This window comes from Cynocephalus volans, chromosome 15, assembly GCF_027409185.1.
Source record: "Cynocephalus volans isolate mCynVol1 chromosome 15, mCynVol1.pri, whole genome shotgun sequence".
Classification (NCBI taxonomy): domain Eukaryota; kingdom Metazoa; phylum Chordata; class Mammalia; order Dermoptera; family Cynocephalidae; genus Cynocephalus; species Cynocephalus volans.
In genome coordinates this window covers 76,106,383-76,178,471 of record NC_084474.1, presented here as the reverse complement: position 1 = coordinate 76,178,471, position 72,089 = coordinate 76,106,383, and positions in this window count along the sequence as shown.

Genomic DNA, 72,089 nt, shown 5'->3' with positions numbered 1-72,089 from the left:
GAATCATTGTGCAGTACATGCATGTATTGAAACAACACTCTGTACCCCACAAAAATATACAAGTAAATGTTAAAATTAAAAAAAATTAAAATAAGAACAAAAATTAAGATTAAAATTTTCCAATTACATTTGCCTTCTGCATTCTTAGATAAATGTTAAGATCGTCCCATGTCATGGCTTTCGATTAGAACCTGCGGTTTTCAGCTCACTGGTACATTCATATACTGGCTACCACCTGGCTTTTGGACTACAGTTTAAGTGTTTATCTGGAAGGAATGAGGCCTACCCTGACCACCCTGGCCTCTCCACACATGGCTCATTTTTGGTCCAGTGAGAAACTCTATTTATTTCCTTCAGAACATTGTGTGAAGGGGGAAATTTTTGTTATTTGTAAGTTTACTCATTTATTATTACTGACTGCTTTACCTGTGAAGAAAAGCACTGTCTTTTGTGTTCATAGATTATCATCAGTGCCTGTATCTGAGTCTAGCTCATAGAAGTTTCTGAAATCTTATTATTCTCTTTTCATTCCTTTCCCTCCTCTTCCTTCCCCCGTCCCACTTCCTTTCTTCTCCTCCTCACTTTCGTTGTCTTCTTTTTCTTCTGTCAAAATCTGTTTTAATGAATAAACTATATGCTCTTTGACAGCATGTTCATTGACTTCTGGTATTTATATCACATTGTATATCCTATATAATACGCCCTTGCATGTGTAGATAAATCATTTTTGATCTCTGCTTTTCTCAGTGATTTTAAAAAATGCTATCATTAATTTTCTGTCATCCCCAAAGACAACCATTCCTTTACCTATGAGGATATATTTAATTTTGGAGAGTATCATGAGTTTCATACAAAGTCCATGGAGTACTTAATACATTCACATTAATCATTTTTGAAAAGCAGTACTAAGCCCCGTGGAACCATAGAATAGAGGAAATAATTCTGTGTGGGAAAAAAAGAGGGTGAGGATGGAGAAGATTTTCTGTAGGAGATAATATTTAATCTATACCTTGAAAGGTGAATAGGATCTCATTAAGCTAAGTCATTGAAGACATTCCAGGCAGATGACTGAAACAAAATGTTCCAGAGGGGAAATATAAGTGAGAACCAAAATCCCTAAATCTAATAGATAAAAATTGAGTACAGGGCTGAACAAGCAATGGTTAATGAAAATTTTAAAAAAGATTAGGTGTATCTTCAACAACAAAAAATTGGTAGACTTTTTACACGGTGATTTATCGTTTCTTTCGTGTATAGGATCCGCCACGGGTTCAGCCTCTTACACGGTGATTTAGTTTGACAACAAAATCCAAGATTTTCATTGCATTGGGTTATAATGTGTTGTGAAACTTTTTTTCACTGACTTGTATGTTATACTTTTCTAGCAATGATTCAGTTTAAATTCTGAGGCAAAAATACAAAAAAAGCACTTATTGGGTATAGGGGATTGAACATTGATGCACAAGCTTATAGATGTAGGATAAAGGCAGGGTAGGCTGAGAACATCTAGTGAATAAAATCTTGTCTTGACAGGAAAGCCTAGTAGTTTGTTGATAAGTATGTTTTTATAGGTGGGAGGGATTAAGTACAAAATTTTGGAAGACAAGTAGTTTGAGTAGTTGTGAAAATATTAGAAATTTGAGAAATAAGTATAAATCAATGATTATTAATCAAAATGTTAGCCAAGGGCTGTTTTTACACCACCATGGTAATTAGTTGAAATTGCTCTAAGAAGAAACTTCCTTTAGAATTATTTAATTCTTCATCAAAAATCTGGGAAACTTTTAATTGGGGTCTCTGTAGGGAGAGTCCAGCGACATACCTGAACCTTGTGAGTATGAGTTCATGATTGTAGGTTGTACTCATGCTGAATTATATTCCATGGAACCTTTTCCCAACATGACGATTTCAAGGTACATAAAATGTATGTGTTGTGTTAGAAGGGGTAGTAGTAAAATAAAAATAGAGCTGTTAAATTATTTTTAAAAAATAAGTGTAAAGTACAAGATATGATATTGCATGGTGCTTGGTCAATGTAAGATATTTTATTTAATACTTTAAAATGAGTATGTTACATTAACATTCTACTAGTTTAATAAGATATTTGGTACATTTTGTAAAAACTCTTAGATCATGATAGGCAGATATAGAACTTATTACTAAAATCACATTATGTATCTAGGATTAAAGAATATTTCTAACACAGTATCATGTAGAATGTATCTAAAATTCCAAAATAATGAAATGAAAAGAATATACATATTTCCTAAAAAATTTTGTTATGCAATATACACAAAAAGAAAACAAGTGCAGCCTAAAAGAAAGACGTATTATACAGTTCTTTCTTTTCTTAGGAAACCTCCAAGGCAAATACTCATGGCACATAACCACTTTATATTTGTTAAGTATTGAGAGCCTGACTGCATATAACATGTTCTGTGAGCCATGAAAAAGAATCTAATGCAAATGGGAAAAGTTTAGAGTGTTTACCCTTTTCTTCCAGCAGGATTCTTGAAATGGACAAATTTATTATCCTCTCTATTCAGAGAAAAAGCAGTAAAAAGAGGAAAGAGATATGAACCGATAAATAAGTAACTACTAGGTTTGGCAAAACTGCTTGTTTAACCAGTTTGATAAACCAGTTGAGCTCAATATAAACCACTAGAACTGTTACTGGACCTTCCTCCTCTGCCATAGACAATATATCTGGCATAAACCATTGCTTTCTTTGTTAGATTTTGGGTTAGTACAGTCAAATTTGCAGATATTAAGTAGTTTAATAAAATCTAATATCAAAATTCAGGTTCAATTCAGATTTTCTTGAATTCTTCCAATTCAATCCTGATCCTTTCTTCCCCATAAACTAGCAGTGAGAAATATATATATATATATATATATATATATATATATCCATATATAATGGATATATATGTATATGTTTGTTATTTTTTAAACTCTCCGTGTTTGAGTACTTTGTTACTTTGTCTATTTACTCTTATATTTCCTCTGAATTTGGGGGGCAGGGACAAAAGAGAGTTGAGAGGAAAAGAGGGAAGGGGTAAAATTTGCCCTGACTAGTGCTGGTGCAAATCTGGCTGTTGGTATTTGTGATTAAAGACAAATCTTTACCCTGACACTGTAGGGCATTTTTGAAAGTTCATGGGATGTTAGCATTCATACTCTGGAACATAAATTGCCCCTGAGAGTTTGTTTTACTTGTAGGCAAAGGATCTGAACCCTCATCTTTAATAAGTTATTTCTTGCTATGTAACGACTTCATATTTATTAAATTTAAGGGGATAACTACATAAAACATTCTGTCAGCCATGGAAGAAAAATCTAATCTAAGGATGTTGAGGTATGACTTAAGACTCCCAGTTACATCAAACTTTCCATATAAGGGCTCTAGTATGGAAAGGCAAGGGTTTGAAATTCAGAAGTAGAAGCCTATTGCTTCAAAGTGTGTGGAAACTGGGGAATGGGTTGCTATGGTCTGAATCTTTGTGTTTCTCCCAAATTTATATTTTGAAACCTAAACCCCAGTGTGATGGTACTAAGAGGTGGAGACTTTGGAAGACAATTAAGTCGTGAAGGGGTAGCCCTCACGAGTGGGGTTAGTGCACTTATAAAAGAGGCATGGGAGCATTTGATTGCCCCTTCCACCATCTGAGGACACAGTGACAAAGCACCCTCTGTGAACCAGGAAATGGGCCCTCACCAGACGTAGCATCTGTGGGACTCTTGATCTTGAACTTCCCCATCTCCAGAATAGGGAGAATGCATTTCTGTTGTGTATAAACTACCCAATTTATGGTAATTTGCTATGGGAGCCCAAGCTGAGACAGGAGTACACAAAACTGTAAAAGGAACTGGAAGGGCTCTGGGCAGGGCACCAGCAATGTCACGCAGGATTCCGAATATGGAAACCACGGACTTGCTGCTGTACCCTCACATCTCAGGGTGTTACTTGAACCACCTGCACAGGAGAGGCAGATCTATACTCCTGTCAATACTTGTCAGAACAAACCCTACAGACTACCCTTTTCAATTCTCAAATCCCTTTACAGCTCCCTTTAATTCTTTTCTGATGTATCTTTTTCAATATTCTAACTGGCCACAATTTTGGAGAAAATATGTGAGCAGAGTTAATGAAATAAGCTAGTCTCAACAGTTGCAATTCAACGTGAGGATTTAACTGATACTATCTCCATCCACCACCGCCTATTCAGGAGTCTCCTGAACCTGCGATAGACTAGGGTATAGTCTACAGGCTAGAATAGGCTAGAATATTCTGGATTCTCCTCACTGTAGAATAGACCCTAGGATATAATCACATCCCAAACCTCATGATCCTACTTCTTTCCTATCGGGACACTGATTTTGATGTAAAAGAATTCGCCAAGAAGCAAATCAGCTTTCTTTAAATGTGTGCAAATTTTGCGGCTCTTATATTAAATTCTGTGTGTAGTCTTCAACTCTATATGCCCCGAGGTTACAAGTGATAAAGGTCTCTTAAATACTGGATGAAGGCTGTTTGACTTTCACACTTTGCCTGAAGTGAGTAACTGACCAATATGAGTTTAACATTTTCTCCTTCCAGCACATCAGTGTCACTCAGCAATGGTCATCTACTCCCATAATTTTCATATGTAATGTACTATTGTCAAGTCAGTGCTTCTGTTTCCATTGGTATCACCATAGTTGAGAATCTTAGCAATTTCAAGGCTAGAGCATGCTCAGGGCTATTGACACTCCACCTACCAGCAGTGACTGGTTCCTCATTTTCATCTCATTAGTGAGTGATCCAACCACAAAAATCCCATTAATAGGGTCTGCTTCTTCCAACCACCCTTGGTACCTAATGCTTTAGGTTGGATTCTCCTAGAAGCATGCTGAGCATTGGACTCAGGTGGAAGTAATTAGTTCAGAATGTGCTCTCAGGAAAAACTAGTAAGGTTTGATGAAAAAAAAAAAAAAAAAAAAAAAGCTCGTAAGGCATGATGGGAAAAAGAAAGAAGTCAAGCAAGGGTTTAATTTCAGATGAAGTCTCAGACTCAGCTCCCAAATGGCGATATAGATCATAAATCATACCTGAGGATTTTTCCTGCCTTGAAGCAATGTTCTGAGCTTTTGTTTTCCCATACCACTTAATCCTTAGTTTCAGGAAAAACGTGTGCATGGGAGGAGGGGGTAAGATTTCCACACACTTCTGGATTACCATACCTTCAAGACAACTCAAGTGCCTGGAAGAATCCTCTGGAAGCTCAGGTGAGAGCGATTAGAAGAAAAACATACAGAACACCGGGAATTGGCTTATGTAGCTACTGAAGAATCTGAGGAAATCTGGATAGAACATTGACATTGTGTTAAACTGGTTCTTACTAAGCTATTTCCATATGATATATAATCAATCTGGAATAATAAGACCTTTTTATACACTTTATTATTAACAACTTAGAAAGAAACCCCCACGCTGGAGGGACAATGGTAAGAGAGGGTATCACCCAGTCATCACAAACCTTATTTTGCTAAAAATCTGTGGAAAATTTCTACTTTAAGTTTTATTTTCATTTCTAGATACCTGTGTTCCTATTTAATGAGCCAAACTCTCTCTCTCGCTTCTCAAAATTTCTATTCGATGCAGTTGATTTGTTGCTGTTTTATTGCTATGAGGTAGACCAATCCATTGACTAGCTTTTGCTGCTGGTCTCTGATAGCTTAACTACGGCCAGCTTGGGCAATCGTTTTTTTTAACTACTGAGTCAGTCCCTCATTTGCTGTAGCAAGACCTTCATACACACGGACATATTTTGTTCTTTCTATTTAGCTTGTGACTCTTGCTTTGTGTGTCAGGATATTTCCTATTCACATGAAAATAATGAATGTCACATCGGTCCACCTTTGATTATCTATGATAATGTATAGCGGGCATCTAATGTGTTAGGTGGTGGGAATACAACAAAATAGTAAAGTACCGCTTCAAAATTATTGGGGCACTCAGCCCCTAGACCTACAGTAGAAAGTGAACAGTTTGGGGACTCAGATTTCTCCAGCAGTGGCCAGGGATGATATCCACAGAGATATTACAAAGGAAAGAAAATTTATCTTTTAAAAACCTTTTTATTTGGGAGTAAAGTACTATCCCTATGATAATGGTGCTCTCAAAATGTCTACCTGGTTATTAGAAATGCTTTGAAGCACTGAATACAGTTGTCCCTGGTATCTCTGGAGGATTTGTTCCAGGACCTCCAGCTATGCTCTAGTCTTCTGCAGTCAGCTCTCTGTATCTGTAGGTTCTGCGTTGTGTAGTGTTCATTATTCTCTTTTATTATATTTCTGGGTGTGAGTTAGAAAACATTTTAATTTTTAGTCCTTAGTTGTTTGAATCAAGAATAAACGTATTTGGACATGATGTACAGGCTTCTGGACATCATGTAAACATTCTGAACACTGAGAAGGATGCAACAAGTGGATGGAACTTATGAGTTGTTTCCTTTGAATATGGATTATGTCTCTGTGTGTGTGTGTGTGTGTGTGTGTGTGTGTGAGAGAGAGAGAGAGAGAGAGAGAGAGAGAATGAATGAGTAGGAGCCCAAATATTTGGTAAGTAGAAGGTAGAAGAATGGACACTGTGGTAGAAATTTGTGTTTTCAATCATCTGTTTCTGCCCTGTATCTGATCCCTTCATGATTATGTGATTCTTTTTAGCCAATGAATGTGCACAGAAGTGATGTTTATTACTTCATTTGGAAGGCTTGAAATACTTTGATTGTTTAAATATTTTATAGATTTACATGAACTTGTAATAAATGATACAGGATAACCCCATGCACCCTGTACCCAGTGTCTTCCAATTGTAACATATTGCAAAAGAACCAGGATATTGGCATTGATACAGTGAAAATATAGAACATTTGCATCACCACTAGAATTCCCCATGTTGCATGTTTACAGCCACATTTATTTTTCTCCTGTACCCACACTCTCCTTAACTATGGCAGTAACTAGAAGTCTGCTCTAACTTTCTATAATTTTGGCATTTCAAGAATATTGTATATATGGAACCATAGACTATACAATCTTTTGGCATTGGGTTTTTTAATTCAGTGTAATTCTCTATAGATCCATGCTTTTGATCATATCTATAGACGGTTTCTTTTAGTTTCTGAGTAATATTCTAAGGTAAGGATACACCACATTTCATTTAGCCATTCACCTATTGAAGGACATCTGATTTGTTCCCAGTTTTGGACTATATGAATAAAGTTTATATAAACATTTTTGTACATGGTTTTGTGTAAACATAATTTTTCATTTCTTTGGGATAAAAGACCAGAAATACAATTTCTGAATCATATGTTAACTGCATGTTTAGTTTGTTAATGAATTTCCAGAGTGTTTTTCAGAATGGCTATCCAATTTTAAAGTCCCACCAGCAATGTAGGAGTTATCTGTTTTCTCCACATCTTTGTCAACTTTTGGTAGTGCCATAATTGTTTATTTTAGCTATTCAGATATATGTATATTGACATGTCATTGCGGTTTTAATTTGAATTTGCCTATTGGTTAGTGATGTTGGAATATTCTCATGTAATTACCTAACATTTGTATATCCTGTTAAGTGAAATATCATTTCATGTCCTTTTCTCATTTTCTAATTGGGTTGTTTGTTTTATTACTGTTGAGTTTTGAGTTCTTATACATTATACACACTAATTCTCTGTTAGATATGTGTTTTGAAAATACTTTCTTCCAGTTTGTGTCTTGTCTTTTCATCCTCTTAATAAGGTCCTTCACAGAGCAAATTTTTTCAAGTTTGCTAAAGGACAATTTCTTAATTTTTCCTTTTAAGGATCATGCTTTTGATGTCAAGTCTAAGAACTGTTTCCCTAACTATACATCCTCAAGGTTTTCTACTATGTATTTTTCTAAATGTTTTATATTTTTGTGTTAAAATCTATGATGCACATCGAATTGGTTTTCGTAGGAGGCATGTGTGGTAGGCCAAAAAATGTCTCCCAAAGACTTTCAAGTTCTAACTCCTGGGGCCTGTGAACATTACATTATGTGGCAAAAGAGATTTTTCAGATGTGATAAAAGGCTGTGCGATGGGGAGATTATCCTGGATTTTTTAAGGTGAGTCCTAAATGCAATCACAAGTGTCCTTACAAGAGAGAGTCAGAGGCGGAATTGACACAGAAGAGAAGAAAACATGGTAGAAGCAGAAAGAGGTTTGAAGATGCCACGCTGCTGGCTTGGAAGTTGGAGGAGGAGTCATGAGCCACGAAATCAAGAAATTTGGCTCAAGAAGCTGGCAAGGAGTAGCTTCATCTTTAGATCCTCCAGAGAAAGTGTGGCCCTGCCGACACCTTGACTTTAGGCACGTGAAACTGATTTTGGACTTCTGGTCTCCAGGACAGTAAGATAATAAATTTGTTTTAAGATACCAATTATGTGGTGATTTGTTGCAGTAGATATAGAAAACTAATATAGTTTAAACTTAGGCATGATTCATTTTGGGGGGACTTTGAAATGCAGTTTAAGAGTATTTTGCTAACTGAAAGTAGCCAGCAGTAAAGGACCATACATTGTCCTATGCCTTTTGTTCATAACCCTTGGGAGCTATACGTGTCCAGTTATACCAGCATTGTGTCCCGGAAAGGAATCTCTTCTCCATTAAATTGCTTTTGCAACATTTGCCAAAATTCAATTGGTCTTGTTTGTGTTAACCTATTTGTGGGTTCTCTATTCTGCTGCATGTATCTTTGATTCCACAGATACCACACTATCTTTATCAGTACTACATAATAAGAGTAAAAATCAGGTAGAGTGATTCCTCCCACTTTATTCATAATTTTCATATTTGCCTTAGCTATTTTAGTTCCTTTGACTTTTCATAGAAATTTTGAATAATCTTTTCTCTACCCACAACCCCCCTCTCCCCCCAGAAAAGCCCCCAAAACCAAAAAACCAAAACAAAAAAACCCTCCAGATTTGGGTAAGAATATCAATTTTCTCAGAATTAAAATCTTTACTATGTTGAGTCTTCCAATCCATGAATATGCTGTATCTGTATTTATTTAGGTCTTCATTGTTTTTTTTATTAGCATTGTATTGTTGTCAGCATACAAGTCTTGTATGTGTTTTATTAGATTTGCATCTAATCCTTTCATTTTTTGAATGATTGCAAATAGTATTATGTTTTTATTTATTTATTTATTTGGTGGTTGGCTGTTACGAGGAACCAGATTCTTGACCTTAGTGTTACCAGCACCACACTCAAACCAAGTGAGCTAACTGGCCAGCCCTATTTTTTAATTTGTTTCCACATGTTCATTGCTAGTTATAGAAATACAAAGAGTTTTTATGTTTACTTTGTATACTGAATTTCTGATGAATCCACTTATTAGTTAAATACATTTTTATTGTAGATTTCTTGGGATTTTCTACATAAACATGTCATATGAAAATAGGAACAGTTTTATTTCATACTTCCTACTCTGTAATCACTTTTTTCCCTTATTCACTAGCTAGAACTCCAAGGACTATATTAAATAAAATGTTTACAGAAGAAATCCTTTACTTGTTCTCAATCATAGCAGCCATGTTGATTAATAGCCCAAATCTAGACATAACTTAAATGTCCATCAACACCAACATAGATTATCAAATTGTGCTATATTCATAAATGGAATCTTACTTAGCAATGAAAAGAATTATAAATCAATATGTACAATATATATGAAATTTAAGCAAATTATTTTGACTGAAAGAAAGTAGACACATTTAACATGTGTGATTATATTTTTATTAAGTCCGAAACAGGGAAAACCAACCTATGATGACAACAATCAGAAAATGGTTGTCTCTCACAGTGGAGGGTGGGAGTGAAGTGCAGGAGGAAGAATTGATCAGAGAGTGTCATGAAAGAAACTTTTGAGGAGATTGAAATGTTCTCTTGTTGTTTGAGCTGGTGATTAAATGAATATATGTAACTTTTAAAACTTACCTAACTGAATACTTAAGATTTGTGATGCTTAATGTGTTTAATTTATACCTCAGTATAAAAAAAATCAAGAAAAAAAATGGCAAGCAAAACTAAGTGATGAATTTATCAATCCAGTAGTGGTTTCTTTGCGTGTGGGTGTGACGAGGTGAAAAATGATGTGAAATAGAGGGGTTTGAGTAATAGTTTATTTGTTAATTTGGGTATCATTTACATGGGTGGGCTTATTTTGTGAAAAGACATGGAAATGTGTACCGATGATGGATGAATTTCTTCATTTATGTTATATTTTAATTATGATTTATTTTAAAAGTCCAATTTTACAGGTCAATTTTATGTTAATTATTTTGCATAGAATCCTCACAATCATTCTGAAGTACTTAAGAAATACATATTATTCTATTTGCTGTATGAGTAAATGACATTCCTAAAGAATTATTGGAGTTTCTTGTGATATAGCAATGAATGCAGATGTGGTATAACTTTGGTACCAAGTTTTATGGTTTCAGAAAGTGTTTGACTTGTGTGATAAAAATAATAAGATAATAATGATTCCTTCCGAGTTTTAAAGTTTGGCACTGTATTAGAGTGAGGAAGAAAAATTGGCTTGAGTGATGCTTTAAGAAGCTCCTCTTTTCCTTCCTCCAGTGAAGTAGTTCCTAGAGCCCCCTAGCACTCTGTGGTTTTGAAGACGACGTTTCTTGGTGCTTCTCTGGTGCAAAATCTGCCTCTGAAATGAAAGACATCAAGATACAGAGTTAAATGTCAGAGAGAAATGCAGTGGCGACAGATGAACAACATGATTTACTTGTATTTGACATGGCAGTTTATTAAATTCATTCAGAAGTCCTGTTTCCTCTTAAGAATTTTCTGATCTTGTTGACTATGTTATTCCTTTATTACATATGAGAAAACTAGGTCTCAAAAAATTAAGTAACTTAGCCAAAGCCAAAGAGACAACTTTTCAGGGTTCAGCTCAACATGTCCTTGTTCAGGAGTCCATGTTTTTTTCCATTTTCCAATTTAACTGAAATAAAATGAATAAAGTCCATAAAAACAAAAATGAAATAAACCAAACCTAGCAAAAACAGAGATATCAGAAGGTCATAGGAATTGGAGGATTTTTGTCTAAAAGGTAATTGAAATAATTATCAAACCCAATATCTTAATTTTACTCGTCTTATAAATGACACAATGCGAAACAGAAGACTGTGCATGGATGGATGGTTACTAATTTACAATGTGTGGATATATAAAACCTAAATGTCTGAAGAAGGGAATCTCTTAACCAGGAATCATGGCAGCCTAAGCAGCTAGCCCCCAATGTCTCACATAACTGGGAGGGTAGAAGTGAGTGTTTGGGGCCAAAAAACTGGATAACAGTTAGAAAGCTTCACATATACTCATAGCTAAAGCTATTACTGCCCCTCACCATGGCAGGAGACTAGAAGTTATACTGTGGAGAAGTTTAACTACCATGCTCTGGAAGTGTAGAAATAGAATTATCATAGAACTTGGCTGTAATGTGGGCATTAAACTGAGGATTTAAATGAAAATTCTTCATGAATCATGAAATTCCTTATTCCACTTTTCCTAACATCACATCCTGCTATTATTGATTTTGTATCTATTACTCTGGCAAGACTGGAAGATCTTTTTCTGAAGAGACTGGAGGGCCTCAGCAAAAATGACTGTTATATTTTTCCCTTTCTGATCCCTTTTCAGAAAAGCCTATCATTTCTCAAGCTCTAAATGTAAGAGCAGAGCTTCCAATAGATTTTTAATCCATTTACATATTTGTAAGGAATCAGACATTAATGCAAATACAATAAAAGTTTCCAACACAAAAGATAATTCCAAAGCAAAGATAAAGAGCAGGACTAAAAAATCTTGAAAAAATTATTTTATCATAGTGATAAGAAATAATATGGTAATTGCAGAAAAAGAACAGAATCCTGTGAAAGTAAAACAGTTATATAAAAAAACCTAGAATTTTGGAAGTGAAAAATTTAATAGATAAATATTGAAAATAAATGGGGAGGAGGGGTCAAGATGGTGGAGTAGTCTATTCCTGGTGTTACTCTCTCTCACAGAGTGACCAATTTGCAGCTTTTGAGGAGCAGCAACAGAGGACCCAAAATCTGTGCTGGAATGGACAGGAGCCACCCACCACGGGACCCCAGTTCAGGTTGCTCCTCATTTTGTAGAGAGACTTTAGAGCTTTTGGGCCCACATGCCCTGAGCCTGCTGGCCAGAGAAGGCAGGCAGGTCCTGGGCTGGACTTCTGGTGCAGGCTGTCCATCTCCATGAGTGACGAGAGGCTCCAGGGTCCCAAACCCTGAGCCTGACAAGCCTGTGAAGGCAGGTGGGGCGGGACTTCCAGTCCAGGCTTGTTTCTGCTGTCCAGAAGCAGCAGACCCTTCAGGATCCAAGCCAGACGTCAGGGTGGAACGAGTGAACTGTGATACCATGGACACAATGCCAAAACACCAAAGGAAAGAAACCAGATATATGAAAAATCAAGAAAGTACATGGCCACCAAAGGAAATTAATAACTTACAAGGCTAGATCCTATAGAACAGGAAGTCTTTGAAATGACAGACAAGGATTTAGAGTACCTATTCTAAGGAAACTAAATGAGATACAAGAAAACTCAGTGAAACAACACAATGAAATGAGAAAAAAACATACAGGATTTGAAAGAAGAAATGTACATATAAATCAATGCCTTCGAAAAAAATGTAGCTGAGCTTGTGGAGCTGAAGGATTCATTCAACGAAATAAAAAATACAACAGAGAGTTTAACCAGCAGACATGAACAAGCAGAAGAGAGAATTTCTGACCTCAAAGACAGGCTGTTTGAATTATCACAGGCAGACCAGAAAAAAGAAAAAAGAATCAAAAAACTTGAAGAAAATTTAAGAAAGACAACTGACAACCTTAAGTGCTCAAATATCCGAATCATGGGTATTCCAGGAGGCAAGGAAAAAGAAATGGCATTGGAAACATACTCAATGAGATAATAGCAGAAAACGTCCCAGGTATAGGGAAAGTCACAGATCCCCAGATTCAGGAAACCCAAAAATCACCAAACACATTCAACCCAAAAAGTCCTCCCCAAGACATGTGATAATCAAACTGACAAAAATCAAAGACAGAGAAAATCTTAAAAGCTGCGAGTGAGAAGTGGCAAGTCACCTATAAGGGAGCCCCAATAAGAAAAACATCAGACTTTTCATCAGAAAATCTAAAAGCCAGAAAAGAATGGGATGATATATTCAAAACACTAAAGGACAAAAATTGCCAGCCAAGAATACTTTCCCCAGCAAGGCTATCCTTCTGAAATGAAGGACAAATAATATATTTCTCAAACAAAAACTGCAGGAGTTCAATACCACATGACCAGCCTCACAATAAATTCTCAAGGAAGTACTGGGTTTGATACCTGAAAAACAACCATCACTACCATGAATACACAAGAAAGAACAATACCTACCTGCAAAACAAAAATGCTAACAAAAGAGAGAAAAAATAGTTTATCTATCACCCCAAGAAACCAACAAATACAGAAGACAAACAGAAAATTTGAAAGAAAGGAACAAAAGATACTTAAGACATCTAAACAAAAATCAGTATAATGCTAGGAGTAATAAATCAACACCTTTCAATAATAACCTGAATGTAAAGGGACTAAATTCCCCATTCAAAAGACAAAGACTGACTGACTAGATTAAAAAGATGGACCCAACAATATGCTGTCTCCAGGAGACTCACTTGATCTGTAAAGACACACATAGATTAAGAGTGAAAGGATGGAAAAAGATATATCATGCAAGTAGAGATGAAAAAAGAGCTGAAGTAGCTATTGTTATATCAGATAAAATAAACTTTAAAACAAAAACCATTAAAAGAGATAATCATGGCCAATATATAATGATAAAAGGATCTATCCACGAAGAAGACATAACAATCATAAATATATATGCACCTAATGTTGGAGCAGCCAGATTTACAAAGCAAACACTATTAGATCTAAAGAAAGAAATAAACACTAACACCATAATAGTGGGGGACCTGAACACCCCATTCTCATCATTGGACAGATCACCTAGGCAAAAAATCAACAGAGAAACACAGATCTAAACAATACTTTAGACCAATTGGACTTGGCAGATATCTACAGAACATTCTACCCAACAACCTCAGAATATTCTTTCTTCTTATCAGCACATGCAACATTCTCCAGGATAGACCACATGTTAGGTTATAAAGCAAGTCTTAACAAATTGAAAAAAAAAAAAAACAGAATTATTCCATGTATTTTTTCTGATCACAATGGATTAAAATTGGAAATCAATAATAAATGAAACTCTGAAAACTATACAAACTCATGGAAATAAAACAACATTCTACTCAATGCCATAGGAGTCCAAGAAGAAATTAGACAGGATATCAAAAAATTTCTTGAAACTAATGAAAATAATGACACATCATAGCAAAACCTGTGGGATACTGCAAAACAGTTTTAAGGGGGAAATTTATTGCATTAAATGCTTGCTTCAGAAGAATGGAAAGATAGCAAATAAATAACCTAACACTTCACCTTAAAGATCTAGAAAAATAAGAACGATCCAAACCTAAAGTTAGTGGACAGAAAGAAATAAGATTAGAGCAGAACTAAATGAAGTAGAAACACGAAAAACAATACAAAAGATCAATGAAACAAAAAAGTTGATTCTTTGAAAAGATTAATGAAATTGACAAACCTTTAGCAAGAGTAACTAAGAAAAGAAGAGAGAAGACCCAAATGACAAAAATTAGAATCAAAAAAGGTGATATTACAACTGGCACCTCAGAAATACAAGGAATCATTAGAGACTACTAAATACATCTATATGCCAACAAATTTGAAAATCTGGAGGAAATGGATAAATTCCTGGATGCATACAAATTACCAAAACTGAGCCAAGAAGATATAGAATATCTGAACAGACCAACAGCAAAAGAGATTGAAGCTGTTATCAGAAGGCTCCCAACAAAGAAAAGCCCAGGACTGGATGAGTTCACTGCAGAGTTCTACCAAATCTTCAAAGAGGAACTGATACCAATTCTCTACAAACTGTTACAAAAGATTGAAGTAGAGGCTGTTTCCCCAAACTCATTCTGTGAGGCAAATATCACCCTGATACCAAAACCAGACAAGGATGCATCAAAAATAGAAAATTAATGAATATAGATGCAAAAATCCTCAATAAAATACTTGCTAACAGAAAACAGCAGCACATACAGAAAATTATACACCACGATCAAGTGGGATTCATCCCAGGAATGCAAGGTTGGTTCAACATATGCAAATCAATAAATGTGACCCACCACGTTAATGAAAGGAAAGACAAAAACCACATGATCATCTCTATTGATGCTGAAAAAGCATTTGACAAAATTCAACATCCTTTCATGATAATGTCTCTCTACAAGTTAGGCATAGATGGATAGTATCTCAACATAATTAAAGCCATATACAATAAGCCCACTGTCAACATCCTCCGCAGTAGGGAAAAGTTGAAATCTTTTCCCTAAAAACAGGAACTAGACAAGGATGCCCATCCTCACCACTCCTATTCAACATAGTGCTGAAAGTACTAGCCAGAGCAATCAGAGAAGAGAAGGAAATAAAGGGCATCCAGATTGGAAACGATGAAGTCAAGCTGTTCCTTTTTGCAGATGATATGATCCTATATATTGAACAGCTTAAAGGCTCTATAAAAAAATCTCCTAGAGTTGAAAAATGATTTCAGCAAAGTTGCAGGGTACAAAATCAATTCACAAAAATCAGTAGCATTTCTACACTCCACCAGTGAACATGCAGAAAAAGAAATCAAGAAAGCTAGCCCATTTACAATAGCCACCAAAAAATAAAATATTTAGGAATAAAGCTGACCAAGAATGTGAAAAATCTCTATGAATAGAACTACAAACCACTGTTGAGAGAAATTAAAGAGGACGCAAGAAGATAAAAAGATATCCCATGCTCTTGGATTGGAAGAAGTAACATTGTGAAATTGTCCATATTACCCAAAGTGATCTACAAATTCAATGCATTCCCCATCAAAATTCCAATGACATTTTTCTCTGAGATGGAAAAAGCTTTCCAGACATTTATATGGAACAACAAAAGACTATGCATAGCCAAAGCAATCCTGAGGAAAAAAAAAATAAAGCTGGTGGCATAACACTACCTAACTTTAGACGATATTGCAAAGCTATAAAAACCAAAACAGCATGGTACTGGCATAAAAACAGACACACAGATCAATGGAACAGAATAGAGAACTCAGAAATTAACCCATATGCCTGCAGCCATCTGATTTTTGACAAAAGCAGCAAGTGTACATACTGGGGAAGAGAGTGTCTTTTCAACAAATGGTACTGGGAAAACTGGATAATCATATGTAGGAGAATGAAACTAGACCCACATCTTTCACCATATACCAATATCAACTCCAAATGGATTAAAGAATTAAATATACACCCTGAAACAATAAAACTCCTTATAGAAAGCATAGGGGAAACACTCCAGGAAATAGGAGTGGGTACAACATTCATGAATAGGACCTCAAAAGCACAGGCAACTAAAGGTAAAATAAACAAATGGGATTATATCAAATTAAAAAGCTTCTGCACAGCAAAAGAAACAATCAACAGAGTAAAACAACAACAACAGAGTGGGAGAACCTATTTGCTAAATATACATCTGACAAAGGATTAATATCCCGAATATACAAGAAACTCAAACAACTTTACAACAACAACAAAAAAAAAACAAATAACCAAATTGAAAAATGGGCAAAGGAGCTGTACAGACTTTTCTCAAAGGAAGATATATGAATGTCCAACAGACACATGAAAAAGTGCTCAATATCACTCAGCATCCAGGAAATGCAAATCAAAACCATTTTGAGATACCATCTGACTCCTGTTATGATGGCTAATTTCCAAGAGTCTGAGAATGATAAGTGCTGGAGAGGTTGTCGAGAAAAAGGAACTCTCATCCACTGTTGGTGAGGCTGCAAAATGGTGCAGCCCTTATGGAAAATGATATGGAGGTTCCTCAAACAATTACAGATAGATCTACTATACGACCCAGCTATTCCACTGCTGGGTGTATATCCAGAGGAATGGGAATCATCATGCTGAAGGGATACCTGTACTCCAATGTTTATTGCAGCTCTATATACAATAGCCAAGAGCTGGAACCAGCCCAAATGTCCATCATCTGATGAGTGGATAGGGAAACTGTGCTATAGCTATACAATGGAATAATACTCTGCTATTAAAAAGAATGAAATACTACCATTTGCAACAACATGGATGGACTTAGAGAAAATTATATTAAGTGAAACAAGTCAGACACAGAAAGAGAAATATCACATGTTCTCACTTATTTGTGGGAGCTAAAAATTAATAAATAAATAAACACACAAACAAATAACGGGTGAGGAGAAGAAGACAGAATAACCACAAACGTTCCTTGAACTATTTAAGCCAAGTGCAGAGATACGATGTTGGGAGGTAGTGTGTGTGTGTGGGGGGGAGAGAATGGGTAAAGGGGCATAAAAATCAAATACAATGTATTTTGAGAAGTAAAATAAAAGTTAAATTAAAAATTAAAAAATGAAAATAAATGGAAGGGTTGGAGGTTAATATAGAAGAATTTTCCATAAGCTGAATAACAAGACAAAGAATCAATAACAGGATAGAAAAGATATGTGACGATTAATATAAGAGATCCAAACCAACACGTGGTACAGAATATGAAGAGATAGAAACAGTGAGAAGGAATTAAGAAAGAAAATTTCTCCCTGAATTTAATCTCATGATTTTTCAGACTGAGAAAGTACGATCAAGTGCAGTTTCCAGTGATTAAAATAGTCATAAAACAGCATGTCATTTCCAAATTTGAAAAAAAAAAAAAAAAACACAATGAGACTGGCAATAGATTTTACAAAGTCATGTTAGAACTTGGTAAATGATGAAGCTCTGTGTTGTAATTTTAAGGGAAATAGAGGCAATAAAATAAAATAAAATAAAATAAAATCCCTAGGAAAATACTGAAGAGATAACCCAGCATAACAAATATGCAAAACTATATTTAGTGACTACTTTGGACAAGAACAGGTGGTGATGGAGGGCTCGAGGAGGGAAGATACTATGGTATAAGACTCATAGGCACTTCATTAAATGCAATTGACCATGAAAGAAATGGTATGAAGAAATTTTAAAAAATTTATCTGCAAATTTGAGATTTTGTATTTATAAATGTAAATAAAGGTTTAGGAGAAAAAGGATGAGAAAGGGGAAGTCACAAACAGGGAGCATGTAAAAATGCTATGTCCTTATCTTCTGTAGACTAATATTAGTAGGTAATGTTTTTCCTTGACATGGTAAATATATGCAAGTGAATGACAAAGGAAAGACAAAGAACTGTCTTGGAAGTAGGAAAGGATGTGGCAAGGTATTTTTCTATTTTTTTTTTATATTCTTGTAATAAACTTGACTTTTCTACTCATATATCACTGTAAGATGAGAATAAGCACATATAAAAAGCTAAAAGGCATTTACATATGTGGCCAAGAAGTTTTTAAAGAGTAAGGAGCAAAGATAGCGTTTTTAACACTTGTGTTTCACAAGCCCAGAATTAATGTGCTAATAATTTATAATATTTCATACTCTTATTCAGTACATAATTATTAAGTCTCTACTATGGGTCAGATACTGTTACAGATACCTGGAAGCTTTAGTGATCAAAATAGAACAAGCTTCCTGTAATTGTGGAGCTTATGTTGTGCTTGGGAGTGACAAATATAATAAATTTATTATTTCCAGTTAGAAAGTGATAAGTAGCATTAAACACAATAAACAAAAAAGTCTAGAAAAGAAGTAAATTAATAGAGGTGTGGGCCTAAAGATGCAGTATTACATAGGGTGGCCAGTATAGATCTTATTGAGTCCTTGAGATTTGGGCAAAATCTTGAATGAAATGAGGAAGTTGGTCAATTTGGGAAGAGTTGAGAGAGCATTTCTTTCTTTTACTCTGAGTGAAATGGGGGATTCCTTGCTGGATTTTTAGCAGAAGAGTAATATGATCTGGCTGTGTTATTTTTAGGGAACATTTAGTGGTCTGTGCTGAGCATAGACTGAATTGAGACAGGGCTAAAAGTAAATCGTTTAGAAAGCTATTACGGTAATCTAGGTGAGAGATCATGATGTCTTGTTCTGGAATGGTTGGAGAAACAGTGAAAAGTGGTTGGTTTTTGAAATACTTTGAAGATTGAGTCAGTAGAAATTCCTCTGGGATTCAGAGTGGGAGATGAGAAAAATAAAATAGAACAGTAAAGGAGAGCAAGGCTTTTGGTCTGGATAACAAGGAGGATGTAGTTGTCATCAAATAAATCAGGGACGCCTGTGAGTGGGCATGACTGGGAAGATCAGGGGTTTGGTTTTCAACATGTTACATTTCAGATGCTTAACACATCCAGTAGATATGTTGGTTAGGCAATTGCATATATACAACGTGAGTCCTGAAGATGAGTTTAGACTATAAACAAAAATTCAGGAATTGTCAGTGTAGTTATGAGACTGGATGAGGTCACCAAAAGAATGAATTTAGAGAGAAGAAAGCTGCAATGATGGAGCTTTAGGACACCCCAATATTAAGAGGGAGAATACAAAGAATTATTAAAGGGACCTAGAAATAATTAGTAATGAGTTGGGAAGAAAACTTAGAAGAGCGTTGTGTCCTAAAAATCAACTGAAGGAAGTGTGTCAAAACAGAGAAGATGATATTTATTCAAGTGTCTGTGTTTCCACAAAATTATAAACACAAGTGATAAAATGTTCTTTGACTCTAATACCCATTTCTTGTCTGAATTCTTCTACAACTAGAGGTAAACACCCTGATGAGTTCAGATATATTGCTTTTCCAGTTAATTTTTCTATTATTGAGGTGAAATTTACATGACAAAAGTTTAACTATTTTAATGTGTATAACTCAGTGGCATTAAGTACATCCACAATGTTGAGTAACTACGGTCTCTATATAGTTTCTAAACATTTTCATTACCCTAAAAGGAAACCTTTTAAAATCAAGCTGTTACCTTTCACTTTCCCTGCCTACTACCTTTCTATCTCCGAATTTCCCTTCTAGTTTATTTTTTATACATCTAAATTTTTTATATTTTGATTCCAAGAACATTATAGATGTTTATTTTTAAATTTTAGCTCTAGATAGTATTCTATAATCTTCTGTAATTCAATAATATGCATAGTATATGTAATATACTCCCTATAAATGTAGATCGGGTTCTAGATGTAGTCTTATAGGTGATAAATATTTAATTATATCAGTTCATATTTCATATTTATTTGTTTTCTTACTAATGGCCATTATATTTTGTATAATTTTACAGTACTAAAAACAGTACACTTACGAACATGTTATTTACATGTGTTCATTTTTAAGGTATTCTGTTGGCTATATGCTTAAAAGAAAGTAGTTGGGTCATAATGTACATATTTTAAATTTATTATATATTGTAAAATTAGTCTCTAAAGTTGGTATATCAATTCATAGTCTTATCAGTGGATTGCATGGCTTTCATTTCTTTATATCATCATTAGGAGTAGAATATAGAATTTGAAAATTTTCTAATATTTAATTGTTTAAATTTGCATTAAGAATAAGAATATTTTAAAATGTTTATTGGACATTATAATTTCTTCTATATATTGCCAGTGATATGCTTTGCCTTTTTAGAGAAATTCGTCCTTTTTAAATTATTTATACATTTCTAATTTCTGGATAGTAATTTTTGTCGCTTTTGCTGAAAAATTTCTCCCAATCTGTCTTTTTTCTTTACATTGCTTATATGATTCCTTTTTGGTTTTCTTCGTAAATGTTATTTTTAAATATAGGCAATATTTTTTACTTTGTAATATATCTTATAATTTCTTTATATTTTTAGGTTTTTAAGTTGAAGTTATTAAAATAACTAAATTTGTTTTTCTCTATGTTGTGAATTAGAAATGTAATTTTGTTTTTAAAGAATATAACATGAAGTATTCAAAAATTGTATTGAGTAGCTCATCCTTTCCTTGGCTACTTTATGTCATCTTTATCATATACTGTGTATATATGCACCTGCATTTGATTTTCCTATTTTGTTATATTGAGTTTGTCACATTGATCCCTATCCCAATAACATTTTTTAGAGTATGATTCAAGTGTAATAAATGTTGATCAAAGTGTCATTTTCCCCATCCCAACTCTTAGTTGCCCCCTCAACTTTGTTCTATATTTTCATGATTTTAAGGGCTTCAATTTTGTTCATATGGATTTTAGAGTAAATATCTAAAATAACATGAAAAATGTCATTTCAATTGCATTCAATGTCAATAGATTGAACTAATAACTATTGTTATTATTTTTCTTCCCTATCATGGTACCTTGTGCATCTCTCCATTCATTCAGCTATTAATTTTTCTTTCATGCGAATACTTTCAACATTGTAAAGTTCATTATATATATTTGCATTCTAGTTATTGTTTATAGTTAAAATATGTGCTATTATATATTGACATCTTTGTTTTTATTTATATGTAAACATTAAATAAATGTTGTAATAGAAAAAACATATTCAAGTTTTCAAATTTCACATGAAATAAAAGTGACATGTGTTTACATATTTCCATGTCAGTGTTGGGAAACATGCTGAAATAATTTTCTCACAAGCCCGCTTTGTTCTTGAAGTAATATCTTGTCCTTGAAACTATGCTTGCTTGCTCTGGCTATAAATCGCTGTGTGCTCTTCTGGCTATTGTAACAACAGCTTATCTTCACGGACCGCATATGCTAGCTGAGGTGCTGAGAAAAGAAAAAAAAAAAAAATGTGTAAAGAGCACTGGAACAGTCCACCTATAAAAAGCCTTGTCAGACCTAGGTTGGGGTCCGGATTTTCAGAGCATGAGCTCATCTCGTCCTGCTAGCATAACAAACACCTGGCTCTCCAGCCCTCCAAATGGGGTTGCTTCTTGCCTACTCTGTTTTTCTACATCAGTACATAATAACTAATGCCAGTATCTTTAACAAAAAATTGAAAGAAGAGAGAAGCCCTGCTCACCATTTCCACATCTATTAATGGTGTCAGGGAGAGGAAGATTCTGGGTCTCTTGTAGGAAGAAGAAAGAAGTGGAGGCCCAAATGGGCAGAATTCCAGAAGTAATATTTGGTAATGGTGCAAAATACTGTCTAGTTACCAATACTAAAGAGCCCAGTGCTGCTCCCAGACCACTAGCAAAGATAAGCATGCATTGAATGGTAGACGCATCAACGGAGAAAATATGTTAAGAGAAAAAATTCTATTAAAATTGATATTTACATTTCTTCTTCTGGGTCTGACATTTGTCTGTAGAGTTATTTTTGACACTTCTCCCCAACCCAAGATGATCAATGCATCATTTCAATTGCATCAGTATTAAGTTAACATATTGGTCTCATACTCACCAATGACAAAAGTCGTGTCTCATACTCACCAGTGACAAAATAGCACATATAGTGATAAGTGAAATTTGAGTTCTTTCTTTTTGCTGTTGAAACCCTTTATTGGATTCACTCCACCCTTCAAATGAAATTCAACTGTGTTCCCATGGCCAGCTAGTCTCTCTGCATGACTGAATGTCTGAGTGACTAACCTCAACTCATATTAACTTACCTTCTCTTTCTCCTTGATCAATGATACTAGCATTCTGATGCCAAATTTTCCTTAGCTAGGGGCCTTTAATTTACATTTATATTTATTTAAAAAAATCTGTATCAGACCAGAAGCCAATCTATCTATTCTAAACAAACCAATCTAAGTAATCTGCATCATTGTCCATATCACCGGCCCCCTCTGTTTTAGTCAGCTTGGGCTGCCTAACAAATTACCGAAGACTGGGTGGGTTAAAGAGCTGACATTTATTTTATCAAAGTTCTGGAGGCTGGGAAGTCCAAGATCGAGGTGATGGCCAATTCTGTTTCTGTTGGGGGCTCTCTTCTTGGCTTGTAGACAGCTACATTTTTTCTCACTGTGTCCTCACATGGTGGAGAAGAGGGAGCTCTCTGATGTCTTTTCTTATAAGGGTGGAAATCCTGCTGAATCAGGTTTCCATCCTTATGAGCTCATTTAACCTTGATTACTTCCTTGCTCCAAATACAATGACATTGGATGTTAGACTTCAAAATATGAATACTGGGGGACTCAATTCAGTTCCTATCTCTTTTCTTTATGACCATCTGTTTATTTCTTCCTAGCACTTAATATGAGTGTGGTTTATTTTTTTCATTCTTTACCTTCACTCAATCTTTGTCAGTCTCACTCACTAATATCCAAATGAATATTTGAATCATTCCTGTCTGATGCATTGGTATGTTTCTAATGCCTGACTCTGCTTAAAACAAAGGAGATTAAAATTACCTCTTTTTCCCCTTAACAGATTAAATGAAGAATCTGGCTCTATACCTTTCATTAACATGCACCATGTGGGAATTTTGGCCAAGTACTTTCTAAGTAAGGATTTTAATAAGATTGTGTTTTAATTGCAAATATCTCATTGAAATTCAGTAAGAAAGAGCAGATTCTGGTAGTATATCAAGTAATTAAACAAGTAATATTTCATATTTAAATAGCTAACCTCTACTGTATATGTTATACTATCTAATGTTCACTCAGGTTATTTCAGTAAAACATTTTCAAAATGCTGTTACATTGGATTTTTACAATAACTTTCTATAATTTTAGTAGGAAACTTATTATAATTTAAATATTTTATAAAATTTATTTTAGTTTAGAATGCATATCAAAAAACACATGACGACTTTTTAAAAAGTGGGCATTCAATAACAGAAACATTACTGACACTTCAAAAGGACTTTTTACTAATTTCTAGTCACTACGCACCTTTGAGTGGTAAATGCTTTTCTGACATTTAATGTTAAACGTTTTGCTTGTTTTTGGTCTCTGCATAAATGGATTCATACTGTATATAATTTTGTATCTTCTTTCACCAATCTCTTGTGAGATTATCTATTTTGCCACTTACAGTTCAGTTAATTAATTATCGCTACGGTATTCTATTGTTTGACTTTATCATAATTGTATTAATGGAAATGTGTGTAGATTTCTTTTTGGAGTTGAAGGAAAGTGATGCTATGAACATTTGATACATGTCTTTTGAAGAGCATATGTAGCCTTCTCAGTAGGATATAAACTTAATAGTGATATCTCTGGACCAAAGTGTGCAAATAGGGGTGCAAAAGGGTCCTACTAATTTACACTCCGACACAGTGCATCGAGAGTTGTTTGTCATCTCCTTTAATAGGGTCAATGTTCTTAGATTGAAGTTAGTATTGTTAAGATATCCAGTTGTTTTTTCCAAGTTATGATTTTTTTATTTCCTTTAAATTTTATCCACTCAAATGTGGTACATCTACACAATGGAATACTACTCAGCTATAAAAACGAATGAAATACTGCCATTTGCAACAACATGGATGGACCTTGAGAGAATTATATTAAGTGAAACAAGTCAGGCACAGAAAGAGAAATACCACATGTTCTCACTTATTGGAGGGAGCTAAAAATTAATATATAAATTCACACACACACACATACACACACACACACACAAACCGGGGGGGGGGGAAGAAGATATAACAACAACATTTATTTGAAGTTGATACAACAAGCAAACAGAAAGGACATTGTTGGGGGGGAGGGGGGAGGGAGAAGGGAGGGAGGTTTTGGTGATGGGGAGCATTAATCAGCTACAATGTATATCGACAAAATAAAATTAAAAAAAAAAAAATAAATAAATAAATAAAAAAATAAATAAATAAATAAATTTTATCCACTCAGGTGGGGATGAGCCTGAAAATATAGTATAATCTTCATTTATTGATGTGTAACGTGTTTGTGTCTAGCCATTATGTTGGTTAATTGGATATGAACTTTTGTGAAAACGCTTGTCAAGTTTTCATCCATTTCTCTATTGGCCTTTTAACTTTTCATTTGGTTGATATATTCTGGTTAGTCCTTAATCAGATATAATTCCTCACTCTTTGGCTTACCTTATTAATATTTTAATTCTGCTGTGATAGAAGCTCATAATTATAATTTAATCAATCTTAGTTTTTTTACATATAGCATGTTTTTGTTCTATTCACCAGTTTTCCCTATTGTAAGTCCACGTAAATCCTCTTTTATGATTATTTATAATTATTTTGCCTTTCTAATTTTACCTTTCACCCTTAGATTTGTAATCAATCTGGAACTGACTTTTGTTTAAGATATGAGCCTAGTTTTATGTTTCTCTACAGAGACAACAAATTAGCACTGACGATTTTTTTTTTCCAAAATCCATCCTTTTCTCACAACATTGCAATATTATCGTTGTCATTAAACCAGGTTAACGTCTATGTGTGGGTCCATCTCTGGATTCGTGATTGTGTCTCATTAATATATTTGCTTACCTTAAGTCAATATTTTACTCTGCGACCTGCCATAGTTTTTAATAGGTCTTATAGGATGAAAGGACAAAGTTTCCAGCTGTGATTTTCAGAATCTTCTTGACTATTCTTGGCAGTTTTTATTTACATATAATATTTTAGAATCTGTTGACAACTTTCACAAACTTTCAGTTTTCTTCTCTAGTTTCTTTGGCTATGTTGTGCTGCTCTTTTTCCAGCTTTGTGAAACAAAAGCAATGATTTTCTACCTTTCTTCTTTTCCAAAACATGCTTTTAAAGGTATAAATTTTACTATAATCATCACTCTAGGTCATTCTACAAGTTTTGATAATTCATATTTGATTACCATTCAGTTCACACATATTTTTATTGTCCATACTTCTATTGTGTATTGCTAATTTCTTAACAATTTTTTTTAGTTTCTCTTACAGATTTCTAGGTTAATATCACTTAAGTTATAAATCATTTTTATCACTTAAAATTTGTCAAGTGTTGTTTTATGGGCGACTTGGGTGATAAACTATGTTCATTTGAAAAGAATGTGCATTGTGTAGCTTATTGGTATAACAGCCTATGTGTGTCTAGTAGGTCAATTTAGTTAATTATGATGTTCAAATGTTCTATAAACTTACTGACTTTTTGTCTGAGAGTGATATATTAAAATCTGAAAATATGATTGTGGATTTATCTGTTTCTCATTTCGTTTTCTCAGTATTTGATTTATATATATTTTGAGCTATGTTCTCAGGTATATATGATTTTATGTCTTTTATGTCTTAATGTTTTATTGCCTATTATTGTCATAAAATGATGCACGATATTTCTTCTGTAAACCTTATTTTATATGCTAGAAATATCACCACAATATCTTTCTTTTTGTTAGCTTTTGCATGCCATATATTTTCTCTCATTTTACTTTTAAACTTTTTATTTTATTCCTTATACTTAAAATGTTTATTTTATGAGGAGTATATAGTTGGCTTTTGATGATTTTATCTAACCTAACAATCCTAGATTTTTACTTGAAGTCAATTACAGTTTGCATTTAATGTATTTAATGATGTATTTTTGTTTATATCTACTCCCCTACTATTTGTATTCTTTATGACCTACATAACTTATTTTTTGTCTACAAAAATTTTTTGTTTAATTTTTAAAATTAATATAGTATTTAACTTTACTAACTTTTTTAGTTTTTCATTATATTTTTTACATGAGGAGACTACATCAGTTTGGTTAATAAAGATATTAATAACAAGATCTCAAATACAGAATTTCTGATTCCAAACACTCTGATTTTCCACCTTTTATTTTTTATTTTTTGAGAACATGTTCTTAGTTATGATGCTATGATGTTAGACATTATGGTTGCTCTCTGACCCTTTTAATTCTTTATCCCCTAAGAGCTTAAAAGAGGAAGGAAAAACCAGAAAACAAAAAACAAACGATAAAAAAAACCCCTTTTTCTTCTCTATGGTAAAAAACATATCTTAGGAGTGAGACTTGAGAGTTTTGATTCCCCCCCCAAATCAAGAAGCGTTTTATATGCATATTAACTAGAGATGTAACTTAAGCTAACAGCACAGAATATTATCTATGGTATCAAAGCAGAGGAATGCTCTGTGTGTATGTGTGTTTGTATATGTGTGTTATTGTGTATCGTCTTGCCTTTGGACTTGCAATTCCAGTTTCACAATTAGATTTTATCATTTTCAACTATGACATTGTATAGGTCTCAAATTTCAAGGTCTTGAGTATAAAAGACACTAAAATGGAGATAGCACTAATAATTATTTATTGTGAATTAGTTAGAGGTTGTTATTTTAAAACAACCCAAGGTAACTATGGGATCTACAGAAATAATGCACAGAATATACAAATTTAGATGGGGGAGGGAGGCTGTTGAAATTCCTTTAAATAGACATTTACTTTAATATTATGTAAACTAGAAATCCCAGCAGGTATTAGTCAAATTTTTCAGTGGATTTCTCAGCCTTACCCGATTTCAGTAGGTATGAGTTCAAAACTGTAGACTCTTCCAAAGCTAAAATTCATTGCAATGTATGCTTTTCCGATTGTAGCTATTCCAAGGCAAAAAAAATTGCAGATCTCACAAACAGAAGGCTAAGTGAGAACAATTGAGTCCCTACTACAATATTCTTTATGTTTTTTATAATGAAATCTCTTGCATTTAAAGTACTAAGGTTCAGGTTTTCTCAGTAATTTAGATAATTTTTTGCAGAGTAGATTTATTACAAGAACATAGGATTACTTGAAGAACTGTCATTAATTTAGCATTTACTTTTAGCTGGATAATTTAAATAATTTAATAATTAGATTAAAAAACCCAGCACTAGTAAACTAAATGAATTTGTCTGATTTATTGCATTTGAAAAGTTCTGGTACAATGTGTGTATTCTACCTTGCCTTGATCTCTACCACTCCCTACTTTATTACACAGGGCTTGTGTTTTAGTCCGTTTTGTGTTGCTATAACAGAAATACCTGAGACTGGGTAATTTATAAAGAAGAAAGGTTTATTTGGCTTATGATTCTGGGACAGGTGCATCTGGCACAGGCCTCAGGCTGCTTCTACTCATGGCGGAAATGGGCAGGCAGCCGGTGGGTACAAGCAGATCACATGGTGAGAGGAAGCAAGAGAGAGAAAGAGAAGGTGCCAGGGTCTTTTTAAGCAACGAGCTCTTGTGGGAACTAATAGAGTGAGAACTCACTCATTAATCCCCCCTCCCCCAGGGAAAACATTAATCCATTCATGAGGGATCTGCCCCCGTGACTCAATCAGTTTCCAACACTGCCACATTGGAGATCAAATTTCCACATGAGTTTTGGAGGGGACAACACATCCAAACTCCATCATTTCTGCCCCTGGTCCCCCAAAACTCATGTCACTCTCACATACAAAATACAATCATTCTATCCAAACAGTCCCAAAAGTCTTAGCTTGCTCCAGCACCAACTTAAAAGTTCAAAGTCCAAAGTCTCATCTGAGACCAAAAACAAAAGTCCTTCCAGCTGTGAACCTGAAAAACATAACCAAATTTATCTACTGCCAAGATACAATGGTGGAACAGACATTGGGTATACATTCCCATTCCAAAAGGGAGGGATAGGCCAGAAGAAAGGAAAAACAGGTCCCGAACAAGTCTGAAACCCAGCAGAGCAGACATTAAATCTTAAAAGTCCAAAATAATCTTCCTTGACTCCAAGTCTTGCATCCTGGGCATGATGGTTCATCTGGGCCCCCAAAGCATCAGGCAGCCTCATTCCCATAGCTCTGTCAGGCTTAGCCTTGCTTGCAGCTTTTCCAGGTATGCGTTGCACTTTACCAGTGGCCCTGAAGTTCTGGGATCCTGGTGGCAGCACCACTGCCTTGCCTCTACTAGACATTTCCCTGGAGGGGGCTTTCTGTGGGGGCTCTGACCCCACTTTTCTGCTCAGCATTGCTCTAGTAGATGACCTCTGCAGTGGCTCCACCCCTGCAGCAGGTCTCTGCCTGGGTCCCCAGGCTTTTCTGTACATCCTCTGGAATCTGGGTGGAGGCTGCCACACCTCCCCTGCACGCATGTCCTGCTGGCCTGCAGACTTAACACAACATGGATGCCACCAAGGTTTCAGGCCTCTGCTCTCCAGTGCTGCTGCACGAACCACACTTGGGGCTGCTATAGCTGGAGCAGCTAGGATGCAGGGAGCAGGATACCAAGGGTAGTTGCACCCCAGGTCTGTCCTCTGGGACAACTCAGTCCTTCTAGTCCTCAGGACCTGTGATGGGTGGGGCACCCTTCCAGACTTCTCAAATGTCTGCAGGGCTTTCCTCTCATTTTCTCTGCTATAAGCATCTGGCTGCCTCACTGCCAAGATAATGTCTTTAGCAACCAGTTTATCTGCTTCAACTTTGCATTGTTCTCCAGCTCTCTGCTTCTTTACCGCATAGCCAGGCTGCAAAGTTTCCAAATCTTCATGCTCTGCTTCCATTTTAAATTCTGGCTTTACATCATGCCTTTGCCACTGTAACTCAGAGTAGACTGTTAGAAGTAGCCATGCAGTGTCCTTAATGCTTTGCTGCTTAGAAATTTCTTTGGCCAAATGCTCTGGTTCACAACTCTTAAGTTCCACCTTCCACAAAGTCCAACGGCATGGACACAATGCAGCCAGGTTCCTTGCTATAGTGTAGCAAGGGTGATCTTCTGTCCAATTCCCAATAAGTTCCTCATTTCTATCTGAGACCTCATCATCCGCATGGGCTTTGCTGTCCACATTTCTATCAGCATTCTGCTCACCACCACATAAGTCTCTAAGACATTTCAAATGTTCCCCTGTCTTTTTCTCTTCTTCTAAGTACTCCAAACTCCTCCAACCTTTTCCCATTACCCAGTTCCAAAGCTGCATCCACATTTTCAAGTTTCTGTATAGCAACACCCCACTCCTCATACCAATTTTCTGTTTTAGTCTCTTTTGTGTTGCTATAACAGCTTGTTTCACACTTTCTTATTACCCTTTTAACCCCTGTACAAATTGGTCTCACACAGTGTTGACAAATTGTACTAAAATAATTCATAGTTAAAATAATAAAATATGAGTTTATTATTTCCACCATGGTCAAAAGTGTATTTCCTAAAATCATACACTTAGTAAGCAGCGTGTTTTGCATTTAAATCCAAATCTGTGTAACTCTTACACCAAAGTTCTTGGTCAAGCTCTACAATATCTGCATTATGGAGAGCTAATATGATTCAGTTAGCTTTGTTCATGTTTACGTAACCAATAGAATAGATGTCTCTTCATTCAGTTTATTGAATTTTAAAATTCACTGGAAATTATTCATCAATAATATTCAATAATTATTAAATTAGAGTATTACTGGGTACTAAATACAAATAGCCACTATTGATTAAACTGTAAATGAGGTATAATATCTGTCTTAAGTCAACTTATACTCAATATTAAAATACAGAACAATAAGTAGATAATTATTTGGAATTGGAAAACCACGAGTGATTTAGAATGAGAGAGAGTGTTCTTTAGACATCTGCAAAAATGAGTGAAATAGAAATAGAAGACGGTGGAAAATGAGATGGAAATTGTTCTCAGTTGTAACCCAATTGAGATTATTGTAAAAGAGGATGGAGATTATCTTGGGGACAGGAGCTAAAACAGTGAAGGAGACCCAGCTACTGCCAGAAGTACCAAGCTAGAAAACAAGGAGGTTATGGTTTTTATGCATTCTCTTCCTTTTGCCTTAAAGTTTTCTGCCATTGTCACACTAACTCAAACTGTCCAGAATCCAGTGGTCACAGAAAATGAAAAAGGTTTCTCTGGGAAAGGGGAACACATGATTCTAAGAATACAGGAAAACTTTCAATATGTTAAAGATTTTAAACTTGTTTTACATCAAGCACTTTTATAGTTAAATTTGCTCTTGTCCCTCCCAGCAATAACAAACACACAATATCTAAAATCTAAAATCCCTCAGTCTCTAATGACAGAAACACCTAAACATCCATTGAGACGTGTAATGCACTCTTTGGCTCTAGAGTTTTCATTAATCTTTCTTTTCAAGAGTAGATGTTATTCTCCTTAGATACCAAAATCAATATTTCTTGTCAATCTCTGATTTAAAAATTTTTCTTTTCCTCGAGACTCCGATATGTATCTGCTGGTTACTCATTTCCTTCTGAAGGGCCCATAGAGCACTTCTAATTCCACTTTACCAAAATTAAAATCATCATCCATCAGAAAAATCCAGGATGAACACTGGATATCATCCTTGATGCTTTTGTCGTATTCACTCCTACATTTGTAGTTTTGCTGCCTTTTTTCTTACCCAGGAAGCTATCCATTATCTCCCACGTTGCAGTTAATGAACCTTTTTAATAATCCCCCCAAACCATTGCATATTTCTATCTTAGCATTTACCAGTTTTGTTTTTTTTTTTTAATTTTATTTTGTTGATATACATTGTGGTTGATTATTGTTGCCCCTTACCAAAACCTCCCTCCCTCCTCCCTCTCCTCCTTCCCCCCCAACAATGTCCTTTCTGTTTGCTTGTCGTATCAACTTCAAGTAATTGTAGTTGTTAAAGTACATGCTCAAGCCTCTTCTCCTCTACAGATATGCTAATAATGAATATCATACATTTTCCCATCACTTCAGCTACTAACTCAAAGCCTGGCATGGAACGGATGATTGATATATTCTTGTTGATATTCAGGAACTGCCAAATGTTCTCTATTATTTTCCTTCATTAGAGAAAGTAAAATATTTGAATATCTCTGGGTTAATTAACATGTAATATCAAAAGTATCTATATCAAGAGCTCAAGTTTCAACTGCAGTGGACAATATCAGCACATAAAATATCTTTAGAAAATTTATAATTAATAGTTTGAAAAATCTGTAGTCCTGGTAATTTGAAAATTTTCAAACCTTACCTTGAGAAACAAAAATGTTTATCAGAATGGAACTTCCAGCCACATAGAAGACAAAACCTATTGAAGTCCTGTGATTGCTGTACTTCATTACAACAAAGGATAGAAACTTGATAGGGATGTCCACAGCTCCCAGTAATGCTTGAGACACAAACAAATCAGAACCTAAATTTTGTAAAGCCACCATTAGGCCATAAAAAATGAAAAGGGATGAAAATCTGTAAAGACAGAGAAATAATGATAATATACTAATCTGTAGTATCCACACATTGTGTTTTTCCTCATGTTTTTATATTTAATATATTATCTAGCTATACATATCCAAACATAAGGCAATGATGTAATAATTCCATGGAAGAAAAAGAAATAGAAAAATCCAAAAAATATGAGATGGCGGATATAGAAATGTATGTACCAAGAACATCTGGGCTTAGATAGCTACTGTAAATAGGCACAGCATATAAAATTTGGATTGAGTGGAAAATAGGACATTATCTGCTAACTTGGAGATCACTGAAGTTCTTTGCATATTTGTGTTCTTTGAAAATGATTGTGGTGCTAGGGGCTACTGTTGTAATCCTGTCAATATCGCCAATTGCAGAGCTCTTTGTCCTGCTCATGACACCAACTGTAAAGCTACACGACCACGCCAGTTGTTGGGCTCTTTTACTTGCCTGTAATCCTGCTGACTGGGCCAATTGTAAAGCTAGGTCTGGGTCTGGAGCTCACAGACCCCTCAAGCCCAATGTCCAGACTGGATCAGAGACCCTCAAACACCAGGCTGGGTCACCAGACCCCATACACACACAGGTCTATGAGCTAGGTAACTGGCAAACAGGTCCTTGGAAACCATAGTCGGGAAAGCATGGCTGGGCATGGTGGATGCCCAAGGCAGATGCCCGCCCATCTGCTTCACTAAAACTCTCTCTGAAGAACACAAGAATAGCAACAAAACTAAAAAGATACATTGGCATGCATGTGCACTAACTCCACACACACACACACACACACACACACACACACACACACACACACACACACACACACACACACACACACACAACTTGCTTACAAAGGATGTGCTGAACCACACCCAACCAGACCCGAGGTGAGGGCCCTGACCAAACTATTCTATTTTCCCAACAATGATATATTTTGTTCCAAGTTTAATTTTTATCATCTTCATGTTACTGGCTTTTGCTGCACATCTGCTTCTAAGTTTCCTGATTTACAAAATAGGTACAATCATATTATGTACTTTTTAGTGTTCTTCTGAGGATTAAAGACAACATAGCATGCTTAGAAAGATCTAGAATATTTTAAATTTTTTGCATAAATTATGATTGTATATATTATAATCATTAAAATATAAATATACAGATTTTCCTGTAAAATTTCTATATTTAAAAGTTTCTTAAAATGCTTTTATTAAAAGTTTTTAGATATATTGTTTAAAAAGATGAATAATACAATATAATACAGACTTGGAAATTAATCTCATTTGAAAGAACATTTTTCTGTTTTTCTCCTGAAAAGAAACTATTATTACCATTTTTATTCCTTTGTTTATTGTGTATTATACAGAGGTTCTCTAATAATTATGATTTCATGTGTGTATAATTTTATAAAAATAAATGCATCTATTTATACACAGTACTATGGACCTTCTTTTCCTTTAAATATGTATGTTTAATATATATAGTGTACATTTATTATACACACATTTATTTACACACATACACAAGAGAGTCAATATATTTTCTCTATTAAATAGAATTGATTTAGATATAACCCTTGGTTCATGACACACTATAATAATTGCTTTATACACCACATTTTCTTGTTTATTTATTTAGTTACCTGCTATGTTTTAATAAAATAATGAGCATTTTTATCTAGTCATCCAGTCCAGATTGCACTCCCTGGATATTTGTTCCTGGCTGTTTGTATGCTTTCTCATTATTTTCAGTGTTATGAATATTCTAATATTGTCCCTGCCTTTTGATACATATATATACAAATGGATTCAAATGTTTTAGATTAGCACTCTATTTCTTTGTTATGGATGTTCAGCTATTATGAAAGAATATTCAAACAAGGCAAAGATTCAAAAGTACTATAGAAACAGAGCTGAAAAAAGTGTATGAAACTCAGATGATTGCATGGAGTATATGTGAAATATGTGTACAACACTCCTTGAACAAAAGACATTTCCTATAATTAAAAATAAGTAGAATTTTGGGGTCCTGGGTTACATGTATATAAAAGTTCACAAAATATTAGTTAAATGTATGTTGTTTATGTATTTTTTTAAATTTAGGTAAAAGTCATATAACACACAATTAACCATTTTAAGTTGTACAATTCAGTGGCATTCAGTATATTCTCCATGTTGTGCAACCATGACTTCTACCTGGTTTAAAAACTTTTTCATCACTGCAGAAGCACATCCTATGTTCATTAAATAATTACTCTCCATTACTCCCATCCCTGATCTTCTGGCAACACATTAATCTGCCTTCCATCACTATAGATTTGCCAATTCTTAGTATTTCATAAATAAGGAATTATATGTTATGTAAACTTTTGTGTCTGGTTACTTTTACTATAATGTTTTCAAGATTCCTTTAAGTTGTAGTATGTATCAGTACTTCATTCTCTTTAGGGCTAAATAATATTTCATTGTATATCATGGATATTTTGTTTATCCATTTGTCTCTTGATGGGAATTTGGGTTATTTATACATTTTGGCTATTGTGAATACTGCTGCTATAAATATTTGTGAAAGGTATTTGTTTGAATTTCTGTTTTAAAATTTTTTTTAGGTACATGTGAAATTGCTGGGTTCTATGTTCTCTATTTTTACTTTTTGAAGAACTATAGAATTGCTTTCCTTGGCAGCTGCAACATTTTCCATTTACACCAGCTATTTATGAGGGCTCCAATTTCTTCACATCCTTGTCAGCAGTTGTTATTTTCCAATTTTTGAATATTGGCATCCTGGTTAGTATAAAATAATATCTCATTTTTGTTTTGATTTGCTTTTCCTTAATGACCAATGATGTTGAAAATCTTTTCATGTGCATATTGGCCATTTGTATATCTTTTCTGGAGAAATATCTATTCAACTTGTTTATTCATTTTAAAATTGGGTTCTTTTTCTTTTTGTTGCTGAGTTTTAAGAGTTCTTTTTATATTCTGGATACTAAATCCTTAATAGATATATAATTTACCACTATTTCCTTCCATTATGTATGTATTTTTTTCACATTATTAATAATGTCCTTGATGTTCAAAAGTTTTAAATTTTTCTTGTCAGGTTTGCCGCCGGCCAACCCGAACAGCCCTAGCCTCGTTACTTTTGGTGGGCAAGCGAATGACCGGGATTCCTCTTTCCCTCTGGTCCCCGTTGGGAGGAGACGGAGGAAGAGAGCCGTGAAGAGAGGTGAGCACAGCCACCAGCCCCAACCAGCCTGTTAAAGGACACTCAGACACGGTGGGGGTTCTGTTGAGCAATTCCATTTATTATCACACAAGCACTTGCTTTTATAGGCAGATGGTGAAGGGAGGTTTTAACATAATCCTATCAGCTTAAAGGTCAAGGGCATGCATCCTGTCTCAAGCCTAGCTATTGCAATCATGCAGTGTTCACGAGCACGGAAGCACATATTTGGCCAGTAAGGGCTAAGGCAAGGTTCCCACAGACACTCCCACCCTACTTCCTCCTGGTGCTGTCTTAGGCTGCCACGTTAATACGCCCTTGTGGGCCCATAATGGCACCTCTTGTAATGCCACTTAAGGCCCGACATTTTATGAAGTCCAAATTTATTTTTTCTTTTACTGTTCATGATTTTGTGTCAAATTAGGAATTCCTTGCCCAATCTGAGGTCATGAAGATTTACCTTGATGTTTTCTTCTAATAGTTTTATAGTTTAAGCTCTTATATTTAGGCTGTTGATACATTTTGAATGAATTTTTAAATATTGAGTGAGATAAGAGTCCAACTTTATTCTTTTACATGTGGAAATCAGTTGTCCTAGCAACATTTGTTGAAAACACTATTCTTTTTCTATTGAATTTCCTGGCATCATATTAAAAAACCAATTAGCAATAAACATATAGTTTATTTCCAGACCTTCAATTCTATTTCATTAATCTATATGCCTATTCTTATGGCATTACCACACTGTTTTGATTACTGTAGCTTAAAATTAGGAAATGTTTATCCTCCAATTTTTTCTTTTTAAATATTGTTTTGACTATGCAAATCCCACTGCAATTCCATATGAATTAGAAGATCAGCTTTTCTATTTTAACAAAAAGGTTGTTGGCATTTTCATAGAGATTGCATTAAATCTGTAGATTTGGGTAATACTGACATCTTAACATTATCTTTCAATTCATGAACATGGAATGTTTTCCATGTATTTAGACTGCCTATAATTACCTTAAAAAATGTTTTGTAGTTTTTAGTATACAAATCTTTAACTTCTTTGGTTAAATTTATTCCTAGGTCTGAGTGTTTCATTCTTTTAGATTGCTTTCTTAAATACCTGTACTGTTAAAATTTTAGGGGACTTTAGGGCTTTAAAAAAATTTTTTTACGGGACTTTGTACATTCTAGAGACTAGTCTTTTGCTAGATATATGGTTTGCAAATATATTCTCCTAGAAGACAGGGGAAATTTTTTATGACCTTGAATTAGGTAATGATCTTTACATAAGATAAAAAAAAAAAAAACAAAACCCTAACAAACAAAAACTACAAAAGACAAAAATAAAATGGATAAATTGGACTTCTTCAAAATTCAGAACTTGTATATTTTATAGGACACTATTAAGAAAATGATAAAAACAGCTCACAGAATGGGAGAGAATTTTGCAAATCATATATCTGATGTCTTGTGCTTAGAATATATAAAGAACTATTAAAAGTCTGTAATAAAAATATTTAGCCAATTTAAAAATGGGCAATGGATTTGAATAGAAATTACTATAAAGATGATATACAAATGGTGAATAAGCACATGAAAAAATGCTCAATATCATTAGTCATTAGAGAAATACAATTTAGATCACAACTCACTAGTATGGCTATAATTAAAAATACAAATAATAACAAATGTTATTAAGCTTTTGGAGAAACTGAAACCCACATACAATGCCAGTAAAAATGTAAAATAGTGCAGGTGGATTTTTTATAAACATTTCATTAAATAAGTACATCAATTTGGGAGCATTTACATCACAATAATATTAGTTTTCCAATATGTGATAATGTAAAATCTTAACATTTATTTCCATTTAATTTTTATGGACAGGGTTTTACACTTTCCAGAGTATAAACTTTGCATTTCTTTTGTTAAATAATTTATTCCTGAACATTTTATTCCTTTGATGCTAATGTAAAAGAAATTGTTTTCTTAATTTCACTTTTGGATTCTGAATTTTTAGTGTGTAGAAATACAATTCGTTTGTTAATTAATTTTTTATCCTGAAACCTTGCAGAACTAGTTTATTAGTTCTAATTGCATGTGTGTGTGTATTTGTGTGTGCACACAGATACAGTAGGATTTTATGCCTAGATTATGTCATCTGCACATAAAGATAGTTTTACTTCTTTCCAATCTAGATGCTTTTATTTCACTTTCTTTACTAATTTCTGAGGCTAGCACCTGTAATACAATATTGAATAGAAGTGGTTAGTATGGACATTTCTATCTTGTTCCTAATCTTAACAAGAATTTTTTTAGTCTTTGACTGTTAGGTGTGATGTTAGCTCTGTGTATTTCATATATCCTTTAACATATGAGGCAGTTTCCTTCTATTCATAGTTTGTCAAGTGTTTTCATCATAAAGGGTTGTTAGATTTTACCTAAATGCTTTTTCTGCACCCATTAGAATGGTCACATATTTTGTTTTGTTTTATTTTCTCATTCTCTCCTTTGTTCTAATGAGGTATATTTCATTAATTGATTTCAGATGTTGAACTATTCATGTATTCCTAGGATAAATTCCTCTTGGTCATGGTGTAAAACCTTTTTTTACATGTTGCTAAATTTGGTTTTCTAGTATTTTGTCCAGAACTTCTACATTGGTCTGTGTTTTTTTTTTTTTTTTTCTTGTGACATTTTTGTCTGGCTTTGGTATCAGGGTAATAATCACCTTATACAATAATCACCATATACCTTAGGGTTTGGAAAGTGCTTCTTCCTTTTCTATTTCACATAAAAGTTTGTCAATAATAGGCACTAAATATTTCTAAAAATGTTTGATATCATCATGTGTGTGTGTGTATATATATGTATAGCATCTATATATGTTAAACGCCTAACAAAACATTGTTATAATTATTACTTTATGTAATTTTATGATTTAAAAATATTGCTAGAAGACAACCCAAGTATAGATTTATAGAGGTCTTATATTAACTTTTTAATTTACCATTTCTCTTCATTTTTTCCCTGTTGACTCAAGTTACCATCTGGTGCCTCTCTCTTACTCTAATATAACTTTGCTCATGTAATTTCTGCTATGATTATAAAATATATTAAATTTATACATATTGTAGACCCAATGATACAGTTATAGTTTTACACAATTGTTATTTTTATCAGTTAACAGAATAAGAAAAGAGAAAATAAATATTATAATACTGTTTTCTAATTACATAATTAGCTTGAAAAGTGTTTTTTTGGCTTTTCTTTTTGGTTTCTTTGTTTTCCGTTTGTGGATCAGATTACTGTCAGGGGTCACTTTAAATGAACACTAAACTTCCTTTAGTATTTCTCATGTTTTTCTAACAATAAATTATCTCAAAATTCCCTTATTTGCTTCATTTTTCTACTATGCTATGGCTGAATAGTTGATTCTTTGCTGATTTTTTTTTAGCACCTTGAATATTTTGTCCCACTGCCTTCTGATCTCCCTTGTTCCTGTTGGTAAGTAAGCTGTTAATCTTACTGAAGTGCTCTTATATGTGATAAGTCATTTTTCACTTACTGCCTTGAAGATTTTCTCTTTGCCTTTGCCTTTTATCATTTTTAGTATGATGTGTCTGTTTCTGGATTTTTTAAAAAATGTACCCTACTTGGAGTTTTTTGAGCTTCTTGGATTTAGTCTTTCATTCTTTAGGTCCTGACTTCACTGCAACACTTTATTTTTTCACTATATATATATATATGTATGTATATATAAATGTCAGGATACGCACACGTGCATGCACACATATACAAATATGCACAAGGGTACTTAAAAGAGTTTGTGGAAAAATAAAACTAAAGATAATATAAATCCTTTTTGAACTTTTTGAAGTACCCTCATATATACATATGTACCTCCCTTTCCTTAAAAGGTAAAATGTCCATGACAGAAAACATTTTGCATTATACATAGTTTATCTGCAGGCCTCACCATATTGCTGATAAAATCATTGATGCTCATTAAGTCCTGGTTGAATGTTAAATAGTTAATCCTGTTCCCCGAATTCTATGAAGTTCATGGGATTAGCTTAATTTTACTGTTAAATGCACTAATATTTATAGAGAATAAACAAGTTATCCACTATAACTGATGGACAATAAATCCAGTGACAAATGTACAGTAAGAACCATACTAGTGAAAAGACATAGTTGTTTGAACCCCCAAACACTGAAATTTTAGTTAAATTAAAACACTACCACCTGATAGTAGACTTCACCTCCGTGTCTAAAATGTGCTAACACCTGTTCTGTCCTTATATGGGGTTTTCCATCAGTCTGTCAATAGCAATCTAAATCAATCTCTAATCTTTATATAAATTTATTTTCTGTCAAGCACTGATTTAGCTTAGCTTTTTCTGTTGAGTCTTCCTGACATAACTCACAGCCCGCAAATATTGCCGCCAATTTATTTTTAAAGTTTAGTGAGTATTAAATTAAAAGACAAATCGCATAAATAAGAGGCAATAGTTTATTCTGCGAATAGTGGGATTGGCAATGATCTCCAAGGCCTTCAGATGATGTGTGAGTGAGGCAAGTTCTTCCTTCATTGTAGATTTCAAAACCTTGCAAAAAAAGAAAAAAAAAATGGAGGCACACATATTGGTATAGGTATAGGTATAGGAGAAAGATCAAGTGGAAAACAAGGACTGTACCCAGTAGTGTAATTTTGTTGTCTCTTCCATATACTGTCACAGTCTTATTCAAGTACCAATTTAGTTAACTTCCTTTTTAGACCTGTTTTAATATTTTGCATGGCAATTTCCACTTAAAATACTTTCACACGTGATCTCATTTGATCTTGAGAAATTCTCTGATACTCTATAAGATATAGTGCTGCTATTGATTTTAAACCTCATATACAGGACGTAATATAAACCTCGATTAAAAATTAAAAATTAAGGGCTGAGCCCGTGGCGCACTTGGGAGAGTGCGGCGCTGGGAGCGCAGCGATGCTCCCGCCCGGAGTTCGGATCCTATATAGGAATGGCCGGTGCACTCACTGGCTGAGTGCCGGTCACGAAAAAGACAAAAAAAATAAAAAAAAAAATTTGAATAGATTATTTTTTTTCTAATCCAAAAAGTATTTTCCATTAGTAGACTTTCAGAAATAACAATATCCTATACATCCACAAAGTTTTTTGTTTACCTTCCCACCTAAGTTTACCTAGTTTACCTTTAATTATGTTTTACAGTGTTTACTTTCTCACTTCATCCAATTCAAATATTACTTTAGCAAAAAAAAAAATGTGTCTTGTCTTAATGATATGAATTTTCTAGTGCAAAATAGGTCCTGTCTTCTCTAATCGCATTCTCACCCTGTGAGATACCATGTAGTTCATGAGCAGATTATTGTATATGAAGTTAGACCTACTTTTTAGAACTTCACTTAATACAATAATTTTCTCTATTATACCTAAAACTGTCAGGCATCACCATAAATAATAATTAAAAGAAAAATTTGCTTAGTCTAGATTTCATGCTGTTTCTCTATCTGCCGAGCCCCTCCATGATGTTAAAGAAACAGGAAGCTCATTGTAAAAAATGGTCTCTTGTTTTTACTCTCAGGTCACAGTGCACTAAATTATGGATTGTGATGTATAATGAAATTTGTATTTCCAGATCTTGGAAACAAGTTTTTCAGTCAGCAATCTATAATTCTTAAGGATTGTCATGGTGATTTCAAAGGAGATATTCCTTTTATAGTATGGTTAGAAGGTCAAGTGGAGGCAGGCTCTCTAGAAAGGAAGACAATGAGAGAAAAAGTCAAAGCTCAACTAAGATGGTTAGATAGGTTTGACTTGGGAAGAGGCAGCATCATTTTGCTAGCCAAGGGAAAATTTCTAAGCATGTTAGATTTCTAAATTCTATTTTTTTAGGTCTAAGTAATGTGAATTTCTATTGTTGTATACCGAGTCATTCAGATGTGACTGTTAGAGTAACAATAGTATATAAATTTTCAATTTTGATGTGATAATTGTCCTGCAAAGAAAACAAATGCATTGAAAATATCTTAATTTACTCTTACTCTATGTACATGTGTTATTTGAGGAAGGGAAGGTGTATGGTGGTAATATTCATTACTATTTTATGGAGATGAGAATAATGTTAAGGAACAGGTTTATTTTGTTGTTGTCACTACCTCTATATTCAGACTGTTTGCAGCATCTTTCATTCCATTGAAATGAGCAATTCTCTTGATCTCTTTCAGTGCTTTTTCTAATTTTCTTGTTATGAGTAGCCAATGGACAGACTCTGAAAACCACCTGTTGGAAGACAGGCAAAAGCATTATGACTGACCAATCGATAACATGGTTACCTATGAAAAACTATCAAGAACATGGGAAAAATAGTATATTATAAATATAAATATATTTATTTCCAATTAAATCTATGTATTATCTGTAACAAAACAATACTTTTAGTAGCATTCTCTGAAATAGAGCCAGAATGGTAGACTTTTAAATTATCAATCTTTCAAAGATAATTGAGAGCAAGGAAGATCAAAATTTCACAAAGATTCATTCTGTTTTGTGAGCATAATTATTAAGGAACTAAAGTAGCTTTGCAGAAATATCTCACCAAATCTTCTATCTTTTTTTATTCATTAGGAAAATAAATGAGAAGCCAGGAGTCTAAGTTGCACACACACACACACACACACGAAATAAATCAAGTTTTACATATATATATATATATATATAAAACTTTAGTTGCCAGACCCTATAAAGTAACAGTTGTAATGTGGAAGGTATACCTATACTTCCATGTTTATTGCAGCACTGTTTACAATAGCCAAGAGTTGGAATCAGCCTAAATGCCCATCATTGGATCAGTGGATAAGAAAAATGTGGTATGTCTACACAATGGAATGCTACTCTGCTGTAAAAAAGAATGAAATACTGCCATTCGCAGCATCATGGATAGACTTAGAGAAAATTATATTAAGTGAAATAAGCCAGGCACAGAGACAGAAATACCACATGTTCTCACTTATATGTGGGAGCTAATAAAAATAAATATACAAACCAATAAATGGTGGGCGGGGGAAAAACACAACAATTACAATGATTCCTTGAACTTATTAAGATTAGTGAACAGATATGATATTGATGGGAGGGAGGGGGGAGAGAAGGAGGGGGGAAAGGAAGAATTGGTAAAGGGACACAAAAATCAACTACATTGTATATCGATTAATCAAAATAAAAGTTAAAATAAAAAATAAAAATAATTACATATCATAGAACAAGAAAGAAGACAAAATGTGGGAGAGATATGGCTAATTGTAGCACATGCCAATCTCAGAAGACATTAACTAGTCCAGCCACTAACATATGGCCAGTAGTTAAAGAAAATGCAAATGCTGTCATGATCATGGGTAGGGCTTTAAGTGGAATCCATTCTATAACTCAAATGAAAATCAAGAGTGTTAACAGTCACTTACATAAAGATTACATGAATGTTTATACAAATGATGTGAAAGAGGAGAGAAAGAAGATTAACTTACAAAGTACAGCAGAATTGCAAAATATTGCTCCCAATGATATTGCCATAATTAATCTTAATGTACAGTAAACTGAGAAAGTTGGGGAAAATGATGAACAGGTGCCCAGTAAACCAAAGAGTAGGATAAAAATCAGCAACACAGTATTCTGGCCAAATCTAGGGAATGACCAATTGAATTAGTAAAACATTTTATAAGGTATTGTACAATATTAGACAATATTATAAATTCTATGAAAGCCCATCAGACTCTGGATCTCCTTTCTGAGATTTTATAGCCTCTGACTCTTTCCTCAATCACTATACTTACCCCATTACATCAAAGAGTCCTAAAGAATATCCATATTGCACAAGAATATGCAATATTTGTGCTTATGCTAATTTATTCCTCATCCTTTTAAAAACTGAAACTAGACTAGTGTCTGATTCATGACGTTGTTAACCTCAACTGTTTATTAATCAGTTTTTTTCTCAGACGTTTCTAAATATGTTCATAGAGTCACTGTTTTTTTAGTATGACTCTATAATTTTCCTTGGCCTCCATGATCAAATCACCTGGAACTTCCCCATCTTTTACCATTTATTTTCAGCGTTTACTTTTTCTGTATCTTCTTCTACTACTATAATCTACCAGTAAGTCATATAGATATTTATATTTTCACATAATTAACGTACCGGAAGACAAGACTCACATGTCAGCAAAGTAACTACTTATGGGGGGTCCAAGTGTGTATCCTTCCATAAAAATTGACTGAGAATAAGATTTGAGTGACTATTATTCACATACTAAATCCCACTGAAAATGTGAATTAGAAAGAGCATGGTCATAATACAAACGAAACTAAAAATAAGTTGTAAATTCAATCAGATGTAGACAAAGGCTTTATTAGGCAAATTATTTAAGTTGCTTCAATGTTTAAAAAATACAAAAGACCTCCAAAGTAATGCACGGTTATTATATTCTAGAGAGTATGCTATAAAGTGGATTTATAGAAGAAATCAAATAGACCTTGCTCTTGCCTTCAATGAGCTTAGAATTGTGTGCAAAAGAAAGACAAGGAACAAATATTCACTGGATGGTGTGAACCCTGGAAATAAGTATTAAACGCACTGGAAGAATGCCCTTGGGGCACTAGTTTGGGAATTTGGAAAATCTTTCTTGAAAAAGTGTTACTTAGGATGAGGTCTGAGAATTGAGATGGAGAAAACCACGTTCAGATTTTTATAGGAAATGTAGAACATGGGCAGAGAGGGAGAGTCTTATCCACAGGATCATGGATCATAATAAGAAATTGAAATAAAGGTGGAGGTGGTCAGCATAATTGAGCAAAAGTTGAAATTGAAATGCAAGGGAACAGAAGGTTGGTTCAAAAGAGGTCAAATCACACAGATTCTTCTGGGCCAGATTATAGCTTCATACTAAGTTCTAAAAACAATGAAAATCAAACGTTCTTAGGAGAATAAATGATCAGATTTTTGCTTAGAATATTACTCTTGCTTTCTTTTAGAAAATGGACTTACACTGAGCCAGAGTGAAAAGGGAGACCACTTAGGAGCCTATTATAGGAAAAGAGATAAAAAAATATTAGTATTGAAATAGGTTGGTGGTAGTTTAGGTTAAAAAATAATGTAGTAGTTTTACTTAAATGTGAAAATTCATAACATTTGGAAGTGAATTGGATAGGAGAGTAAAGTTAAAAGTTCCAAATTACGGGGTCTGGGTCTCTGACTTGAACAAACAGTGCACATAAGTTCCCTTCGCAGATACAGGTGTTACTTGAAGAATAAGCTGTGGTGGGGGGAATCATGATATAGGAAGCCTGAGCGCCTTCAAAGTGAAATTTCTGGAACAGATAATTTTTACTTATTTTTATCATTTTTTCTTTGGTTTCAACTACAGTGTTCAATAAAAAATAATGGATATATAAGATCTATTTGGCTGAATAAGACAACACATAAGTGAATAGTTTAGATCCCAGTGGAGCCACTAGTATCAGGCATATCCTTAAAAGGACTGCACATATTAAATAGGATATCCTGAAAAGTGGGAGTGATAGATCAAATTTTCTATAGTTCAGTAAACTAGGGTTATGTATTTTTGTTAAATGTACTGAAGAAAATACGTTTAAAGGGAGGGGACATTGAAAACAGATGAAGAAAATAAGAATAAACAATAAATATACTATATGCAATGAAGAATCAATGGAGAGAAATGAGATAATTTATTGCCCTTTATTAAATTGATGTGAGGGTACCTGTGTAATTTTCTTTACTATCAGAAATATTTTTATTTTATTTCTATATAATTTGCTCTCAAAATATGGGAAAGAAAAAGACTTTCAAACCTCTGGTCCACCACTAACATGTGGTGTGCAAATGAAAAATTTACATAGACTCCCTCTTTCCTCTTTCTTCTTTCATAAATTTATAATATAATCTAAGTGGTGGGTTGATGTTAGATTCCTAACTCTGACATCGTAAGTCACTACATATTAACATTTTATGTATTTCTTAGTGCATTGTTTCAAAAATCCTATTAATTAATGGTCTAAAAAATAAAATGCAACATTTAGAAATATTAGGAAATGTGCACATTCTTAGCTTGTAAAATCCAAGTTGAAGTTCAAATCCAGGTCTAACTCCAAACTTTCACTGCTCATCTCTATGTTAGATAAAACAGGTAATTGTGTTTCTTTGAATTACTTCCTTGAGAAACATTATTTACATTTTAATATTTATACCTTACAAACGATGATATTCTTAAAACACCTATTTGTTTACATGTTTATACATCATACCTCTGTAACAATTGTAGATGTAAAAATGCTTCAATCATAAATCCAACCATCTAGGCCCCGCTTTGTCTCTAGCTCAGTAGTATTTATGGCTGATGTATTGGAATTTAAGAGTATTCACTGTGTCTGGTGGAATTGACAACATTGCTCTGGTTTTTGGTTTGGGCCCAGTGGAATGGAGACCCTTAGGAGGGCTTCTGCTTACAGACTGATGTTGGTGTGAGTGGCAAATGCAGGATTATCAAGGAGAGGGACATAGCCATGGAGAGCAGGAACGGCAGCAGAGAGGTTCTAAGTTGTGGGTAATCAACATGAGTAGGAGGGTGGTGACAATCTGGAATCGTCCAGGATCCCCTACACTCTGTAGAATTTCAGAGAACAGTTTCCACTTTACACCTACTGCGATGGCTCTAATAAAAAAGACCTCCACGACAAGTGTTAATGAACATGTGGAGAAATTGGAACTCTTACATACTGCTGCTGCGAATGTAAAATTTTGTAGCCACTTGAGAAACAGTTTGCTAATTCTTTAAAATGTTGAACTTAGTGTTTCCCTGTGGCCCATTATATCCTCTCCTAGATATATATATCTGTTTTTAAACATATACACAATATTGTGTAGCAATATTACATATAACAGCAGAAAGGTGAAAATAACCCAAATGTCCATCAATTGATTAATGAATATACAAAATACAGTATATTCATACAGTAGAATATTATTAATAAAAAGAAAAGAAGTACTGATAAATGCTGAAATATTGATGAACCTTGAAAATGTTAGGCTAAGTGAAAGGAGCCTATCACAATAGGCCACATATTATATTATTCCGTTTATATAAAATATCCAGAATTGTCAAATCCATAGAGAAAGAAAGTAAATTTGTGGATGCCAAGTTTTGTGGAGAGGAGGGAATGGGAGGAAATGTTAATGAGAAGGAGTTTTTTAAGGATGGGAAAATGTTTCAAAATCAGATAGTCATGATGTTTGTATGACTCTGTAAATATAATAAAGCCATTAAATTGTTTACATTAAGTAAGTGAATTTAATAGAATATGAATTATATCTCAACAAAGCTGCTATACAAACATAAAGATGTGGATAAGTGAAAAATAAAATAATAGAAGAATGTGTACTTGTAAATTGTTACTCAAAGGTAGTAAGATTAGTTAATGGCAATGTCAAACAAAACAAAAAAGTAATAAATGAATTGTTTTAGATTGACAAGGTCACTGTACAGTGATTAAAATTTTAGTTTAGTATAACTATATCAAAACCAATCTCAAATGAACTTAAGATAGCCTTAAAATATGTAAAGCAAAAAGTTATAGATTTATAGTAAAAAATATATGAATAAAATATATTTTGTACCAGATGGCTTAAACACCACTTTCTTAGTTATAATAGTCATCTAAACACAAAATGGTATATAGAAACATTGAAGATAAAATATAGCATCTTAGACACTACCAAAGGCAAGAAAAGTGAATTACAAGGCTTAGCAATATATCCAAAATGAAAAATAAAGAGAAAAAAATGAGAAAAAGACTTTGTAACCTGTGGGAAAGTATAAAACTATATCATAAACATGAAATCCTAGATTCAGGAGAAGTGGGAGAGTGGCAGAAAAAAAATTTGAGGATATAATTGCCAAATTTTTTTCCAAAATTAATGAAAATAACACCATTTATAATAACATTTGCTTCAAAGAATAAACAGAAAGATTTTAGAAAATATTTTAACTGAATCATAAAGAAACACAAATATCAAAATTTATAAAATATAGTTACACAGTGTTGAGATGAAAATGTATAGCTCCAAATGCTATATTTAGAAAAGAAGAGCTAAAATAATCAGTGTCTCCACCTAAGGAAGCTAGGAAAAGAAGACCAAATTGAGCACAAAGTATATAGAAATAAGAAAATAATCAAAATATTATTTGGAATTTTAGTGCATGCATTTTTATTACACATCCCAATTTTATTACTCACTACACGTTAATGAGATCTTCAGAATGTCCCTCATGTTCCCGACATAACAGTGCACAATGCCATGGTTTGAGTTTTATTTTCTATTACTGCTGAACAAATTACCACACACTTACTGGTTTAAACATCACCTATTTATTATCCCACAGTTCTCACAGGGCAGGTGTCCTGTCCTCTGGGTCCCCTGCTCAGGGTCTCACAAAGCTGAAATGAACGCGTCAGCTAGGGCTGCAGTTTCATCAAAGGCTTGGAATCCTCTTTTAAACTAACGCGGTTGTTGGCAGAATTCATTTCCTTGTGGCTGTATAACTTATAACTACTTGCCTTGTTTGATCAAAGATATGCTGCTTCTCTGTATTGCTTCTCGTGCAGATTCAACCCTTAGCAAAACTGCTGTGAACCCAGTTTACTGAGCAGGTTGCATCTAGGAGCAATCAGAAAAGCTTTATTTTTTTCACCACATTAAAAAAAAAAAAAATCCTCAGTCTTCACTTTGTTCCTGGCAGATCCCATAGATTCCCTTCTCTTTCTGATATTAGACACAACACATTCCCATATATTAAAGAAAATCTAATAATAAAATTTCAAATCTTCATTTAATTTAAATATTTTCTATCTCATTAACTAACAGTCTTTCCAACGATTTCATAAATCACTATATTCCTTTTATTGTCTAAAGCTCAAATATTTTTTCCACTTGCTGTACTGATTCTGGCTGCTCTAGGAGGGACAAATGTGATTAGAGATAAGGGACAAAATCTAACCTGTCCAGTGCTTTTCTAACGTGGGCTGTTGGGTGTTGCCTGGATTTATATTTAATGTGACATGTGTGTGTTTCTTTTTCACCACCCACAAAATACCCCAGGCTGATCCACCCCACAAGCAATTATAGACTCTCTACTGATGTCTTAAAATGATTTATTAAACCCTATTCTTGTCAATAAAAGAAAAACATACAGAATTTACTCTATAAATGCAATGGGATTAAATTTGCATCTTCACTCCTTTTCTTCTCTGGTCACTTTGATTAGAGGTTTATTGATTTTATTGATCTTCAAAAGCAAAAAAAAAAAAAAATCCTCGTTATTTCCTCTATTGTTTTTTCTGCTTTTTAAAAATTGATTTACACTATGATTATTATTTCCTTTCTTTGCTTACTTAGATTTTATTTTGGTCTTAGTTTCCTGGTTTCTTAAGGTGGAACCTGATGTCACTGAATTGGGACCAAACTTCTCGTCTGATATTGATGTTTAGTGCTATATATTTCTTCTAAGTACCTTTTAGCTTCATCCTAAGATTTCATTATGTTGTATTTTCATTTTCATCTTCCTTAATCTTAACTCTTCGTTTTCTAGTCATCATTTTATTATCGATTTCTAAGTTAATTTTACGGTGGTCCATTCCCCACATTAGATACAAAAATTAATGCAAAACAGAGCATATACCTAAGTGGAAAACTAAAGACTATAAAAGTTTCAGGAAAAAAGGAAAGTCACAACCACTGTAACATTGGGATATGCAATCCTTTCTTAGCTATGATACCAAAAGCATAATCCATAAGGTAAAAAAAAAATGTTAAATTAGACAATTACAATTTAAAAGTTCTTGCTTCAAATGTTATGTTTAGTTTTTCAAAAGTTGGAGGCACTGATGAGTAGATAACCTCTGTAGCTTTGAAATATCCCCGCCCTGCAGATGGCTTTTGCTCTTTCATTACTGTGGATGGCATGTTTCTGCGGCTGGTTCACAACATTCCAGCACCTGTTGCTCTCAAGCTATCATGATTTCTCGTATCAAACCAGTACTACAAGTGCTGTAACTTAGCAAGTTGACCATTTTTGCTGTGCCAAAGTGATTCTCCATGTACATTAAAAAGTGACAGTCATCTTGCCACAATTTCAGCTATTTTAAAATACTTTAACCTCAATAAATATTTATCATATACCTTCTCTTTGCAATGTACTGAGGTTGTGGGTGAATAAATCGCCAATCTATCTTCAGCAAGTTACAGGCTATTTACACTGGGCTTACAAAAGAAGCAAACACACACACTTCCTTGAGGCTCATGGATTTTCTCTGTACTGGCTAAAATTGGCTAAGATTTGTCAATCTCTGTGACCCGTCTTAAAACAAAGATAATGAATTAGGCTTTACAGAATTTTATGTTTTTGTATTCACTAGCCCCACAGTATAGGTCTTTCACAGTATCTTTCTGGTGGTATTTCTCAACTGCTGTGGGTCACTGAATGCTGCTATATATTTTGCATTATTTCTCTTTATAAGTTGAAGTGTTCTCCTGTCCTTATTTCAATAGCAAAAGAGGGTTGGATAATTTGGATTTAATTTACAGGTCTCTTGATGAAGAAAAGTCACAAGGGTACTTGATTTAGAGGCACCTATGCATCAGCTCAAACACTTAACTTTAAGCTTGATGCCTAACTGTATAGGACTTCTGATTATCTTGGGAGGAACTGAGCATATAATGGTGAGAGAAACAGAATGCATAAAGAACGTGGTGATCAAAGAGCAGAACTGCAGAAATTACAAATGTGCACAATTAAATTGTTTATTCCTATTTCTATGTACAGAAAAATTGCATTTTCCATCTCTTCTAAGTTAAGCATGACCACATGACTAGTATACGTGGAAGTGATGAGTGCCACATCCATACGCAGGCATGTAAGATCCAGTACACAATTCTCCATGACTCTTTCTCCTTCAAGGCTGATGGCGAAGCATTTGTTAATGTAAAGTTGCCACAGAATCAAGTGTCTGTAAGTTGAGGTATTATATGGAGGAAATCTGTTTCCAGATTAAAGTGCAAGGAAGGTTGCAGAAAGACTATGTAGAAAGCTGTTGCAATAGTAGAGAAGAGAGAAGATATTGGCTGCAACCAGAGTAATTTCAATGTGGGTGAGTAAAAGTGATCAAATCTGAGCATATTTTGATGTTAGAGTTGACAGAATTTATTGATTAACCGAAGGAGGGAAGTATTACATGGAGATTTGTAGCTATAAAAATAAAGAATAATACTGTCATTAATTGCCAATCCAAGAGGAGAACAATTAACTTTTATTAGTAATATAACTTTGGACATTATAAATTTGATGTCTATTAGGATTTAAGTGGAAGTTGTCAAAATATGCAATCGGATGTGTATATCATGCACTCTGAAGAGTGATCTGAATTGGAGACAGAAATTTTATTAGAATTTAAATGACCTAGAGGAGTTTCAAGATGGCGGCGGCTGCAGCGGCTGGCGCGGAGTAGCTGAGGTGTAAAAGGCGGCCACTGGGCCTCAGGCAGCTGGGAAACTTGTGGACCTTCCTCTCACCATCTCTTAAGGGAGGACTACAGCTGCTGGCCGGTCGTGGGGGCTCAACGCCACTTTGCCCCCGGCAGGAGAGGCTGCCTCATTTACAGGCAACAGCTTTGAAGTGTGGAGCAGGAAAAGAACTGTTTCTTAGCTGCAAAAGCGAGTCTTGAAACAGGGAACACGGCACCAGGGCTGCTGTGGATGCAGCCAGGATCCTGGAGGCTGGGGCCGCACTGAAGGCGGCCAGCTGCCCTATTCAGGATTCGAGGTTTCAGGCCGGCATTAAAGAAGATTCCTGGGAGCGCCCGAGCCGCGCCGCGACTGAACAGCCCGAGGCGGCAGCGCCGAGAACATGGAAGGCGACAAACCAGAGACAGAGAGCGAACACCCGACCTGGCACAGCACTGTGAGTGATCCCTGGCACAGCTCTGTTCGGGGGGTGGATGCCCACGCGGCTCCCGCCTGCACCACCAGGCCACTCACTGCCCCGGTGCTGCCTCCATTTTCCCAGGTGCGGGCAGCTCCGCCCTGCTCGGCCATCACTGAGCCCTCCCATTTGCTTGGCCTGGCACGGGGCTTTCCGGAGCCTGCGGGCTGGCCTCCTCTCCCACTCCCTCTGCGGTTCTCTGGCGGGGCTGGGGACGTGGGGCGTCCCCGACCAGTGTTGGGAGGGCAAGGAAGTACGGGCGGGCCGACTGTCACTCCACCACACCCTGGACTCCCGCCCCGGTAAACTTCCTGTTACTGGGAGGCAGATACCATCTCTGCGGCCACCAGTTTGGAAAAAAGCCTAACGAATTTCTGGTTGGGAATAGTGTGGTAGGAGAGTTCCCAGGTCCGCTTGAACCTGCCGGAGAGCAGGCTGCAGGCGGGTGCTAGACTCGGTTTATACCGGGGGGATACAAAGGTGAACAAGACCCGAGAAAGATCTACACAGTGCTACAAAGGCACCCAGAGAGACCGGTCGTCTGTGCCTAGCAGAAACCTGGTAGACTTCCTGGGTGAGGCGGTGCTGAGCAGGGTCTTGAAGGCCCAGCTGATAGACGAGGGGTGCAGAAGACACACCCCAGCCCAGCACAGTGCGCACAGAGGGGGGAGACGTGCGGCCAGGGAGGCGGAGACTCGACAGAAACCACACACCCGGTGGGGTCGCCACTGCACGATCTAACAGCCTGGGCCAGAGCACACGGAACAGGGAGAAGTCCTGTACAGGAAGTGAAAGCTCAACAGACATCACACACCCTGTGGTACGTGATCCACCAGCCCAGCAGAGTCCAAGCTGACCAGAAAGGTGGATCCCCGGAGAAGCCCAAGACCCGAGGCAACCACACACACAAGACACTAGAGGCCAACTGAGCAGTCACGGCGGGAGCCATACCAAATTGGCAACCACAGCAACATCCTAGTTAGTCTTTAGTCTCAAACCGGTGGACTGTGAAACCCCCTGCCACAATGAATAAACACCAAAAAAAAGATACCAGAAATACAAAAAATCAAGAAAGTACACCACCAAAAGTTAATAAATCTTATACTCTAGATCCTATAGAACAGGAAGCCCTTGAAATAACTGACAAGGAATTTCGAGTGATAATTCTAAGGAAACTGAATGAGATACAAGAAAACTCAGCTAGACATCATGATGAAATGAGGAAAAGTATACAGGATCTGAAAGAGGAAATATACAAGGAAATCAATGTCCTGAAAAAAAATGTAGCAGAACTTGCTGAACTGAAGAAGTTATTCAGCGAAATAAAAAACACAACGGAGAGTTTAACCAGCAGGCTTGTTGAAGTTGAAGAGAGAACCTCTGAACTTGAAGATGGGCTGTTTGAAATAACACAAGCAGACAAAAAGAAAGAAAAAAGAATCAAGGACATGGAAGAAAATCTGAGAGAGATATCAGACAACCTCAAGCGCTCAAATATCCGAGTCATGGGTATTCCAGAAGGGGAGGAAAATGGAGATTCCATTGAAAACATATTCAACAAAATAGTGGCAGAAAACTTCCCAGGTATAGGAAAAATCACAGATCTTCAGATCCAGGAAGCTCAACGATCTCCAAACGTATTCAACCCAAAAAGGCCTTCTCCAAGACATGTCATAGTCAAATTGGCAAAACTCAGAGACAAAGAGAGAATCTTAAAAGCTGCAAGAGAGAAGCGTCAAATCACCTATAAGGGAGCCCCAATCAGGTTAACATCAGACTTTTCATCACAAACCCTAAAAGCTAGAAAGGAATGGGATGATATTTTCAAAATACTAAAAGACAAAGATTGCCAGCCAAGAATACTCTACCCTGCAAGGCTATCCTTCCGAAATGAGGGGCAAATAGTATATTTCTCAGACAAACAAAAACTGCGGGAGTTCACTACCACAAGACCACCCTTACAAGAAATCCTCAAGGGAGTACTGGGTTTGGTTCCTGAAAAATAACTACCACTGCCATAAAAACCCAAGAAAAATCTAAACCCGCTACTACAATAAAAATGGCATTCATGAAGAGAAAACAAGCTAACAAAAACACTATCTACAACCTAAGGAACCACCAAACACAGAAACCAAACAGTAAATCAGAAAGCAAGGAACAAAAGACACCTAAGACAACCAAACAACCAATAAAATGCTAGGAATAAATCAACACCTTTCAATAACAACTCTTAATGTAAAAGGCTTAAATTCCCCAATTAAAAGACACAGACTGGCTGACTGGATCAAAAAGCAGGACCCAACTATATGCTGCCTACAAGAGACCCACCTCACCCATAAAGATTCACACAGACTAAGAGTGAAAGGATGGAAAAAGATTTACCATGCAAACAGAAAAGAAAAACAAGCTGGAGTAGCTATTCTTATATCTGACAAAATAGACTTTAAACTAAAAACCATAAAAAGAGACAATGAGGGACACTACTTAATGATAAAAGGACTGATCCATCAAGAAGACATAACAATTATAACTATGTACGCACCAAATGTTGGAGCAGCCAGATTTATAAAACAAACTCTATTAGACCTAAAGAAGGAAATAGACACTAATGCCATAATAGCAGGGGACCTGAACACTCCACTGTCAATATTAGACAGATCATCTAGGCAAAGAATCAGTAGAGAAACACAAGATCTAAACAAGACTCTAGACCAATTGGAATTGGTAGATATCTACAGAACATTCCACACAACAACCTCAGAATATTCATTCTTCTCATCAGCACATGGATCATTCTCCAGGATAGATCACATATTAGGTCACAAATCAAGTCTCAATAAATTCAAAAAAATTGGAATTATCCCATGTATCTTCTCAGACCACAATGGATTAAAACTAGAAATTAATAACAAACAGAACTCTGGAAACTATACAAACACATGGAAATTAAACAGCATTCTACTTAATAACATATGGGTCCAAGAAGAAATCAAGCAGGAAATCAAAAAGTTTATTGAAACTAATGAAAACAATGATACATTATTCCAAAACCTGTGGGATACTGCAAAAGCAGTATTGAGGGGAAAATTTATTGCATTAAATGCTCACTTCAGAAGAATAGAAAGATGGCAAGTGAACAGCCTAACACTTCACCTTAAAGAACTAGAAAAACAAGAACAATCCAAACCTAAAGTTAGCAGACGGAAAGAAATCATTAAGATCAGAGCAGAACTGAATGAAATTGAAAACCAAAAAACAATTCAAAAGATCAATGAATCAAAAAGTTGGTTTTTTGAAAAGATAAATAAAATTGACAAACCATTAGCATGGCTAACAAAAAGAAGAGAGAAGACTCAAATAACAAAAATTAGAAATGAAAAAGGCGATATTACAACTGATTCATCTGAAATACAAGGAATCATTCGAGACTACTATAAACAACTATACGCCAACAAATTTGAAAATCTGGAGGAAGTGGATAAATTTCTGGACACACACAAGCTCCCAAAACTGAACCGTGAAGACGTAGAAAATTTGAACAGACCAATAACAATAAAGGAGATTGAAGCTGTTATCAGAAGGCTCCCAACAAAGAAAAGCCCAGGACCAGATGGATTCACAGCAGAATTTTACCAAACATTCAAAGAGGAATTGACACCGATTCTTTACAAACTATTCCAAAAGATTGAAATGGACGCAAATCTCCCAAACTCATTCTATGAAGCAAACATCATCCTGATACCAAAACCAGGTAAAGATATAACCAAAAAAGAAAACTTCAGGCCGATATCCTTGATGAATATAGATGCAAAAATCCTCACTAAAATACTAGCAAACAGAATACAGCAACACATACGAAAAATTATTCATCACGATCAAGTGGGATTCATCCCAGGGATGCAAGGTTGGTTCAACATACGCAAATCAATAAATGTGATACACCATATTAATAAACTCAAACACAAGGACCATATGATCATCTCTATAGATGCTGAAAAAGCATTTGATAAAGTTCAGCACTCATTCATGACAAAGACCCTCTATAAGTTAGGTATAGAGGGCAAGTATCTCAACATAATTAAAGCCATATATGCCAAACCCACTGCCAATATCATCCTGAATGGGGAAAAGCTGAAAGCTTTTCCTTTAAGAACAGGAACTAGACAAGGATGCCCACTCTCACCACTCCTATTCAACATAGTGTTGGAAGTACTAGCCAGAGCAATCAGAGAAGAGAAGGAAATAAAGGGCATCCAGATTGGAAAAGATGAAGTCAAACTCTCCCTGTTTGCAGATGACAGGATCCTATATATCGAACAGCCTAAAACCTCTACAAAAAAACTGCTGGAATTGATAAATGATTTCAGCACAGTAGCAGGATACAAAATCAACACACAAAAATCAGTAGCATTTCTTTTCTCCAATAGTGAACATGCAGAAGGAGAAATCAAGAAAGCCTGCCCATTTACAATAGCCACCAAAAAAATAAAATACTTAGGAATTGAGTTAACCAAGGATGTGAAAAATCTCTATAATGAGAACTACAAACCACTGCTGAGAGAAATTAGAGAGGATACAAGAAGATGGAAAGATATTCCATGCTCTTGGATTGGAAGAATCAACATAGTGAAAATGTCCATACTACCCAAAGTGATATACAAATTCAACGCAATCCCCATCAAAATTCCAAAGACATTTTTCTCAGAAATGGAAAAAACTATTCAGACATTTATATGGAAGAATAAAAGACCACGCATAGCCAAAGCAATGCTGAGCAAAAAAAATAAAGCTGGAGGCATAATACTACCTGACTTTAAGCTATACTACAAAGCTCTAATAACCAAAACAGTATGGTACTGGCATAAAAACAGACACACTGACCAATGGAATAGAATAGAGAATCCAGAAATCAACCCACACACTTACTGCCATCTGATCTTTGACAAAGGCACCAAGCCTATTCACTGGGGAAGGGACTGCCTCTTCAGCAATTGGTGCTGGGATAACTGGATATCGATATGCAGGAGAATGAAACTAGATCCATACCTCTCACCGTATACTAAAATCAACTCAAAATGGATTAAGGATTTAAATATACACCCTGAGACAATAAAACTTCTTAAAGAAAACATAGGAGAAACACTTCAGGAAATAGGACTGGGCACAGACTTCATGAATACAACCCCAAAAGCATGGGCAACCAAAGGAAATATAAACAAATGGGATTATATCAAACTAAAAAGCTTCTGCACAGCAAAAGAAACAATTAACAGAGTTAAAAGACAACCAACAGAGTGGGAGAAAATATTTGCAAAATATACATCTGACAAAGGATTAATATCCAGAATATATAAGGAACTCAAACAACTTTACAAGAAGAAAACAAGCAACCAAATTAAAAAATGGGCAAAAGAGCTAAGTAGGCATTTCTCTAAGGAAGATATACAAATGGCCAACAGACATATGAAAAAATGCTCAACATCACTCAGCATCCGGGAAATGCAAATCAAAACCACATTGAGATACCATCTAACCTCAGTTAGGATGGCTAAAATCCAAAAGACTATGAACGATAAATGCTTGTGAGGCTGCGGAGAAAAAGGAACTCTCATACATTGTTGGTGGGACTGCAAAATGGTGCAGCCTCTATGGAAAATGGTATGGAGGTTCCTTAAACAATTGCAAATAGATCTACCATACGACCCAGCTATCCCACTGTTGGGAATATACCCAGAGGAATGGAAATCATCAAGTCGAAGGTATACCTGTTCCCCAATGTTCATCGCAGCACTCTTTACAATAGCCAAGAGTTGGAACCAGCCCAAATGCCCATCATCAGATGAGTGGATACGGAAAATGTGGTACATCTACACAATGGAATACTACTCAGCTATAAAAACGAATGAAATACTGCCATTTGCAACAACATGGATGGACCTCGAGAGAATTATATTAAGTGAAACAAGTCAGGCACAGAAAGAGGAATGCCACATGTTCTCACTTATTGGAGGGAGCTAAAAATTAATATATAAATTCACACACACACACACACACACAGAAACCGGGGGGGGGGGAAGAAGATATAACAACCACAATTATTTGAAGTTGATACGACAAGCAAACAGAAAGGACATTGTTGGGGGGGAGGGGGGGAGGGAGAAGGGAGGGAGGTTTTGGTGATGGGGAGCAATAATCAGCTACAATGTATATCGACAAAATAAAATTAAAAAAAAAGAAAAAAAAAGAATTTAAATGACCTATGGAATGAGTATACATAGAAAAAAAAATATTTTCCAGGACTGAGCACTGACTATGGTACTATAAAATTCAGATATCAGGGAAATTAAGAGAAATTGGCAGAGGAGATTTAAAAAGGTAGCCAGTTAGGTAGGGGGAAAATTAGTCAGTAATGTCCTGGAGGCCAAATAAATGTAATTGAAGAAGAAGGATTAATCTCTTGTCAAATTCTTACTATAAATAAAGTAAAATGAGGACTAAGTACTGCCACTGAACTTAGTAATTTGAAGTTATGAGAGACCATGATAAGATGACTTTTGATTGAGTTTCATAGTAGAAAACCTGATTGGGATGGGATCAAGGCAAAATGGGAGAAGAAAACATTGGAGAAAAAAATATGAAATTGTCTGTAAGTATGAACAATTCACTGAAAAAAATGATGTAAAAAGCTGAAAAGAAATGAGAAAGTAATTGTGAAAAGAGAGGTGGTCATAAAAGATTTATTTTTTGTTTATTCAGATGACATTGTGAAAATAACAGCATGTTTGTACACTGATATGCATGACCTAACAGATAAGTACAGTTGACGATGCTGTGGCAAATTCATTGAGTAGATATTGGGTAAGCGAAATCTGATGCACTAGTTGAGGGTTTAGTCTCAGCTAGAAGTATTTAGCGGGTAACAGGAGAAAGGCAAAGTATTATGGGAATGGATATAGAAAGGTGGAAAGTCTTTTAACAGTAGTTTATTTAGTTGCATATTGTATATAATACCCATTTTAATTTCTTCTTCATGTTCTAGAAATGGTTGAGGTATTTACACTATTATTATTTTTTTACTTTTACTTTTTTTAAGTAGCTAACTTAAAATTTACTTTTTGTTCATTATTTTGCTGTTTAAAATACCCCCCACGTGTAATGCCAAAGTGCTGTCTAGCTTGCCTAAATGTAGGAGGTTGCGAAGTGCCATATGGAGAAAATACATATGTTAGATAAGTTTTATTAAGGCATGAGTTATAGTGCTGTTGGCCATGAGTTCAGTGTTGATGAATCAAGAACATATATTAAATAAAGCTTCTTCAAACAAAAACACATAAAAAAATGTTATGTACTCATCGGTTCATGAAAATGTTGTGACCAGGAACCCTCAGGTACTTAACCCCATATTTTCCCAAGGAACATGATTCAGTATTCGCTTATTTGGCGTTCATAGGAACTTTGTAGATGATCATGAACAATGAGTGTGTGTCCGTGCATGTATGCATATGTGTGTATTCCTTCAAAATTGACCATTTCAGTGAATGATTTTTTTTTTCATAATGCTTCAAAGAAGAAATCTGATTACCTCCAGGCCAGAGTCAAACCTTTCTTTCTTTCTTTTTTTTTCTTTATGAAGTCTTTCCTCACTATACAAAAAAATTGTTATTTTTCCTACTCTGAACTTCATTTACTGTTTTCTTTCCATGCTTTCTACTTGCTAAGCAATGTGCAAAGTACAATATGGACATACCAATTAACAAACATTTGTCTTATTTCACTCCCTGGCATAAAAACTTTAAATGGTTCATTTTTACATTAAAACAAACTCCACATATCTTTCCTTGAACAGAAATGCTCTGCATGATCTGGCCCTTCTTCAAAATTATCTCCCCCACAATCCCACTTGCCCACTATTCCCTAGCAACACTGGTCTTGTGACAATGAATATGAGAGTACGAGGGTCTTTCTTAAAATATGATGTGGTTATACTGAGAAGATATTACTTGTTTAGTATTTGTCAGAGGCAGGATGAATAACAGGGTCTTTAAACAACGTGCAAAATTGTCTCTGAGGAGCAAAATATTTTCAAGTAAATGTGGAAAATGCAGGATATTTAGCAAGTGTGTGTCCTTTATTTTTTCATTCATTCAACAAGTATTGATTACTAGCTATGTGCCAGGCATTGTTTTAGGCATGAGGAAATTAACACTGGTAAAAAAAGGAAATTATAATAAATCTAGATTTGCAGATTTCAATTGTCTTTAATTGCAATTCTAGAATCAGGCAGCAGTCCAGACCAAAAATCATTCAGAATGCTGCACCCCACCACGTGTGCAGGTGATATTTATAACCAGTGAAAAGGAAGTGGCATACAGAAACAACCTGATTGGTTACAGTTTGGCATTTACCTTACTTGGGGCATGGCACAATCGGTTGGTAGCCTGTGATTGGCTGAAGCTTGGCTGCTGTGATTGGCTGAATGCAAAAGTCATGTGGCTGAGTGCAAAAGTTCAGCAAACTTGAAAGTGTTTCCAGCTAAGACGTGACTTGAAGCTCAGGCTGAGGTAACCTCTCAGCTCCAGTGTATGTGCCTTAACTGAACTGATGTTATTTTCTTTGTCAGCAGTAATGGACCTCAGTATAATGCTATATAACAATAAAGAAGAATTAAATATTGATACATAGCATTGATAAATCTCAAATACATTGTGAGAAAAAAAAGCAGAAACTTATGGTTTTTTCACTTTACATGGATTTTATGAAGAGGGAATTGACAGGATAAAACTCCCGATGAATTTTGGGGGTGATGGAAATACTTCGTATCTTGATCTGGGTTTTGATAATACAGATATTTACATAGGTAAAAACATTCATTGGACTATTGCTAAAGATTTGTACATTTTTCCATTTATAAATTATACCTCAAAGAAATAGATTGAGTTATGTTTTCTAATTTATCAGATTAACAAAATTATAAGAAAATACTTGCAATACACTCAGCAGAGTTGTGATTAAAAGGACAGACCCACACATTGACGTTGAAAGCACACAATGATGCAACTACTATGGAAGGAAATTTGCAATATCTAAAACAAACAAACAAGCAAACAAAACTAGAAAACAAAAAATTAAAACCTCCATTCCTATTTAGTTTTTGACCCAGAAAACCTACCTCTTGAAATTGATCATAAACAAACCTAACTAACTTTGACATAAAAATGGACTGAGATATTTATGTCATTATTTGTAATGACAAATATTAATAACAATCCAACTGCTCTTATTAGGAGATGCATTGAATAAAAATTGGTCTATATGTGCAATGTAATACCTAGCAGCTATAGAAAGTGATGAGAAAAATCTCTATGAACTTAAGTGAAGTGATTTCCAAAATACATTAAGTGGAAAAAGTGGACAAAAGATTATATAGTATGCTACCTTTAGAAAGAAAATGGAAAATGTGATTATTGTTTTGTGTATGCGTGCATTTAGTTTTGGAAAAAAAAGACATGAGGGGTAAACCAAAAAATATTGAATTGATTACTCATGGGAGGTGGGTAAAAATGTAATGTAAAGAATAGGGAAGGCATTAAATTTCTCTGAACATATCTTTTCATATGTATTTCTCTTTAGAGTCATTTAAAAAGTTTTACTTGTTCAATAAATAATATTAAATCTCAAAGCATGGAAAGCATGCTTTCAAATTAAATACAAATAGGAATAAATATGTAACTGTGGAGTATACATAAAGCAAATGTATTTCACAGGGCCTGGTTTTCCAAAGCCTTGCAGTTTCCAGTTTGGCCTAGCTTCTTAAAAGTACATGTAAAATGTTGACCTTGCAGGGGACAGGAAACTTTCCCTAGGCTAGTCTCTGTTGTAAGATAAAGAATCATAGCACAGCAAGGTTGCTGGCTCAAAAGACAGACAGGTTACTGATTGATAGGAAAAGATAGTGGGAAATTGCTGTAAGGAGAGAGAATGTTTGCTAACATCAATCTTTTGTTGGTGGATCAACTTAACTTCTTGAAAATTGCATTATGGAATGTCACCTTGCGTGGCTTACTGAATGTTACCAGCTTCTATTGCTAAACTTGTTAAACTATTCTTAGCAAAAAACCCACCTATGTTCTCTTCCTATAACTTCCTGGTCTGGAGAATAAACACAGGAAGAGAACCCCAGTTCGTGGTTAATTTCCCTAATGGAAGGAATGCCTCTCTCTTGAGGGTTCCAGGAGATTAACCCCTTTTCGGGGCTTCTCACTACTTAGAGGAGATGGGCTTTGAGTAATCTTTGGCGGCTCCATCACCAAGGGGAATAGGGGTGACAAATCCGTGGGAGGCAAAGCAACATATAACTATTATCAAATGTGAATTTAACCACAGAAAAGAAAAAACAAGGAAATTTGCCCATATAACATTTAATGATAGTGCTCTGTATATTCTCAGTGGACTCTATAGCAAAGACATAAGTTTATTGTTGTTAGTGGTATTTTAGTAGCAATTAAAAAAATACTGTGATATCACGTATACTTGAACAAACAAATACATATATTGATGTTATTGAGGATGAGCATTATCATTCACAGAGAAGGGAGATACATATTTTGAAATATTGAATATTTTGAATGTGGGAATTTTATATGCATCCTTGGCTCTGCCCATTGAAATGGCCTAGAATCATTATTATTCCAGGGGCAGAAAGAACAATGAGCCCATAGTTCTTGGTTTCTTAATATTAGTCTCCATTATAGAGAATCAGAGCTCATTGAAGAAATGGATGATTCCTGGTAGAGTTAAGGAAAAGTATGAGGTGAGCTTGGAACACCTCTTTTGTCGGGAAGTAAGAAAGTGCTCCAAACTGATGGGAGAATGTTGAAAGAATGTAGCAGCCAAATTAAAAGCACTCCTGCAAGCTGAATTCAGAACAATTGGAATATCAAACAAATAATAACAAGAAAATATTGTAATACATTTGATTAAAATTAGCAGTCCATATTAATATTAAAAATAAATAAATAGACAAAATAGCAAGAAAGGAAGGCTGGAGAGCTCTAACAAAATAACTAGTAAATGTAAATAAAATGATAGAAATAAAGGAAACTCCATTTTATATCCATCATCATAATAATCAATTTAGATAAAATTCAACAATTGATAATGAAAACAACAGGGAAACAACTTTTTGGCAACAGGATTTTTACAAAATTTCAAATTATCCCCCCAGGTTACTTGTTAGAAAAGGAGAGGAGAATCTAAAAATGAAGTAGTTGGTCCACACAATCTTAAAGAAGTGATCAAACATCATTACCAACTGTGGCTTAAACTGACATGTTTTTCACCATTTGATATATTGAGAAAGACACAGAACTTCCTATGAATTCTGCCAAACAGGTACAATTTGAAGATAGTCATGAAGTATATTCTGCAAATAACAAACAAATGAAATAAAAACCTGTCCTGGTTCTTTAAAAATATAAATATCATTAAAAAGAAATTTAGAAAGTTATTCCAAACTAGTCTCTCTCTCTTTTTTTTTGTCTCTCTCTGAAAAGTTTCTATTGTTATATCTTTTGTGTCACTAATCTGTTCTTCTTTGGTGCTTATTTTGCTGCTATTTTATCTTAAGAGTTTTATATTTCAGATTTTTTTAACCTCTAAAATTCTATTTTGTCCTTTCTTTACATTTGCATTTATTTCTTAGACTGTTTAGCTTCTACTTTACATAATTTAACATGGTTACAATAGCTGTTTAGATGTTTTCTTCTGCTTATTCTACCATCTCTGTCATTTTGGGAACTGATTGGATTGACTTATTTTATTGTGCAGTTGTCTGTTACATTTTCTTCCTTCTTGGCATTTCTATTAATTTGTGATTGTGTGTGGACTTTATGATTTTATATTTTTGAGTACCTAGATTCTGTTTCCTTTTTGAAAATATCTATTTTCCTGTCAAACAGTTAAATTACTTTTTTTTCGATTTTATAGTCACAGATTTGTTTTTAAGCTTATTATGGTAAATTGTAGTTAAAAACCACATATACGATAGCATCAAAATAAGGAATATTTTTGTTTAAATTTAAGTAAATAAGTACATTACCTGAACAATGAAAACTATAAAATACTGATAAGAAAAATTAAAGAAGAAGATATCAATAAATGAATAAATATACCATGTTCATGGACCAAAGGACTTACTATTTTTAAGATATCAATTCTCACCAAATTTATCTATAGATTAAATGTTTTCCTAATCAAAATTATAGCAAACATTTTGAAGAAATGAACAAAGTAATACTAAAATTTATATAGAAATGTAAAGGGCCTAAAATAGCCAAAACAGATTTGAAAAGTTAAAGGAAGTTAATAGACTTACACTGTGCCACTGACTTCAAGTTCTATTATAAAGCTACAATAATCAGACCAATATGATAATGGCAAACAGTGAGACAAATAGAAAAAAAAGCATAAAATATAGAGTCCAGAAATAGACTAGCACATATATGATCAACTGATTTTCAGGAAAGATGTCAAAGTAATTCAGTGGTGACCGGTTATTAAGGTTATCAACAAATCTGTGAAATGTTGCTCAACTTTCTTAATTATCAAAGAAAAGCTAATTTTAAACCATAATTAGCTATTAATACACACCCACCAGAATGGCTCCAGAAGAAGAGAATACCACTTATTGCTGAAGATCTTGAAGAACCAGAACTCTTATATACAGCTGTTGGGAAGATGGATTGGTGCAAGCCTTTCAAAAACTAGTTTAGAGATATCTGCTTTAGCGGAACACATACATACACAATATATGCCCCTACAATTCCACCCCTAAGTACATAAATCACAAAAATGTATATATATTTTTTTTACTGAAGACATGGTTATAGTAAATTCATATCAGTGCTACTGGTAATAATCATATGGTAGAAACTATCCAACTACCCATCAACGTGAGAATGTATTAACAAATTATAATAATTCATATAAAAGAATATGATATGTTCATGAGAATGAATTAAATTACACACAATAAAATGGAAGAATCTCATAAACATGATGTCAGGAAAAGTATGTTAGTTACAAAAGGGTACTTGATGTATGACTATTTGTGTAAGCTTCAAAAACAGGCAAAAGTGATGTAAGATGTTGGAAGTTAGGACAGTTGCTATCCTAGAAGTCTCAGAAATTAGTGATTGGAAGCAGATATTGGGGGCTTTTGAGATTCTGGTAATGTTCTATTTCTTGATCTGGGTATAGTATCACAGATGCATTCACTTGGTCAAAATTCATTTACTTGTACACCTCATACCTTTTATCTATAAACTTTTTATATTTATGTTATACATCAATAAACACTCACCAATATACAACTATATGCTTAAAAAATTTAAATTTAGTGAGTTTTCTAAAGAAGTTAAAATACACAAGTTTATTTTATCTGTAACAGTGCTAGTTAAACATGTAACTTAATAAACAACACTTTCAATTATTATTAAATATAATATATTATTAGGAATAAGTCAATCAAAACCCTTGCAGAGCATCTGTAAAGAAAATATAAAACTTTGCTAAATGGTGTTAAAGACTTAGAAAAAAGAACAGGGATTTTATTTTTTTGAAAGAATCAATATTGTAAAGATGTCAAATCTACCCAACGTAATTTACCAGCTGAATGAGATTTCAATAGTTATTTTATACTTTTATTATTTTTCATTTATGGAAACAGACTATCAGATTCTAAAAATCACACACAAAAAACCCCATAGGTCATAGACAAAAGAGACAAATTGATCAAAAAACAGAATCTGGAATTACACCCACACATAAATTGAAAATGCATGTATACATAAAGAGAACATTGCAATCAGTGGGAAGTATCCCATTCTTTGCTATACAGAGAAATTCTTTTAGATATATACCAGATTAATAAAACATTAATAAAAATATTTTTCAAAATAGCTACAATCTGTAAAGAATCCAACTTTTCATCCACAATAGTCTATTCATGTAAAAGGCAAACAAAATAGCAGTGAAAATGAATGAACTAGAGACATAATGATCAAAATAAATAGATCTATGCATAGTACACTGAGCAAATAAAATGTAATCATTTCTACAAATTTTCAAAGTGGTATGTGAGATATTTATGCATTCATTCATATGTAGTAATATTATGAAACATGATTGAAAATAATAATTGGATTCATAATAGTGGTTATACCTGGATCATTTTTTAAAAAAATTTTTAAAAAATTTTTTAAAATTTTATTTATTTATTTATTTATTTATTTTTTAATTTTATTTTGTCGATATACATTGTGGCTGATTATTGCTCCCCATCACCAAAACCTCCCTCCCTTCTCCCTCCCCCCCCCAACAATGTCCTTTCTGTTTGCTTGTTGTATCAACTTCAAATAATTGTGGTTGGGGGGGGAAGAAGATATACCTGGATCATAGAATGGGAATCCTATCAAAGGGATATATAGGGGACTTTAATTTTATATACTGTTGTCTTCAATTTTAATGGTCACTAACTGGCTGATCATTATATTATTCTTTATACCACTGTTTTTTGAATGTTTTTAATGATACCTCAGAGTAAGAAATTCACAGTATATCACATCCCATTATGTGTATGTTGGTAAATACACACATATATGTATATTTATGTATGTATATACATGTATCTATGTATATATATGACAGATTGTTAGCTTCCCCAGAAAACAGACTCTGGGACAAAGACTTGTGTTCAGGGAATTTACTGGGCTGTGCTATCAGAACTAGTAATACTTTTAGGAGACTGAAGGAAACTGTACTTGGCAGAGAGAAAAGTTGAAATGTGATGAGCACTGTGAAACTTACAGTGAGCTCTGGAAATAGAATGACCTTTTGGAGTTATCTTGAGATGGGGAAAAGGGATCAAGACTTTAAAGCCCTTATCAACGACTCCTTAGGTGAAGGCTGGCCCTGGAAAGAGGACATGACTTTGAAAAAATAGCTGTGTTCAAATGGGAGCAATTCCTGGAGAGGAAATCATTTGAACAAAACATCCTGTGGGTGGAGGAATGAGTGCTGCGTTTCCACTGGGGTGTGTGTGTGTGTGTGTGTGTGTGTGTGTTAGTCTGGACAATGTGCCACAGCATTACTGTTATACATATGATGACAGACAGATAGATAGATGGGTGTCTGGGTGGATAGATGGGTAAAACAAAGCGAAGCAAATGTCCACGAATCAATATTTAACCTATATAGTTCGATAAATCATTGCTATGCCATTTTATTAATGTGAAGCCAATACTGACCCGATAAACTGACTTCAGGATTTTTTTAATGGGTCTTGCTTCACAGTTTGGAAAAAATAAAAATATTATCATAACTTTAACATGTTATTCATATTATTATATGGACATTTGACAAATTTATACATCGAATTTATTTTTAACTTAATCGAAATACATAAAAAGGAATACGTGAAATGAAAGAAATTATTTATTAAGACTTTTTAAAATTACGGGTTACAATTTTTTACAAAAGTACTCTAAAGTTAAAGAAAAATAATTAAGCTTATGTAAAACCTGTAGATGTGAGACTCATTTTAAACTATGTAAATCACTAGTGGGTAGTGCTAGCTATTTTTGATAACTGGCAATCACATACGTACACACACATACACATCCCATTCCACACTCCCACCCACATTACCAATTTTGCCTGGTAGTTACACAATTCCAGAAGATAGTATAGGAAATTTCTAATATAACAAAAGAAACTGTGATGCCAATAACGCACACCTTCCCAAGTTGTCCTTCAAGTATAAAGATAGCAGACAATCAGACAACCACAAGGACTAAGAACTAAAAATATAGAACCCATGTGTTGTTGAAAAAAGCTGCGGCAGTTTGCAATAAAGTACACAGCTATGAAAATGGATAAATAAACAAAAACAAAACCCTCCAAAAACCCAGGGCTCTATTTTTTAAGCAATTTTGAAATATACAATATATTACTATTAATCTTAATATTGCTAAAATAATAATTTTTAACATTCTCACCACAAAAATAATAAGTTGGTGAGGTGATGGATATGTTAATTAGCTTGATTATATCTTTCTATGATATATACATAGATCAAAGCATCATATGTATCTTATAAAAATTAAAAATACAAAACAAAACAGGAATCAAGAAATCATAATAAACATAGAGTTATGAGCTGAATCCTGCCCTACCCTCCTGCCACCAAAGATATATTGAAAGCCTAGTTCCCAGAACCTCCGAATGTGATCTTATTTGGAAATGGGGTCATTGCAGATGTAATTAGCTATGATGAGGTCATACTGGAATAGGGTGAATCCCTAATCCAATATGATTGATGTCCTTATAAAAGATGGCCATGGAAAGACACCCCATAGTGATGATGCAGAGATTAGAGATAGGCAGCTGCAAGCCAAGAAATGCAGAAGATTGGCAGCAAACCAGCAGAAGCCAGTTAGAAGCAAATGTGGATTCTGCTACAGGTTTTAGAGGGAGAATGGACCTGCTGACACGTTGATTTCAGACTTCTAGCTTCCAAAACTGTGAGACAATTCATTTCTGTTTTTTCAAGCCACCTAGTTTGTTATAGCTGCCCTAGGAAAATAACACATGTAGTGATCCTGAGCTTTGGATTCTTGTGAATATAGAACTGTGATTGAACTATGGCAAACTTGCATAACATTTGCCATGGACCAGGTAGTGTTCTACAAACTTTATGAATATTAACTCATTTAACCCACATAAGATCATTATGATGTGGGTATTATTTAAATGCATATATATATATATATATATAATGTAACTCAGGCTCAAAGAGCTTAAATGACTCTACTAAAGTCAATTTGTCAAGAGAATGTGACATGCCAAGACAATCTGTAACTATTTATTTTTGTCAGAAACTTTTCCAGGTATTGGAAATCACATGAAGCTAAGTGGAAGGAGACAGGATGATAGATAAGTGATAGGTAAATAGACAGATAACATATTTGTATGTGTTGTGTACATACTTTCAGAGGTAAAGAATATGGAGAAAGATAATTACATTTTTACCTTGTATAATAATATATCTAATTCTATGATGAATAATGCTGCTTTCAGAAAGCACATTTTTATTTACTACTTATATAAGAACGTGAGTAGGCTCTAGAAGTAAGTAAGGCAAAATGCTCTATCTTCCTTTGTAAAACCCCTTATTAATTGTGATATTAATTCATTATCATCAAAGGACCTACATAATCAATACATTCTCTGGAATGAAATTAGTAAATGTACTCCTAAGGTAGATGCACATTTCTACAGATTTCTAAAAGAGTAAACAGAAAATCTTTATAGCTGATAAGAAGTGTTGACTTGTCTAAACCCTTATTTCACCTTGCTGGCAATGCCTTTCAGTATATATACTTGTATTTAAACATCTCTTCTTTATTTAAATCTATCTTTATGAATTTTTCTTAGAGGTTCTTTTACAAGGACTGGAGCCAAACAGATATACAAAATCTAATCATTTATATAAAGATATGCATAAAAGATTTTTTATTTACAGATGAGAGGAGACAGTCTGTGGTGTACAGATCAGAGAGAGAAGGGGAGTGGAGCCACTGTGTACCATCTATCATTTCCTTGTCTTCTGGGCAGGTTTTGAGTTTCTAAAAAGCAGGATTTATGAGATTCAAAACAAAAGCGCAGAAGTCAGTCACAGAATGGGTGAGAAGGCCCTTCACTCCATTCCAACACAACCTGACATGTATCTTTGCAACACAGAAGATAGTGGTGGGAAAGGCAGCTGAGTACTCTTGTTTCCAACGCAGCAGCAAGAACACCTATGGCTCCCAGGTCAACAGTGTTCCAATGACAGACAATGGCAGGCTTTCAACCTAAAGTGAGTTTCATAAGTAAATATATCAAAAGAAAAGAATTCTGAACAGATCATGCAGGTTATCCTTTAAAAAAGCAAACATGATCATAGCAGGGCCTGACTTGCATCATTGAAGGGCTTCCCCTTCCCATTGCACATGAAATAAAAAGTGATGGTGATTGCAATGGTATGCATGCTCATAATATCCCACATTTTTCCTTTTTTAAACAATTAATTGTGTGATTAGTTGTTTAATGTTAATCTCTTTAGTAGAATGCAGTAAGGATAGAGACCAGGATGTCTTATGCACTGCGTTGTCTTTGAAAACTAGCACAGAGCCAAGCCCATTGGTGGAATGAATAAATGAACAATTTTTTCACTTATTGGGAATTTTAATTGGGAATTTTCAGGGAAGTACTGGGTACATATTCTCTGTATAAAGATATTGACCCAAGGGTGGAGGAAAAAAGTGACTTTGTGTAGAAAATCTCAAAGATGTGAAAGGAGAAAATCTGATATGAGCACTGATAATCTTCAAAGCCAAACTCGAGCCAGTTGTGGAAGTTTGGGGATGATTTTGACTACAACTTGCAAGCACATGGTCTGTGTTACAGAGACTGCCATTTGGTTCATCTGCCCCAGGGGGTTGAGAAAGTGGATTTCATCAACTTCTGTTAGTGCACAGTGTTTTCTAGGCTTTCTCACGTACCTCCTTGACTACTTCTGTTCCGGAAGCTTCTTTATAGGAACACTATGACTGTCTTTCAGCAACTCTAGTGATAAGATAACATTGGATTTTACCCTTTATTTCTGTGTTTCTTGACGTTTATCTTCTCTCTGTTGGTGCTTTCAGTCCCTGCTATCCTTCTTAAATGTCTGCTAATCTCTTTTGATAGTTACCATCCTGACAGATGACACAGCTCTCTACAGAGTCTTATCTGCTCAGCTACTCCAACCCTCATATCTTTTGCTACTAAACGTTTTTAGAAACCATATGTTCCAGAGTATCAGGAAGTTCAGTCAAATTTTATGAAATATGAATAACATCATCAAATCATTCTTTTTTTACATCTCTTTCCTCTTCAAATTTCCATACATCCTTATCCCAGGTGCTCACATGGTTTATGGCCTCTTTATAAGAATTTAAAAGTCTTAAAGAATAATTTATGCAATAACTATAGTTACGATTTATCAAAGACCCACTGTAAAATAGGCACTACTCTGTGCAGTTTGCATGCACTTTTTATAATTTTTACAACAGTTTTACATGGTAGGAATTATCATTTCCTTTTTGAGATAAGGAACAATCAGACACTATGAATTCCTTCTGATAGAGTTCACATCCTATAGATTCTGTGAGGCAAAGTATCCTCTCTGAGAGATCCTTGAAGTAAAAAATGCTGTTTCCTCGTTTGCTTTACTTCTTAGAAGTATAAGAGTAATGGAATACACTGTCCTTGTCACACATGGAGAGGACCAAGAATCCCCAATATGACTTTTAGTTATCCTGGAAAATACAAGAAGAGAATTTTCAGAGTTTTCTCTATCAAAATAATTCGTACTTAAGGTCTCAGATTTCCCTAGCATAATTCCAAAAAAGGCTTTGGTCATGACCAGGAGCATAACTGGGCTTGGCCTCAGAGATGTTGTCTTCAGGAAGTGAAAGCAGCATTAAGTTTGACTTGGATTTGTGCCTTTGAAAGTATAGTGCAGCTATGTCCATGTCCCAGATGTACAAACCGTTCTCAGAAATGTTCTCTACACTGCCACTGGACAGAAATTTCTAAATAAAAATGTCATATTGTCTTGGTGTAAAATCCTTCCATGGTTCTTATTTAACTTTGTTAAGCATAGACTCCTTACTGTGACTTATCAGACATTTCAAAATTTGTATCCCACTGGTTCTCCACACAATTAACAACTCTCTTCCTAGCCTGCTTTCTGTGTTCCAGCCATATGAATGAGTTTTAGTTGTTCTTGTGTACCTTGTGATATTTGTGTGCATTGTTCTCTCTACTCTAACCCCTCTTCATCTTTGCCCTCAAGAACAACTGTTACTGATAAAATTGTGTCTTGTCCTTCCTGTAGGTTAGGGATAGAAAATGGTTGAGAACGTTTGCATATGGATTTCTACAAGATTATGGTACTATTAACAATATAGCAATTATGTGTTTATGTGACCATTTCTCTTTGGTAGGTTAAAGCTTTCTGCATTACACATATTTTTATCTCAGTGCCTGGCATGGAGTTGATTGCAAATTGTTAGTAATTGAATGTTTGAATGTTGGAATGTTTTCCAGAAAGATGGCTTGCACAATATTTTTTTTCTTTCCTTTTTAAAAGATATTCATCTTCATGAATAACAAAGGCACCAGTGTTTAAGATTTTGCTTCCTTAAAGAGAAGTTGTAAAAATACAGTGATCTTTATCAATGCAATGCTTGCTACAGCTCAGTTTTGCTACTATTAACTTGATTAACTTTATAATATTTTTAAATGTCCCAAACACCAACACAAATACCAAAGAATAAAAGAAACCAACCCTGTATTATGTTCAGCAATGGCAAACCCAAGCCATTTTGAGAGATGAGTAAGTTTGATGGCATTTAGAACTTGGTATGTGGACAGTAAGAAAAAGAAAATTCTTTTGACCACTACAATTATTATTTAAAG